Genomic DNA, 68,341 nt, shown 5'->3' on the forward strand with positions numbered 1-68,341 from the left:
GAAGCCTTGGATATTCTGGTAGAGACAACCATCAGTACCAAGACCTAAGATTATTTCCTGGATGTAAGAAGTTTTACTCTGGCATTGCTTATTGTTTCCACATCATGTAAAATTGTAAGCAGTTAACATACCTGAAAAAGTAGTTTGTTATAATTATGGATCTCCTACTTAGAATATTTGCAAATGGATTTGATATTTGTTCTTTTGTTTATATACAGAAGACAATGATAATGGTTAAACATTTTAGCCTTTCTGATTCAAATACAAACTATACAAATGAATAATGGACTCATAAAAACTAAACTTATATCTTTACCTTCTTTCTTAGAGATTTATTATTTCTATTTATGTGTACAGTGTGTGTGCCTATGAGATGATGTACAACATATATATGGAACTGCAGTCAGTGGCAAAAAGGCATCATATCCCCAGTAACTAATGAGAAGTGGTCCTGATTTCTTAGTATGAATGCTGGGAACCTCACATGCGACCATCGCACTTTCTTTTTGAAAGTGACTTACACTTTGACGTGCTCTGTTTATGACTAGTGAGTGTTTTGTTTGCTATCTTTTTGTTATTTTTTGTTTAACATTTTGTTTGACTGAGTACTGAGCAATATAGTTTCCCTACCTTGTTTTCAAGACCTATTCCCTCTTGCGCTGCTCCAATCTATCAGCAATACCTTCCTCCACGTCCTTTGCTTGAACTCCTGTATTTTATTGTTAGAATTATTTCATTTTGGCTTTTCACCCGAGATTCTATCTGCTTCTTAATTATTATTTTCATTCCTTGATATGTTTCCATATTTCATTTATTTTTGTATATTTTTCCCTTCTTCATTTTGATATTTATCCATACTCTGTTCAAATTCCTTGACAATTTCATTACTTATTTTTTTTTGAAATCATTGATTTACAGATGATATTTCTTTGGGACTAGTACTATGAGAATACTAATTTGGAGGGGTACTTATTTTGTTTCTTTGGGGTTGAGGGTTAGGTACTTGGTTTGGTTTCTTGATGTGGAAATCTATCTTGCCTTTGTTAAGTAGGTGTTTGGATCTCTTTTTTTCCATTAGGTACCTCAATTTGTTAAATTGTAGGCCCATTAAATGAGGCTAGGTTTCAGTCTTGGGCAGTTCCAGCATTTACCATTCTCCTGACTAGAGGACAGTAGAACCAGGTATTTCACACTCTTCTACTATTAGACAGTGATTAAAAGCAAACTTACTTAATTTTAATTGTTTTCCAGGCCTGATGTCACAGCAGTGAGAAAAGTAATACATGAGGAAAACCTTTGTTGGGGAGCTTCAGTACTTGTTTATCCATTTGTTTATGTATTTATGTTTGTTTTCATTTATCCATTTTCTATTTATTTTTGTGCCCCTTAATTCTAAGACTTGTTCTTTGTGCTTTCAAGACTCCTTTGATACTATTTTACCTAAAATTGGAGATGAGATTCCTTATAGTCGGTAATAGTAGATTACAGCCTAACATCTTCATTTTGGTTTTTTTTTTTTTTTTTTTTTTTTTTTTTTGAGACAGGGTTTCTCTGTATAGCCCTGGCTGTCCTGGAACTCACTTTGTAAACCAGGCTGGCCTCGAACTCAGAAATCCGCCTGCCTCTGCCTCCCAAGTGCTGGGATTAAAGGCGTGCGCCACCACCGCCCAGCATACATCTTCATTTTGTAAAGATCTTGTCTCAAAGGACTAAACTGTGTAGCGTACTGAAATGCACTCATGGAAAACCATAGAAGGAATTGCTCCCCTCAACTGCATTCTATACTAGATTTCAGTCCCTACCTACCCTACCTTTTTATGAATCTTGATTTTCTTGAAGATAACATAGCCTGTTTGTTCCTACAGGAGCTCTTTCCCTTAAATATCACACTCAAAACAAAAATTTGTATATTTCTTGACACAAATCTTTCTCAAATATGATCTTCAGCAGGTCACCAAATATTTTTAAAGTAACTCACAGATTAAAGAGATAAATTACTGGAAGTATTGCTTAATGTACAGCATTTATTTTTTTCATGTTATGAAACTTAAGCATGCAAATGATGAAAGTGTATTAAAAAATTTTATAAAGAATAAGCTAAAGCATTGTTCCCCACAATTAAGAGCTGGCTGTTGTGTGTATTATATTTCAAAGTGTATATATTTCTTTTCCGTTTTCCGTGGCACCCATGTTTCATAAGGAAATTTCCACCATTGAATTGGGGTTACATCACTGTTCTTCATTTTTCAGGCATGATGACCTTGAATAAGAAAATGATGAGGGAGGTCAGATCAGTTGCTATACAGCTGGTCACACACTTCTCTCTTGTGCACAGTATCTTGTCTCTATGAGCCACCTTTCTTTGTTTACTCTTGACTACCTTCTGTAATGGATTTCTTTCCTGGGAGTCAGCTTTCCCCTCTCTCATGAGACTATGACATGTGCTATTCATTCCTACCAGTCACCAGCAAGATAGAAGGGTGGGGGGTATCATGATACAATGGGAGAAAGGAGCTACAGTATTTAAGGTAAAATGTGTGGAAAGTCTCCCTTGGAAGAAATTCAGAAAGAGCACAAGCGGTGTGCCTAGAGCAGGTGCTGTGAGATGAGCTTTGGAGACTTGCTGAGGATTCTTGTAGCAATAGAGATCAGATAGCATTTCTATGTGACTGAAGAGGTCAGATCTTGGAATTTTTCAAGTTGAATTTTATATGAGTTTATTTTAGTGTAGTAAGCATTCTACATGGATATGTGTGTCAGCTTGACAAAGAGTGAGGATTCTAGTGCCAGTGCCATGTGGCCTGATGTGCTCTGGGTATCCTTGTGAACTCCTGTGTACTGTGAGTCTTCCTTATGATCCTCTTTGATAGATATTATTTCCATGTCGTAGGTGAGAACTCTGAATCTCTTTTAAGTCTTTAGTCATTTGAAAAACTACTGAGCCAGGATTTGAAATAACTAATGCAAATTTCCACTAAACATCTCTTTGTAAATAAATATAATTATTTTGCCATTTATCTTAGGGGATTATAGTTTGGGAGTTTCTCCATATATCCTATTTTTACTAAGACACTCTTACTACAAACTGATAAGAAAAAATTACCTGCATTAACGGGGCAAAACTGAATTTTCATGCAACCTGTTGAATTTTTACACAACTCCATCAGTCAAGTTTTGGTAGAGTATTAAATGAAACTAATTTTAGGAAGACTATTATTTCCCTGAAGCACATACCTCCATGTAACTGTACCTCATAGCTCTCAGAAACCTCTCATTTGCATTTGAGGTCAATTCAAAGCAAACAAATCTAATTGTATTACCAATCTCACAGTTGACACTGATCATGTGTCCAGATACCACGACTTTCATTGCTCCTGTATCATCTCAAATTCCAAAAACCAAAGTGTAGTCACAAAGCCTCTTCCTAGTTCTGAGTCATTGAAATTACTCACTGTAAGACAGCAGCTTCTCTGATCAAGGCCGAGAGTAGCACTAATCTGTGGATAGAAATATGAATATTTTAAAGGAAACCTGACAATACATTATATGGTTTCTCTCTAGGACCTACTGACAATACTGACCTATTGTGATAGGTATTGACAAGGTGTATAATGCTACATATGAATCTTCTCCTGTGTAGCAAGCCTCAAATCCTAACTGAAAACAGTTTCCACCCTAACCCCAAGGTCTTTGCCAATCAGAATTGCTTGGATTAGAAATTCTTCATCTGGCTAATAACAGGCATAAAGGAGGATCCTGGAACTGGAAAATAGGCAGAAAGGCAGTTTATTGATCAACTGTCTCTACAGTAATCTGTATTTTTATTTCACCTCCCTTTATTCTTTTTAATCTTTATTTTGTTCCTCTAGTTGTCCCATGTCTCTTTCTTTCTTTGGAAATTAAGATCTCATTAATTGGTTTGGATTTTGCAATGTAGTCTATTCCAGGGGTCCATCTGCTTCAACCACCACAGTTCAAGAATTATACTTGTGTTTTAGCACTTTCAAGCAGTGCATTCACAAATTAAACAAATTACACGTAGCACTTTTTAATGTTGTCCCTTTAAAATGTCATGTTTATTATTTTTACACTAGAGAAATTAAATCATATGTTATTTTTATAGAAAAACAGACCAATAAGAAGGTATGTACATGAAAATACATAAGTAGATATAAGATATGAAAATCTTTAAATGATTGAATGTCTTACTAAAGCTATTGTTTAGAAGTAATTGTTAGACGTCTCTACCTTAAAATCATTGGATTGATCCAGTGGAATTGAGCCAATTTCTTCTTGATCTGGGGGGCTTGAAAAGGCAGTGCAGGCATCCTCTTTTAACCCAGACTTGATGACCTTGAAAGAGACAATAAGAGAGTCAACAAGATCTAAGCAATTGAGATAAAACATTGTTTATATTTCTTCAATCACCTACCCTTGCCTATTCTCTTCAAAGGCTAAATATGATGTTTTTCCTTCTCAAAGCCTTTTGATCATCTCTGCTTCATCTCCTTCATCCTATTGCCTTATTTTGAGCCATCCTACCTGCCTATATGGTCCTTGAAGAGCTAGTTCTTCTCAATCAATTTGAGTTTATTTGAATAGGTTAGCTACTTGCCAGATATGATGAAGGGAATTATAGCTCAAAAGAAAAAAGGAATGATTTATCTTGTTTGAAATATAGTTTGGAATAGAAAAAATAAACAGAGCAAAACTACATGAAGCTTTGTTTTTCTATTGGGCTGGGTTATTAGGAAAAGTTCTAACTCATAGATTCTTACATTGATGGATCTTGAAAATAGAACAACCAATGGGTATGCCCATGTGTCAAAATGCAGCAGCATTTGTATTTGGATTGCTTTATCCTTCCAAAAAGGATAGGTATACCTTCCATTAAAGCCACCTCTTATATTTTAAAGTAGTTATTTCACAAAAGTCCCTTGATATGTCTGCCATAAACTTTGCTGACACTGACTTCCTTCTTCTTTTAAGTGTTCTACATCTGTGTTCCATGTAGCTTTTAATTTAACTTGACCTCTCCATTTGTTTATCTTAATTTATAGTATTCTTTACTTCTAGCTATTGCTCCATAATCTTGAGATTAATAACTGCCTTCCCTGATCTGTGTATTCGTCTTGTCTAAGAATCTGCATGCAGTGCCAGGAAGCCTAGGTGGATCTCAGTTCCACTACTCATTTTCTTTGTCAGTGACTATTCCTGAGCATTTGTAGCTACATCTATTAAATGGAAATAATTCCTATCTCTCTATTGCTGGTTAACGTCCCAGATCATAGTAAATATTTGGTGGGTGTTCTCTACTAGTATAAATGTAACATTTATCATACATTTTTTAGATATAGTCCAAGTACAAGAATTGCCAGGTATTCTTGAATTTAAAAGTACACATAAAATTATTTTCTGCTTCAGATCTATTTGTATAGGTCTCAAAGTCAAAGATTTATAGATATTGACTAAACTTCCGATAGGCAGTTGAAAAATTAACATCAACCTGAGCATTTTATCAGCCCTGTAGATCATCTTCTTCTTTCCCAGTGTTAGTATCAGCATCATTTATCCAGTTTCATAATGTTATCTCTGAACTGCTTTGGATGTTCTTTGCATGTATTTTCCTCTCACACAACCATTACCAAGCTACTATGAAACCATAGGGGTCTTTATTCTTAAACAGTAGTCACCTCCATTGATCAAAGCCCCATTTATCTTTCCTCTGCTTAGTACAATTATGAAATAGCTTCTGTGATATCTTAGTAAGTTAGCTGCCTGATTTTTAAAGTCATAGCCTTTGCAAGTTTTAGTGGTATACATCTCTGATGATTTTCAACTGCCAAAGATTTCATAAGCAGCTTATAAAGTTCCTCAAAATTTAATGTAAATATATAATACATAGCATATAATAGCTGGTAGTTGTATCTAATTAACATATCTGCCTCCAAATAAAGTTTCTCTGCAACACAATTTTTCAAGACAGCTACAAAATGATTTTAACTATTGTGTCAAGGTGTTTAAGCATTCATCCTCATAAAACCTTTTTTTTAAATATTGAATCTTTTCTTTATTTACATTTCAAATGTTATCCATGTTCCTGGTTTCCCTCAGAAAACCCCTCCCCCTCTCCCCTCCCTACTCCCCCTGCTCATCAACCCACTCACTCCAGTTTCCTGGCCCTGGCATTCCTCCACACTGGAGCATAGAGCCTTCACAGGACCAAGGGCCACTCCTCTCATTGATGACCAACTTAGGTCATCCTCTGCTACATATGCAGCTGGAGCCATGAGTCCCACCATGTGTACTCTTTGGTTGGCGGTTTAGTCCCTGAGAGCTCTGGGGTACTGGTTGGTTCATATTGTTGCTCCTCCTATGGGGTTGCAAACCCTTTCAGCTCCTTAGGTCTTTTCACTAGCTCCTTCATTGGGGACCCTATGCTCATGTATATTCTACAATGAATGATCCATTTCCTTATTTCTGACAATGCTGCATTTATCTGACCTTTTAAAACAGTCAAACAGTACTTTGGCCCCATGTTCTCAGAGGTTTTTGCCTTCTATATGTATTGGAATTAATAGTGTTGATCCATACTTTGGTATATTTTAAATCATTTCTATTTGTTTGATCTCTGTCTCTGTCTCTCTGTCTTGTCTCTCAGTTTTTATCTCTCTGTGTCCCTGTCTCTATGTGTCTCTGTCTCTCTGTCTGTCTCTCTGTCTGTCTCTCTGTCTGTCTCTCTGTCTGTCTCTCTGTCTCTGTCTCTGTCTCTGTCTCTGTCTCTCTCTCTCTCTCTTGTATCTTCACCTGGTTAAGAAAATAGAACCTTCTGCTTTCTCATAATGTGCTAGATACTGTGATAATTCATAAATATATAGGCATTACTTCTCTTAAGCTCCAGCTTTAAAGTTGGACTTTCCCCAGGATCAGCCAACTCCTAATGATTAAAGCTGGCAATTGAAAGCACATTTGACTTACTCAACATCTTTGCTCTTAATCACATGGAAATCTATTTCCATGCCATTCTAGCTTCTTCATATATCTTTTTATTTAGCATATATTAAAAGGTTTTGGATTATTTCTTCAACACCCATTTATAAAAACCTTCTCCATTAGAAATGAGTATAAGGGCATCATCTGAATTAGTTCCTCCAGGTATAGAATTGTCTACATGACATGTTGAAAACTTGATGTTCAGACTCTTAAAGCAAAAGTCAGTTTCCTCTTTGGCAAACCCATTTGCTGTCCACTTCCTACCTTGATGAAACTGTCCTCTTTACACACTAACTTCCATTTGTTCTCTTTTCTCCTCAGATAAAGGCAGAAGAGTTGGAGTTTATCTCCTTCATTACAGTTGATCTTGTGCCATTTTTTATCCCCCACAACTTGTATACTTCCTGAAGCATCTTTTATTTCGTAGATTGTTTTCTCTGGGTTCACCTTTTTCTGGGAAAGTAAAATTAATTTTCATTTTCTGAAAGTTTTCTCATCTATAGTCATTATTATTCATTCAAAGAGATCATTTATAAGAAAAAAATCATAAGAGACTATGAAACATGTTATTGACATAGGCAAACAGGTATCTATATTGAAGTCTTCCCAAGGGATTTTTATTACTATTGTCAACATCTAGTGTGTTCGGGTCCCAAGGATAGAGCAGCATTAAGGAGGACAGAGCTTATACACAGTTAAGTCAGACAACAAACAGTTTATTCAAAGTTTCAACTTCTTTCAAAGGCAAAGCAGAAGAAAGATTTTCCCATAGTTTCCAGTTTCCCACCAGATGCTGCTTTCCTAGCAATACCTTATCTTGGTTCAAAGTGACCCAAACCTCCTTGTAGCCTGAGACATCTGCCTTCAGTTCACCTCTGAGATGTGATGTCTAAATAAATTTTAAACAAAGTTACTTTTCCATGAAAGAAGAAACAAGAAGGCCATTTCCTCAGGACTGCTGCTTACTAGGCAGAACATCAGGATTCCCTCCTTGAGAAAGTATGCCTCCTCACTCAGTCTGCTAAGAGTGACAAAGATCCCAGGTTTCCTCACAGCTAGCAAGCTAGTAGCAGTCTCCTCATGCCATTTCTCTACAACTATAATGATTTACTTTCTAGACTTGGAGATTTCTTACTGGAAGTGCTAGGAGAATAAATGTTCTTCCTGTTTCCACTGCTTCTTATCCCTCAACAGCCTAGATTCTCAGTAAATTGCCTGATATCACAGAATCAGAACTTTGGACAGGCATCTTCCTATCTTCTGCTTGTAAAGGGATGAATGGATATTTGTTCCTTATATTCATTCATTCATTCATTCATTCAATGGGTTACAGGGAATCTTCAGAGCATGTTAAGATTCCAGTAATTCACTCAGATCCTCTTCCTACCTTTCTACAGTATTATATCCAAGTAAGACAATGTCCCCAATGTATACCGTATTGAACATTACTTAAGCTATTGCTCATGAACTTTCCAACTGTGTTCATATGCATAGTCTGTAAAGGGTGTTCTATCAAGCAATGGAGTTTTAAAAGAGCAGCTTTAAAAAAGGACAGACTTTTCTTTTTTTTATAAACCATGCGTTGAGCTCAAAGAGCTTGTCAATTTTTTTATCTGAATTCTAACCCTGTATTTGGTCATTGATGCATCAATGAGATGTCTATATATACTAGTAAATCTAGAAACCTAGTGAATCTAGAATAGTAGGTTAGATTATCTGTAAAATGTCCTTTCATATAATATTTCTGAGTTGGTAAATTAGTCAGAAATATTAAGTTAATTGTAAAAGATACAATAGTCAACACTAAATGATTAAACCTACTATATGCAGAGATAGTTTATTAATTCTATTGAATGGTTTTAAGTTTGAGAGGATGACATCTACTCTATTTATGATTCCAAAACAAAGTCATAATAAATATTCACCCATGTTCAGGTAATCTTTTGCAACAAAGTCTAGAGAAATAAATGAATGCATGTTCTATAGTTGCAGTAGAGCTTAAAATAGAGTGTTAGCATGGCACCAACCTGTCTCCTGCAACATTCTTGCTCATTGCGCCTGAAAGTAGGTATTTGTAACTAGTAAAATAACATATCTTGGTAAAACATTTTTAGAGGTCTCTCTCAGAGATACCTTAGGAAATAGAATGTTAAAAGATGACCCACTCTTATTACCTAATCTATATAATGATTTCAAATTTTATCCCCAGCCAAGGTTGAATGTTTTGTTGCAATATTGTCATTAAGTAGTAAATGGAAAAATTAACATACTTAATTCCTGTTGTTGGTGGAGAAAAGTTGAAAAACAAGTTTTTACACATTACCTTGTGCAACACAAACAATCCAGAAATCAGTTTTCCAACAGTTTTTTCTTGAATGGCACTGATTTGGGGAGTTTCACGTACATTTTTGGTAAGAGAGTTGGGGATTTCAATCTTTTCATCAGGAGTAACCTTGAACACAGAGGAATCTTCATCAATTATTAGGAACTCGGGTTTTTTTATATAATTGGTGATGAGGAGGAATTTATTTTTTGTGAACTTCTCTTTTAAGTCGATGTTGAAAACTTTCATATGGTAAAGGTTGTCCAGAGTAGCCCCTGTAGCATGAAACATTTTCTTTTTTCCAGGTTCTGATGATTCATATTCAAATGTGTCTGTTGCATTGAGCACCATCACAAACAGGGTATCCTTTTTGCGATGAGAACTTCTGCCAGTGCTTTGGCTTTGGGTCTCTGAGTTTTGGCTCTGGATTAAACAAATACAAGGATATAAACACTTAAGTTAAGCATCAAATACAAATTAACCTTCACAAAAGACAAATCTCAATTTCAACATAGTTCCAAACATTTTTTTATGAATTTGTAAAACTAAAGGTAAGCTAAACAGAAATTATTTAGTTGGCCAAAATGCCAACAAATTAAAGAAATGGGCTCTACCCAGTGATGCTTAAACAAACTCACTGAAAAGCAGTTATCTTTCTAACACACACACACACACACACACACACACACACACATTGAGCTTAAGCACAGCACAACCTTTTGAGGGTAATTTTATGACGTACTTAAGTAAAATTATAATTACTTCAAACATAATCTTTACTCTTATGGACAAAGAATATAAAAGTTGAAAATTAAATGCTGTTGAAATTTGAGAATAATTATCATATACCATAAAGGTGTTAAAGGTCTTTTGTTACCAATGAACTCTCTGGGGGTTATTCTGAGGGTATAAATCATAATATATTTCCACAAGAGATAACATTCTTCTATAATTAAATGATGAAAAGAATCTACTAGCTGGTTTACAGTCCCTTTTTAAAAACATACTCAAGTAGTGTCTTTGGTAGAGCCATGTCCTTAAAGATGGATAGAGAGTTTTCCTCAAAAGCAGTGATTTGTAAAACTTGAGAGATATTGATAGGATCTTATCTCTTTTCTGTTTAGTGTTCTGAGCTTACTGGATTTCAATGGAGTATTTTAATGGGGAGAAGATTGCCTAACTACAAGACAATATGCAAAGTAAGGAAAAACTATGAACTTCATAGATTTTGAATATATGAAGATAGTTTTATGTCTCCACAGACTCAAAAGGATGGGAGTAGTCTGATCTAATATACCACACACAGTCATCACATATAAGTGATTTGTGTTAAACAGGATCTAACTTTTTGATCAGTGCAACCAAATTATATTACATAAAAAATACAAAAACAATAGAGTTATTGGTGGTGACTATATATAAGTAAACAAGTAGCAATGACGAGATTCAAATGAAAGGAAATGTATTGAATATGTATAAAATAAACTAGGGGCTCTCATGAAGACTACAAAATGAGTCTTAATGCATACACTTCAAGGATATTCATAAAGGGAGAAATTGAGGTTTTGGTAGTGTATAATCAATCAACCTATAATGAATTATGTAATAAAGAAAGACAAATATGGACATAGCCCTTAAACATTTTATGAATTTTAACTTAGGAACTTGGAAAGTTCTGGGGCCCCATCTACCTCGAATCTGTGCTGCTACAATCTCTGAGTTTATATGTGCATTAGTCTTGTTTATCTGAAAGAAACTGTCTCTTTGGAGTCATACACCATCTCTGGCTCTTATACTATTTCATCCGTGTCTTCCATGTAGATCCATGATTTGGTGACAGATTTGGTAAAGACATCTTATAGATGTCGGAATGGTGGGTCCTTGTGTTAATTCCCACCTACTGCAACAGAAATTATAATGTCAATCACATAAAAGCTACAGACTAGTCAGTGTAGTGAGATACCTGGGAACCAGCAGCATGCTGAGATATCATGCATAAAACAGAGTTAGGACTCATTTCAGTATCTGTTTTAGGTTAAAGTTTTTAAAAAATATCATATCTCTGTTTAAGTAAAGTGTACTATTCATGTACAAGAAATGTATACATCAGAAATACTAATTTTTGTCTTTAATACTCTTGTATAAATTTATAAGACATAAATCTTTAAATATTCTAAATTTTATTTTAAAAGTAAAGGTAAGCTGGTATATAAACAGTTTCTTATAACTGTAATATTCATTATTTCTAGTTGCTCTTTGTATTTATGATCAACCAAGGTACCAGTCTTCTAAATGCAAAGCCTCTTAGAAATTTTCTTACAAAGCTGATGTCATCCAAAGCAAAATAAATATTAAATCAGTTACACTCTCATGATCTTATGAATGTTTCTAATTATATTGCTACCATTACTTTTGACTACAAATAAGTAGGTGTGCCTAAGGCCCTCATGTTCTAAATTCCATTCTGATATGCTACATGTAGAGTTCTGATGTCATGGTATAATACAACAAAAGGTAACAATGCAGTGAGTGTTTCAAAATATACAGCTGGTGAATGAAGGAGCACATTAAAGAAATAAATTAGTGGAAAGCTAGAGACACTCTTTCAAGATTATGTCCATTGTGATTATATTCTGAAGATCTCATAAAGGAAACATCAAATTATTATAGTTGATGAGGAATGGCTGGGAGACTTTAGTGAATTCCTTGCAGGGATCTGAGTTCACTTACAGGTCCTGGAGAGGCCTGAGGTTGCTCCTCCACAAGGTTGGACATTGCCTGGGACAGATGCCTGTTTCTGTAGATACAGACTTTTTGATTGAGTTCTGCTGTGTAAAAAAAAAAAAAAAAAAAAAAAAAAAAAAAAAAAAAAAAAGATTGTTCTCCTTTATACCTTGATAGTTAATTTCAAAGTCATGAGATTATTGACAGTTTTTCCTTTAGTTTTTTTCACAGATCTTTGCTCTCTAATATTTCGCTGAAATGACAGCATATTTTCAGATAACTTTACCATCTACATTCTGTATACCCTAACAAAGATCACAAGCATCAGTGTGCAAATATTTTTTTAAATAATTTGCTCTCATTATTTCACTCTTTGATATCGTCTTTGTGCCCTACTGCAAGTTCTTGCTAGGTTCCTCTTTCCTACTCAAGATTATCCCCACTTTTGTTTTCTAATCACATGTATTCACCCACCCCTACCCTTTCTACCCTCTCTTATGACTTCTTCCATTCAATTCATGATCTCTTTTCCATCTTCATGGCTTACTCACAACTGTGGATCTCTGTTCTCTACCCCACACACATAATACACTGCTCTGTAACTACATTAGTTCAGAAAGTAAGTGCTCTTCTGGGATGGAATGTGTGTTATAATTGTATTGGACATTTACTACAGATAGCTTTTTCAATTACAACTTCTAGTTGTGTTTGTCTTTGCATTTAACATTCTCTCTGATTTAGATAATATTTTAATAGCTGAGTAGTATCCCACTGTATATACTCAGTTATTAAAAACGAGGACATCCTGACTTTTGCAGGCAAATGGATGGAACTAGAAAATATCATCCCAAGTGAGGTAACTCAGACACAAAAGGACATGTATGTCCTCACTAATAAGTGGATATTAGACAAAAAAAAAACCATACAGAACAAACAAGATACAGTTCACAGAATTCAAAAGGTTCAACAAGCAGAAATGTTCAAGTGAGGACAACTCAGTCTCACTTGGGACAGAGAAGAAAGCAATCATAAGTGGGGAGGGAGGGACTTGGGAGGGAAAGTGGATGAGGGGAGGACCTGATCTGGTATTGGGTGAGGGAAAAGGACTGAAGCCCTAAGGGCCTGCAGAAAAAATGTAAACAGGCATCCTCAGGAAATAGGAGATTGGGGGACCTCCCAGAGTATACGAGAGATATGGGAGGTGAGAGACTCCCAGGACTCACAGGGAGGGACCTTTGATGAAATGCCCAAAGTAGGGAGAAGGAACATATAGAGTCCAGCTCCAGCAGGAAGACAGGACATCAAGTGAGGAATGGGATTGCCATCCCTCAGTCACACCTCTGACCCATAATTATCTCTGTCTGAAAGAATTACAGGGATGGAAATGGAGAGGAGCCTGTGGAAAAGAAGGTCCAGCGACAGGCCGAATGTGGTATCCAGGTCAATGGGAGGTCCCAAGACCTGACACTGTTACTGAGGCTATGGAGCACTCACAAAAAGGGATCTATCATGACTGCCCTCCGAAAGACCCAACAAGCCACTGAAAGAGTCAGATGCAGATATTTGGACCCACCCAACCAACAGACAGAAGCAGCTGATCCCTGTTGTTGAAATAGGGAAGGCTGAAAGAAGCTGAGGAGAAGGGCAATCCTATAGGAGGACCAGCAGTCTTAGTTAATCTGGACCTCCTAGATCTTTCAAACACTGGACCACCAAACAGACAGCATACACCAGCTGATATGAGGCCCCCAACACACATACAGTAGAGGACTTCCAGGTCTATGTTCATTGAGAGTGATGCACCTAACCCTCAAGAGACTGGAGGCCCTAGGGAGTTTAGAGGTCAGGTGGGGTGGGGGATGGGGGCATCCATGTGGAGACAGGGTGTGGTGGGGAGGAGGTATGGGATGTGGAACAGTCAGAGGGTGAATGGGGAGGGGAAGGAATTGGCATATGAAGTGTAAAAAATGAATTACAAATAAAATAAAATTAAAAAGGATATTATTTTTCAAATTGTCAATATAATCTGAAATCCTCTCTTCTATGTCTTTTAATCTGTTGAAAGAGCCTACATCTGAGATGTTTGACTTCCGAAGATTTTTTTTTCATTTCCAGTTTTATTTAAGTTTGGGTTTTCTTAGTGATTTCATATCTTTGTTAAATTATACTTTCCTCTTTGAATTGCTTTTATTATGTCATCCAATTCTATGTATTTTCAAGGCCTATATAAATTTTTTTTCATATCTTCAATCATACTAAAAATTGTTATTTCTTTTTTCTGGGCCTGTTCATATTGCTGTGTGCAGGAAGAATCATAGTCTTCTAGTTGTCCTTACTGGTATTTTTGTGCTGCAATCTATATACCTGGAGTTACAATATTTGAAGAATTTGTGGATTATCTCTCTAATGTATGGAAAAGTGGAATGCAAGCTGACAAAGGAGAAAGGCAATTAATACTCCTTGCCAGCTGTAAGCCTATGAGTAACAATAATGGCCATCAGAGAAAGATATCCCCAATGGGGAATAGTGGCCCTTGTATTTTAGAGGTAGCTAACAACTGTTCTATTGTACCTAAGAAACCCTCAATTGGAAGAAATTTATGCATAGTACTGAAAACCTAGACAACTAATGGCTCATGAGGTCATGCTCCTGAAAGGAAAGGAGATCGACTAATTTGATTTCCTAAACTAGTGTAATTGCCAGCTTCATTTCATTCTAAATACCCATCCTTATGCCTAGAGATAAGAGTGACTTTTATCCTTCTACTTTGGCAGCAAATGAAAATATTACATAAATCCACAACTGATAAAATTCAATAGGACAACTCACTATGTGCCCGTTCGTAATTGATACATCTATAATACAAATCCTGCACACAAGGCTCAGGAACATAAAGAAAGAAGAAAGAATGTGAAAGCCAGATGGCCAGGTTATTTCTTGCAAAAGAGTGTCTTCTATATGGCAGACAGTTGCATACATGAAAACTGGATAATATGGCTGCCTTAATAAGACATTCATAATGACAACAGTAGTACACATGACAATCTAGTTGGTGGAAATCTCAAACATCTTGTCTCCAGATGAAGAGCTCCAGGAATTAATAGTTAGTAAGAAATGTAGTATCAATCTTTAAGTGTTGAGCCAAGCCCCCTGCCAGGTTATATCAAATCCCAAGTGGTCATCCCTAATCATAGATACATACAAACAACACACATACATACACACACGCACACATTAAAATTTAAAGAAGTCATGAATTGAAGAGGGAATGAGGGGGACACAAGAGCAGTTAAGGGATAGAAATAATGGATATACAGAACTCATATATATCATCCTCAAAAAAGTATAAAGTACATTGCATTAAAGTTTTAATGTATTAATTAAATTATTTGTTTACTCCGAAATTTAAAGTCCTGATCACAGACAAAAGAAAAAGAAAATATTTTGACATTATTCAGGGACAAATGAGAGAGGACATAATGATAACTAATATATATATGTAAGAAAAACATATAAAGTGAAGTGAGATGAACAGAAGCATGAAAAATGTTATCAGCTTGTTCATGAATGACCCAGCCAGTCAAGTAACAACTACTGTCAATTTTTATTTAAGACAGTGTTAACAAAACGTAGCCTCCCCCATCCTTGAGCAGGCTGGCTCAGACCTGTTCTGCCACTGTGAAAGAGATCACCTAGGGTGGAGTCTTCCTACCTAGATAGGTCTGCCATTGCACTCTTCTCCAAGACACATCTACCTGCTACCAGGTGAGAGGCTGAACCTGTCTTCCTGAGACATTCCTGAGATTAGCTAACAGCCTGGTGACCAAGTGCTAACAGCCTGGCAGACCAAGTGCTAACAAGCTGGCTACAAAGCATCAAGAGCCTAGTGTGGTTGGGATGGACCTTCCCCCTTCATAAGTTCAGACTCTTGAGTAAACTTTGGGCCTTGATCAGTATATTGTCTTGGTCTCATTATTTTGCCCGCCATTTACTCCCATACAGCTCTAGCCTCCCACTCAGGAACCCGGTTCATGTGGCTGTGGGTGGATTCCTTAGTCTGTGGAAAAAATAAAAATAAGCTACTTTGTACAATATCTAAAGGAAATAAATGTGTGTTTGTTCAATTACTTAAGATTAAAAACTATTATTAAATAACACGAAATAACATGTTTTCATATTATAGCATATTTAGTAATGAATGTTTTGAATAGTAGTGTTGCATCATATTTTCCTAAAGCCTTTTGTCCTTCATGGCTCTATAAACAATATTATAAACTATGTTTCGTTCATATTCACAGGCACTTCCTCATGTACAAATATAGAAAACGTTCCATATGCATGTGTGATCATCTACAGGTTTTTATCTACAGCCTTTAAAATACTCTAAAAAATGAATTTCTGATTAAATCTTCCTTTTGTCTCTTCCATTTTAACATCACAAAATGTAAACAAGCAAGAACTATCAAAGCAATAAATTTTCAAAATGTTGTAACACCTCATGGTGGGTCAAACACTGATCGATTATGTGATGTAGAAGAGAGTGAAGGAGAACGTAAACTATCCACATAAAATCATTTAGACAGCACGTGTTAATGAATCTGAGAAATTATCTCCAGCACATGTTCATCACTGCACATGCTATTTGACATGGAAGTAATACTAGATAACACGGTTTTAAACCCACCATGCTATTCTCTCAATATCATTTCACAAGAGCTCATGTCTCTTCCTTTTCTTTCAGCCAGTCACTCGGCACAACCACCAGGTTTCCTATACACTCTTCAAACAGAATAATCAGGCTTCTATTTTTCTACCTGTTTAGAATTATATAGAGAATGTTTATTTTTACAATCTGCAAGAGTCAAAATTAATTTCTTTTTGCTCTGGACTCAACAATAGAGCAATACAATAAAAAGCCTATCATTTTGAGTGAAGAGTTCACTGCAGTGAGAACTACTGGAACCAGCCCTGCTCTTCTACTCTACATAGAAGAACCAACACTGATCCTGGCATTCTTGTGGCTTTCACAGAGCCACCTGTTCTCTATAGAACAGGGGCAGGACTCACCAAGCTGGAAACTTCTTCAGTGATTCCTGATCCAGTTCCTAGAGCGTGTCTGCTTTGAGAAGGAAGATAAATGAAGGTGTTATCAGATGCACAGCAAATTAAGAATTTATAAAAATGGTAAGAAAATGACACTGGTTAAATACTCTTCTCGGTATGAGCTCTTCTGAGTATCTCTGAGTGATCTCCTTGAGTTGGCAGTGACTAATCCGTAAGAACTACCCCCCTATTATTCACAGTTATTTTGTCTTATTGGCCAGGAAAACAGTCACAAGGACACTTAGCCATACTCAGTAGTTATTCTGAGAAATCATGACAGGTACAAGTTCAGACATGGACATCTTATTACCTAACAGACTTACAGGTAGATGACTAGAAGTCTACATTCCATTAAAGTTACATAACATCTCATTGAAGCAAGGCAAGTCACTCATCCCCACCTCCCTCTCATGTTACACATAGTGAGTTCCAGTGCATACAGAGTTACACAGTGAGATCCTGTCTCAAGAAAACAAAACCAAAACAAAGAAAACCAAACAAAATCCAAGAAAAAGGGAAAACCAAATAACACAAGGAAAAGGAAAAGGAGTAATCAACAAACTTTCTAGAGAAAGGATACAGTTTTATGGTCTTGAGTCTGGAAAAGATTTCTCAGATATAACAGCAAAAATAAATAAATAAACAAACAATTAAATGAGCGAATTGCTTTGAAAATGTTTAAAGGAGACTGTAACAAGCTATACAAGTTTGCATTCCCAGAGCAATGGATAACTGTTTCGCTCATTCCACACCCTCCTAGAATGAGCTGTCTCTTGTTTTACTGAAATTACTCATTTGAACAGGTACAAGGTGAAATAAGGAAATGGGGTTGATTCTCATTTCCTGATGGCTAAGGACTTTGAATATTTAAGTGCTTCTCTGCCTTTTGAAATTCCTCTTTTTAGCATTCTTTGTCAGATCTTCAGCCCACTTTTTTTCCCCATGATAGTTGGCAAAAATATTTTCCTCCTTTTCTCCTCATTAATTTGTTTATTTATTCACGACATCCTGATCGCTGCCACCCTCTGTAATTTCCTACTTTTTTTTTCTTTTATTGGATATATTCTTTCGGTCTCCCCTCCAGAAAGCCCCATTCCATTCCCTCTCACTCTGCCTCTATGAGGGTGCTCCCCCACCCACACACTCTCTCCTACCTAGCACATTTACACTGAGGCATCAAACCCCCACAGGATCAAGCACTGCTCCTCCCACTGATGTCCAACAAGGCCATCCTCTGCCACATACACTGCAAGAGCCATGAATCATTCTATGTGTACTCTTTGGTGGGTGGTCCAGTCCCCGCGAGCTTCAGGGGTCTGGACAGTTAACACTGTTGCTCCCCCCACCCATGGGGCTGTGGGCCCCCTCAGCTCCTTCATTCCATTCTCCAACTCATCCCCTGGAGACCCTGTGCTCAGTCCAATGGTTGGCTGAGAGCATCTGGGCATCTGTCTCTGTATTTGTCAGGCTCTGCTAGAGCATTTCAGAATACACCATATCAGGCTCCTGTCAGCAAGAACTTCCCAGCATCCTCAATAGTGTCTGGGTTTGGTGACTGTATGTGGGTTGGATCTCGAGGTAGGACAGTCTCTGGATGGCCTTTCCTTCAGTCTCTGCTCCACACTTTGTCGCCATATTTCCTCCTGAGTATTTTGTTCACCATTCTAAGAGGGACCAAAGCATCCACACTTTGGTCTTCCTTCTTCTTGAGCTTTATGTGGTCTGTGAATATTATCTTGTGTATTCCAAGGTTTGGGGCTAATATCCACTTATCAGTGAGTGCATGCCGTGTGTGTTCTTTTGTGCTTGTGTTACTTCACTCAGGATGATAATTTCAAGTTCCATCCATTTGTCTAAGAATTTCACAATTCATATTTTAATAGCTGAGTAGTACTCCATTGTGTAAATGAACCACATTTTCTGTATCCATTCCTCTGTTGAGGGACAACTGCGGTCTTTCCAGCCTCTGGTTATTATAAATATGACTGCCATGAACATAGTGGAGCATGTGTCCTTATTTTTTTTAAACAAAGAGCTTTCTGCTTTTTATAGGAGTTTTTTTTATTAGATTTATTTATGTATTTCATATATGTGGGCACATTGTCTCTGTCTTCAGACACACCAGAAGAAGGCATCGGATCCCCATTATAGATGGTTGTGAACCACCATGTGATAGATGAGACTTTAACTAAAGTTCTCTGGAAGAGCAGTCAGTGCTCTTAAACACTGAGCCATCTCTGCAACCCTTATTACATGTTAGAGCATCTTCTGGGTCCATACCCAGTAGAGGTATAGCTGGCTCCTCAGGTCCAATTTTCTGGGGAACCACCTGATTGATTTCCAGAGCTTGCAATCCCACCAGCAATGGATGGGTGTTCCTCTTTCTCCACATTCTCAGCAGCATCTGCTGTCATCTGAATTTTTGAACTTAGACATTCTAATTGGTGAGAGGTGGAATCTCAGGGTCGTTTTGATTTGCATTCCCCTGATGAATTTGCATTTCACTCATGAATTAAATAAATGACACACAGCAATTTATAAGGATGTCCCATTAAAGAAACATGTTTATTAATTTTACAACAGTGAAATTAAATGAAGTGTTAATTTCATAGAAAACCAGAAAAATAAGTAATTTTGCAAATGAGAATATAAAATCAAAAATTAGGTATGAAAACTATTAAATGATTGGATGTACTACTAAAGCTGTTATATCGAAATGATAGTTTGGCATCTCTACATTAAAAGCATTGAATTGATCTTTTGGGTAGTCACTTTCTTCTTCATATTTTGTGCTTGAATGGGCAATGGTTCTTTTTTTCCTTGGCCTTGGTGACCTTGAAAGAAACAGGGAGGGATTCAATAAGATCCAAGCAACTGAGATAAAGCACTGCTTACATTTCTCCAGTCACCCATCCTTGCCTATTCCACTCAAGAGCCATATATGACCTATTGCCTTCTCAAAGGCTGTTGATCATCTCTGCTTCATCTCCTTCATTGTATTGCCTTATTTTGAGCCACCCCTTTCTGTCTATATGGTCCTTGAAGAGATGGATATTCTTGATCAACTTGAGTTTACTTGGGTAGATTATTTCCCAGATATGGTGAGGTGTATTATAACAAAAATTTAAAAGAATTGATATATTTTCTTTGAAACATTGTTTAGAATACAAAAAGAGCCACAAAACAACTAAAACCAAACAAACTAAGAAACTGGAACACCAACAACAAAACATGGCTGGAGAGATGGCTCAGTGATTATGAGCACTGACTGCTCTTCCAGAGGTCCTGAGATCAGTTCTCAGCAACCACATGGTGGTCACAACCATCTGTAATGTGATCTGATGCCCTTTTCTGGTATATCTGAAGACAGTAACAGTGAACTAATATACATTAAATAAATAAATGAATAAATAAATAAAACTTTAAAGAAAAACAAACAACAAGCAAAACAAACAAACAAACAAACAAACAAAAACCTAAGCAAAACTACATGAAGCCTTGGTTCTCTACTGCACTAAGTTATTAGGTTGATTGGAAGCTCAGGGATTCTTGCATTGAAGGATCTTGAAAACAGAACAATTAATGTGTATGTACCTGTGTCAAAATGCAGCAGCACTTGTAGTTGGACTTCTGTATCTGGGGTATACATTCTGCTAAAGCCATTTTATATTTTAACATAGTTATTTTACAAGAGTCCCTTGATAATTATGTATGTCATAAACTATGTTGACACTGACTCTCTTCCTCTTTTAAATGTTCTACATCTGTGTTTCATGTCACGTCTAATTTATCTTGACCTCTCCATTTGTTTATCTTAATTTGTAGTATACTTTACCTCTATTGCTCCACAATCATGTGATCTATAACCTCCATCACTGATCTGTGTATTCATCTTGTCTAACAATCTGTATGCAGTGGCAGGAAGCCTAGGTGGATCTCAGTTCCACTACTCACTGTCTTTGTCAGTGACTATTCCTGTGCATTTGTAGCTACATCTATGAAATGGAAATAATTCCTATCTCTCTATTGCTGGTTAAGGTCCCAGATCATAGTAAATATTTGGAGGGTGTTCTCTTTAATGGAGCAAAACTGAATTTTCATGCCACCTGTTGAATTTTTTACACAACTCCATCAGCCTAGTTTTGGTAGAGTATTAAATGAAACTAATTTTGGGAAGACTATTATTTCCCTGAAGCACATACCTCCATGTAACTGTACCTCGTAGCTCTCAGAAACCTCTCAGCTGCATTTGAGGTCAATTCAAAGCAGACAAGTCTAATTGTACTACCAATCTGACTGTTGACACTGAGTGGTGTCCAGATATCACCACTTTCATTGCTCCTGTATCATCCCAAATTCCAAAAGCCAAAGTGCAGTCACAAAGCCTGTTCCTAGTTCTGAGTCATTGAAATTAATAGGAACTCACTGTAAAAAGCAGCTTCTCTGATCAAGGCTGAGAGTAGCACTAATCTGTGGATAGAAATATGAATATTTTAAAGGAAACCTGACAATACATTATATGTTTTCTCTCTAGGACCTACTGACCTATAGGTTTTAGGTATTGACAAGGTGTATAATGCTACATATGAATCTTCTCCTGTGTAACAAGCCTCAAGTCCTAACTGAAAACAGTTGGTTCCCACTGTTCCCACCTAACAATCATGCCATCATTGTGCCGGGCATTCTACCTTTTCTTTTGCCCAAAAGTCATGGAAGAATCTGATAACAATGTCACTGGTCTTTCTCTGCAATTTTAATGGCAAAACTTCAGGCAGGAGAGAAGTTGAGTCCTTATGTAAACATCAGAGGGACTGTTGTATACGTTTCCGCCCAGATCAAAATCTTTCACCTTAGAGGAAAGCTTGTTAAGACACAGGATGTTAAAAAGTATGCAGAATAGCAGGGTATTCTAAGAATGGGTGAAACCTCCCATACTGCCTGGAAGATCATTAAAGTAAGAAGTGAATACTTAGAGACTTCAAAGAGTCCCTGAAACAAGATGTAATAGTGTCCTCTCTCCCACAGAAATGTATACTGTATAGGCTGTCAAGCGTGTTCATAGGAATCAGCTAAATACACCTGGAAATGTACAGATGAACCAAGCTGTCTGGAAAAGGCTCAGAGCCAGTGAACTTCCCAAGGAGGTCACTCTCTAATGCATTGGACTGTCTGCAGGCTGTGAAGGGTACTCCAGGTTTCTAGCTGTTGTGAGCTGTCACTCATTTTGGGGTGGACTAGTGACATTGCTGACTTTGGCTCATTTCTGCTCCATAATTAATGCCTCATCAATATTCTTATAAGAACTATAATAAAAATGTATCCCAATGTTTCATCAAATTGGACTTTGATTGTATCTGAACTTTGGTCTGGGATAAGTAGACATTTATTCTTATCTCCCCAGGAATATTGTCCCACAATGTATATATGTATATAGCTAGATTTGGCACTGCCATTCTTGTCTTCATTGCATAGCATTTGTAATATATGTATGTATGTATGTGTATATATATATATATATATATATTAGGATTATGTAAGATTCAAGTCTCTGTGTCAGACTACCATGGAAAAGACACTTTCATTCTGTCTTTGTTTTGTGTTCTATCATAACACTACAGATAGACCATTATATAAGGAGAATAAATGCATTACTCACAGTTCTGGAAGCCTAGAAATCAAAGACCCAATCTTTGGTATTCAATGATGTTTTTTCTTTCTTTCTGTATCTTTTTTGTGAATATGGTGTGGTCAGTGGCTAAGCCAGGGGTTTCCTAAATCTTGCCCTTTTATTCAAAGATTTCGAGTGAAGACTCACATAGATTTTTATAGAAGCAGTAAAATTTTATTCAAAGCAAAATGACAGTTCAGATCAGAAAGCAATATTGTGAGGAACAATTGTGGGCCATATAAGTAAAGGTATTCATGGGCTACAGCTTTTTATTGGATTTTCTTTCATGGAGTTCAAGTTGTTTTGTTGTAGGGATATAACACAGGTGAGTCTTTATTTAAACATATGGGCTTAGATTAGGTAGGCATTTCTTCCTCCTGCATGTGCCTTTCCACAGAGCACTTTACGTTGATTACACACACACAAGTGTACATAGGAAGGAGGTGGTAAACAGGATATCCATCGTAAAAGTTCACTTTAAAGACACAATTTGTCTGGATGTACAGTTACTCAAACTAGTCTCAGGTGGATCAGGCCATCTTTCACATAAGGTTAATGGTCCCATGTCCAGTCCTTCACAGGGTTCAGGCCACTGAGAGGGAGGAGGGGAGTGAGACTTGGGAAGTTTTGACTGTGCTTAGCATATGCCATCTCTTGGCAGGGAATCAAGGGACACCACTCTGCAAGTGGGGAAGTGCAGTCTGCTGTCCTAGGGAAAGACAGAGATGGATGAGAGTGGGGGAGTAGGGAGAGGGGTGGGCCTGCAAGGAGGCCTGGGTCCTCAAGTTCTCAGGCTCTTGGGCACCCAGGCACTGCTGGGAGCTGTGGAAAAGCTGAGAATGGAGTTGTAGCCCACAGGCTGGATCTAGCCCTGGGCTGAGGGGGAAAAGAGGGGAGAGCTCCAGCTGGATCCTGCAGGGATAGAGTCCTTGGCTCAGCAGCAGCTGGCTTAGGTAAGTGGTCATGACTGGGAGTGTAGAAGGCCATTTCCTGGGAGGTTAAACAGCAGCTCTTTAAGCAAAGGCCTTCTCCATTAATTCCCACAGCAGATGCTGATGAAAAGAGGCAGCTCATGGTTTTAAGGCATTTATTGTCATGGCAGAAAGTGGATGAGTAAAACCATACCCCACTTCTTAGGGTGGGCCTGAGGTTAAATACCTTTTTCAGGGAGGAGTGTCTGGGAAGGAAAGCTTAATTGACTAAACCTCCAGGCCTTTCTGTACATGACCTATGGTCATGTCCTCTAGTTTTGGAGGTGCCTGTGGTGCTGCCCTTAGTTAAATGATGGCCACAAATCTATGTAGGGTTGTGGCCTCATGCCAGGAGCCCAGTGTCCAGGAGTGTGTCTAAAAGCCTCTGTCCCTTCAGGGTCACCAGGGTTTCTAACCTTTGCTCAAGCAGGAACCAGGCTGCCTTTCTCAGTCCTACATTTCATGGTATCAAGATGCTTCTGTGACATATTTGAATATTAATAAGGTTCTAATGAAGGCATTTCTAAGGACAGTAATCATCGTCAAGGTTCACAGCATGTATATTTGCAATCTGATGTATGTGGGTGCCATGTTGGCAACAGGTTTCAAGTGTATTGTTTGTAGAATGTTGTGTGTACACAGTACATGTGGATAATGATCTCTGACTAGAAAGTGCATTGTGATTATAGGAGAAGAAAAGTGGAGTTTCTAGGTGCCAAACCATAGTCTGTCCAACCCTGGCATTCAGGAAGAGCAAAGCTAAACCAAAACAAATTAGAAAAGAAAACCAAACAAAGAGAAGTTCATTCCACAAATGTTTTCGAGTGTTAATTTTTTGATGAAAAGAGACCATGAATTACAATCATTCCATTAAGCTCAAATTTCTAGTATCATTAGAATGGGGAATAAGACATGGATTTACAAGATGAGAGAGGTACTCATCCTTAGTTCTTGCCTTTTCCTGCCTGTATTTCCTCTGTTGAAACCCCATCAATCCTCCTTACCTCCAGTTCACACCATTACCCTGGGGGACTGGGAATATTGATGGTAAACAGGACAGGTTCTGGAATCACTTGTGAGAATCCTTTTATTATGTGTAAGATGGGGTTTCTAGACTGCATTAAGGAATTTTAAAACACTCATCTTAAGTGTGGGTGATATCGTTGAATAGGTACAGGTCCTTAACTGAAGAAAGTGGAGAGAGAGAGAGAGAGAGAGAGAGAGAGAGAGAGAGAGAGAGAGAGAGAGAGAGAGAGGTCAACTGTAGAACTCGCTTATCTCTGCTTATCTCTGTTTCTTCCTGCAGGTATATGGCCAACCATCTCACTCTTCTCTACCATTCAACCATGGGCAAAAATAAACCCATTGTTCCTTAAGTTACTTTATCAAGTAAGTTTTCACAGCAGTGAGAGAAGTAAGCAATCCTGTAAAAAGGCCTCTCTGGGAATACCAATTTCTTAATTCCTTTGCTTTCCTTTATCAAAAACCTTCATTTTCCTCTAAAGGTTTCATGTGACTTTATTTGACTCTGGAATTGACAATGGGATTCGTTAGTGTTGAATATAGTATTCCCACCTTAAACACCTCATTTTGGGGGATTTTTTTGAATAATTTTTTTCCAATACCTAAATTCTGTAATGTAGTCACATTACACAGCACAGCAGGGTTGAAGACTTGATCCTGTCCTCAGCATATTAGTTTTGGAACTATGCTCAAGGCTGAGTTCAACCTTCTCCTGCATCTTATTAATACCTTCACTTTCATGGGCAGAAAAGACAGCTTATTTGTTCTTGAACATGCTTTGTCCTTACACATCACATTTGGAGCCTGTATTCTCCAGCTTTATGTGAGGGTCACTAACTTTTTATTTTAAAGCACCCCTCAAATGGTTAAAATATTTCCCCAAAAGCACACTGCTTTACAGAAAAGGTGTCTGTTTTTTAAGTATAAAGCTTATAAATCAACAATTATATAACTTATAGAGACAACATACGAAATTTAGATAATAGAAAAATGTATTAAAAACATAAGAAAGCACCATTTCCTAGAATTAAGAGCTGGTTTTAATAGGGCTGGTATTTCAACAGGCCATATGCACATTTATTTTCTCTACTTGAATCTCTTGTCTTCTGAAACAGTATCATTGGCATCCAGGTTTTCAGATGTATCATCCAGGTACCAGAGAGGATCTCCTGGCTGAGTCTGGATTGAGTGGCTTTCCTTCACTTTCTAGCATTGATGACCTTAAAGAAGAAAACAATGAAGTCAGATCACTTGGAATTCAATGGGGTCCACACCTTTCTTGCTGACTATTCACCATGACTGCCATGTGCCCTTTTCTCACTCTGATCTTAAATACATCTCTGTTCTTGGAGTCAGCATTGTTCCCTTGCTTGGGATTGTAAAATTAGCAAGTCACCCCTACAGCTTCAGCAGAGATGGAAGAGGAGGGTGTGTTACAGAGGTACAGGGGAAAGGAAAGTGTTGTAAGGCCTGAGGTAAGGACTGAGTTGTAGAGTTTCATTGAACAGGGAGGTTGGGAAGAGGGAGAAAAGGCTTTGCTGGTGCAGCTGCCATGGGGAAAAGTTTGGAATTTTGTCTAATGGCTGATGGTATGGAGAATAATTGTAGTGCAAGAGCATTTCTATGTGACTGAAAAAGTCATCGCTTATGTTTCTTTTGATCACATTATAATAGTGGTGTGTGTGTGTGTGTGTGTGTGTGTGTGTGTGTGTGTGTGTGTGTGCGCGTGCGTGTTTGTTTGTGTGTGTGTGTGCTTGTATATTATAAAATTAATCACACACAGATCTGTGTAAGTACTACAAGGAGAGGGATTTTAGCACCTTGTTGTGGATTTCCCTGGTATTATTTGTAGTTTGATGTAGTTTAATTCTCTGTCCTCAAGAGAGACTGCCTGACAAGGAGTGGATGGTTTCACTTGGGTGATTTCATATGAACCTTCTCCCTATTTTAACTGATCAAACAAAGGCTAGAGGCTGTGATTGGGCAGTGGAAGGGAAAGGTGGAGCTGGAGGTTTTAGAGAGGTTGGAGAGAGGAAGGAGAGAGGCAGATGAGGAAAAGGAAGAGACAGAAAAAAAGGAGGTTGAAGGAAGATGGAGCAGAACCACGTGGTCTGAAGAAGCCGCAAGTAGCCAGGGATCTCATAACTGGGAATAGAGTAGTGTAGTGGTAGATCTGCCCAACTTCACTGTGCAGCTTATAAATATTATAACTAAGTGGTGTGGTGCATTGTTTGCACAGGCTCATTGGTTTGGAGATTTACTACAAAACCTTGTCATCTGATTTTCTCAGGCCATCCTTGGGAACTTATGATTTCTGTCCATGATCCTCTGCAACAGAAAGCATTCGCATGTTGTAAATGAAGACCCTGATGTTCTTTTTGGTTTGTCTTTGGCCAATTTGAAAAATCAGATAATCAGAATTTGAAACGAACATCTTAATTTTCCCATGTCCTGTCAACTATTCTCTCTGCTTTAATAAATGGGATAATTTTTTTTAAATCAACGAACTAAACATATAACAGTATTTGTGTCTTTCCAAATTTGTTTTCCTTATTATGATATAAAAACCCCTATAAAATGATAGAATGAAGGTTATATGTTACATGAGCAGACCTTAACTTTTCCTCTACCTATTGGATTTTCTATGTAAAGCCAACAGCCACACTTTACCAGCGTATTAAAAAGGAGATGATTCTCAGGAAGGATGGTGTTTCCTAGGCACGTACCTGCATGTAACTGTGCCTTACAGACCTCAGCTGCCACCCATCTTCAGTGGAAGTCAATTCAAAACAGACAAGTCTAAGTTTACTGCCTGGTTCACACTTGACATTGGTGAGTCGTCCATAAACCACCACTTCCATTCTCCCTGTATCATCTTCAATTCTATAGTAAATGACGTTATTCCTCTCAGTTTTCTGAAAAAATAATTTAATATTGAACCTTCTACGAAATGCATGAAAGCTTGTCACATCTATGATAAATAAAGTATGTCAACATCAACTGGTCCCCGACAAGGCATCTATGGTTCTTAGTTTTAGAATTGGGGGTACAATATCAGTGAGATGGCTCAGTGGGTAAGGGTGCTTGTGGTCAAGCCTGATGACCTGGGCTCAATTATCAGGGTTCATAATAGAAGAAGAAAACTCATTCCTGAAACTTGCCTTCCAACCTCAATACTAGTTTTCTGACCTTTGTGATTCTCCTCGACACTCACAGACAAAATAAAATAAATACTGAAAAAGTAAAATTACTGAAACTAAATAGTTTAGGTTGTTCCAGTGAACACATCTTTTCTTGGAAATCATCCTGGGATTTTATTTGTGAGTCTAGCCTTTAATGACTGAACCATCTCTCCAGCCTTGGAAACACCTCTTAAGCTTTACCTGTTTGTGGTCTTTATCTACTGGGTATCTTCAGGAAAAAACAGTATCTTCCTAAGCACTAGTAGTAAGATATCAGAATAGCTGAGATTTCTTAAGGTTCTCATACAAAGTATCAAAAAGGGGAAAAAAACACAACAAAAGTAAACAACAAAACAGTCTGATTTCCATTGCAGGTTTTGTAGGTACATCCAAGAGGCCTGAGATGAAAGGTTACATGTGCTTCACTGTGACATTGGGGAACATTATTATAAGCCCACAATATTTCACTTAATTTAACTTGTATTGAAAATAAAGTTATTTTCATACAATATATTCTGATCATAGTATATCTTCACCTATCTCCTCTCAGATAATTCTAACCTACCCACCCTGATATCTCTACATCATTCTCTTGATCAAAAAAACAAACAAACAGGCAATTTAAAAAGACAAACAACAAGAATAAAACAAAATGAACTAACAGTCAAAAAAGAAACAAAGAAATAGCAGAAGAAATACATACACAGATATATAGACACATATGTACACACATGCACAAAAATGCACACACGTGTACATAGACATATACACACATGCACACACATGCACACATACATGTATATAATGCACACACATATGCACAAATATATAAACACATGCACACACACATGCACACATACATGTATATAATGCACACGCATGTGCACAAATATATAAACACATGCCCACACACATACACACATGCATACATACATGTACATAACGCACACACATATACACCCATGTACACACATGTGCACACCCACATGCATACAAACACAACTCCTTTAAAAATGGCTCACATTTGCTCAGTGCACACCTCGATTCACTCTACTCCAAATCTCACAAATGTTAAGTCACTACAGCATTTAGTTCTGGTGTGCTAGTTCGTATCCCACTGACTTTACTTGTTGTGTAATCTAATGTGCCTGCGCAGCCAAAGACAGAATAGATAACATTTAAAAAGCTATGACTGTATCCATGTACATGGAATTCTAAAATTATACATTGAACAAGCACACAAATGAATTGGCGTATTGGCACTTAATGAAAGATTCCAAAGTTATAGAATTCTTTAAATTTCCCTGCTTTCACTGTGTCCAGTTATAAACTCTGAAATTAAGCTTTTCTGTTAAACTCCTCTTTCATTATTTAAGACAATATTCTCTTTATCAAAAGATCTTGCGAAAAGAAGAAAGCATATGAGAATGAGAACACATTAGAGATATAATCCTGGCTTGCTAGACATGGCTTCATTCTAGGGCAGAATAATCTATTTGGTATCTTCTACTCCTCGTTTCAAACTATATCAAGGCTAGGAGTTTGGCTCTTTATTCACAACTGAGTTGCCCCTAATACAAGTAAGGAAGCTATCAAAGAGATAAAATCTAAAACATAAATGTGCTGTAAACTAAACAGTGTCTGGGATTAGAGTGGCTATTAATGAATTTTCCTAGTCAGGAAAGTGCCAAAGGTTATTAATGAATCTCTTTCTAAGGAATATCCTAGTGGAGCCAGGAGAAGAATGGTAAGAGACTACAGAAATCCCAAAAGTGAGGAAGCCTGGCCTGGTCATTTTCTGTTTTGGAAGGCAATGATTTCCTGTGTTAAGTAAGTTGAGCAAATTCCTCTTGAGCTAAATAAAACTTAAAATCTGAGATTGCAGAAGAAATTTTACAAACAATGCAATGGCTTACCTTAATTACTAAAAATATTCCATTCACAAATGTCCCCATTGTTTGTGAGAAAAGATAAGAAATTTTGGGAGTTGCTTTAGCTTTTTGCTTCAGTGTATCTGAGACAACCATTGGTGGGTTTTTGTTCACATCAGACACAGAGGAATAGCTGTGTATCTCCAGAAACCCATTGCGCCCAAAATAATGTGATATGGCAATGATCTTTCCTTTGATGAACTTGCTCATTAGACCTGTGTCAAAAACCTTCACTCTGAAGAACTCAGTTTCAGTAGCCACGGTAGCATGAAGCATTCTTTTCTTTTCTTCCAGGTCATATGTAAATGGTTCTGTTACTTTCAACACCATCACTTGTTTGGGACCTTGATGGTGACCTTCTTCCCTAGAAGGCTCCTTTGGTACAGTTCCTCTCCTTGGTGTCTACATAAAACACACATGGGGTGAGAAGATATAGTTCAGACAGCTCATAAGGAACAATCCCACTGAATAGAATGGAGAACATATAAACAATGGTTGGCATACTAAAAGCTACCTAAAGGAAGAAATGTATATTTACTTAAATATTTACTTAAAATTTACCTAAATCACAATCTAGTGATTCCAATTCATAGAAATTATACCTGGTAGATAAAGGTATTATACATGTGGGGAATTGAATCCAAAGCCTTCAAAGCTCTGGTCAAGTTTTCTATCTCGGAACATTTTGAAGATTTCAATTAAAAAAGTTTTCTTAAAAAAAAAAAATAGAGTTCCTTTCCAAAAGGGTTAGGTAGGCAGGCACAGGAAGATCATCTCAATCACTGTTAAGCACTGCTAAGTGATTCATGCTGTTGAAGTTGCACATGGAGCCAGAAGACTGCAGGGTGTTGTTGCTGAAGACACACGGGGTGCTTGGACTTTTATGAATGCTTTTACTTTAGGAAGTGGAAGAGCCTTTCCAGTACCGAATACTGATCCTTGCATCAACTGAGTGATGAACACACTTGTGGACACTGTTGTTGGAGGAGCATGAAGAGCCTGGACACAATTGGATCCTGTTCCTGGATGAATTTGAGTAGCCTGGGCTCTGCATGTGGCTACTGACATAGGTACCTGAGGAGTTGTAAGACTGCTGGGTGTTACTGAAAGAAGTGCCTGAGAAGCCAGGAAATAATTTGGTACTATTGGTAAAGATACTGGAGGGTCCAGTACGTTATGGATGCTTTATGCTACTGGATTTTGTTGTTTGAGGTACCTGTGCGACAGTGATGCTTCTGGAAATAGCTGCTAGAGTATGAAGACCCTGAGCATAGTTAGATGCTGTTGCTGGAGGAGACATCTTTAGGAGCTGGGCTTCCCTATTCAATGTTGCTGAAGGTACTGTAGTAGTTTGGACATTTCTGAATGCTATTGCTTGAGTGTGAGGGGTCTTTGTGCTATTGAATGCTGCCAGTTTAGGAAGATGAAGGTCCTGGGTACTTCTGGGTACTGTTATTGGAGACATCTGAGGCACACTGGAAGAATGGAACACTGTGTCTGAGGCATAAGAGGAACCCTGACATTACTGAATGCTCTTGATAATAGTACATGAGGAGTCTGGGCACCACTGAACAGGATGGAAGGTACAGAGTTCAGATGAATGTTGGAGTCTGAGGCTAGAGATACTGGAAAATTCTGGCAAGGAGATGTTGAAAATCCTGGAGATATCTTCAAATCCCAGTGTGCTTCTAGACGCTTCTGAGAAGACTGAAGGCTACTAGAAGCAATTGCTGCAAGTCCTTCAAAAGTTAAGATTTCACTTACAGCTGGGAAGTTGCTGGTTATTAAGAATTCTACAAGCTGGTACTTTTCCTTGGGACCCTCTGTCTTTATGATACTGTTTTTGGATGATTGTGTTTTTCTGCTTCTAAAGGAAAGTAGAATGATATATATTTTTTAATCCTGCATAATGGCTTTTGCGAATACCTGAAAGATTGTGCTGACAGAACCCTGATACAGCTCTCTCTTGTTAGGCTTTGCCAGAGCCTGGCAAATACAGATGTGGATGCTCAGAGTCAGCTATTGGATGGAACACAGGGCCCCCAATGGAGGAGCTAGAGAAAGTACCCAAGGAGCTAAAGGGATCTGCAACCCTATAGGTGGAACAACAATATGAACTAACCAGTATTCCCCAGAGCTGTGTCTCTAGTTGCATATGTAGCAGAGGATGGCCTAGTCGGCCATCAATGGGAGTAGAGGCTCTTGGTCTTATGAAGATCATATGCCCCAGTACAGGGGAAAGCAAGGGCCAGGAAGTGGGAGTGGGTGGGTTGGGGAGCAGGGCGGGGGTGGGTGTAAGGGGCTTTGGGGATAACATTTGAAATGTAAATGAAGAAAATATCTAATAAAAATATTTTTTAAAAAAAGAGTCAGAACAAAAACCTCTTTTCATTTTCCCTTCTGAAAAGCAGACCTTGATCCTGTCAGTTTTCTCATGGGCTGAAGGAAGTATTTCAGAGAAAACTGAGAAAACTGACAGGATAAAGCCCACACTTAGGGATTTCTAACACTCAGCAAAATAATTATTGAATCAAGTTACACTTTCTTGGGCTGATGCATGTTTTTCATTTTATTGTTATCATTCTTTATGACTACGAATAAGTAGACATGCTTAAAGATCTCATGTTCCAAATTCCACTCTGATATGCTACATGCAGAGTTCTGATGTCATGGTACAATGCAACATAAGGTACTAATGCAGTTAGTGTTTCCAAATATACACCTTGCGAACGAAGGAACACATTAAAGAAAAAAATTAGTAGGAAGTTTTCAAGATTATGACCATTGTTGTTATATTATGAAGATTTCATAAAGGAAACAGGAAATTATTATAGCTGATGAGAAATGGCTGGGAGACTGTAGTGAATTCCTGTCAGGGGTCTGAGTTAACTTACAGATCCTGGAGAGGCCTGAGGTTGATCCTCCACAAGGTCAAGGTTGGACATTGCCTGGGACAGCATGTCTGTTTGTGTAGATACATTCTTATTGTTTGAGTTCTCCTATTTAAAATGAAAAAAAAAAAGATTGTTCTCCTTTATACCTTGATAGTTACTTTCAAAGTCACAGACATTATTGGCACTTTTTCCTTTAGTTCTTTTCACAGAATATCTTTGCTCTCTAATTTTTCCCGTGGAATGACAGCACATCTTCAGATAACTTTACATTCCAGATACCTTAACAAAGATTAAAAACTACAGTGTGCAAATATGTTTTAAATAATAGTTTGCTCTCAGTTTTTCTGCCCCCCACTCCATGACTTCTTCTTTGTGCCTGCTTGCCAGTTCTTGCTGGGTTCTCCTTTTCTATGCAAGATTGTCCCGACTTCTGCTTTCTAATTACATCTATTCACCCACCCTTTCCATTTCTACCCTCTCTGACGACTACTTCCTTCCTGCTCATGATCTTTTTTCTACCTTTGTGTCTTACTCACAACTTCACATCCATGTCCCCCACCCCACACACATAATGTACTGCTCTGTAACTACAATATTTCAGAGGACAAGTGCTCTTCTGTGATGGAATGTCTGGTATAATTGTATTGGACACTGACCACAGATAGATTGGTCAATTACAACTTTTACTTGTGTTTTTCTTTGCATTTCACATTCTCTCTAATTAAGATATTAATTTTTGTACTTGTCTTCAAGATCTGAAATCCTCTTGTCTATAATCTGTTGGAGGAGCCTATATCTGAGATGTTTGACTTCCTAGGTTTTTTCATTTCCAGTTTTATTTAAGTTTGGGTTTCCTTAGTGATTCCTTATCTTCATAAAATGCTATTTTCATGTTTGAATTGTTATAATCATGTCATTCAATTATATATATTTTCAAAACCTTTATAAAGCCTTTTCATATTTTCAAGCATATGTAAAATTGCTATTTCAAAGTCTTTGCCTCATGCTTCAGATAAATTTCTTTTCTCTGAGCCTGTTACAGATTGCTGTTTGCAGGAAGAGTCATAGTCTCCTGGTTGCTCTTATTTGTATTTTTGTGCTGGAATCTATATCCAAGGAGTTACAATATTTGAAGAGGTTGTGGATTTGCTTTAAAATGTATTGAAAAGTGGAATGCAAGCTGCCAAACAAGAAAGTCAATTAATACTCCTTTCTAGTTGTAAGCCTATGAACAACAACAATCGCCATCACAGAAAGATATATCCCCAATGGGACATAGTGGCCCTTGTATTTTGGAGGTAACCAACAACTCTCCAATTGGACCTAGGAAACCCTCGACTGCAAGGACTTTATACATAATCCTGAAAATCTAGACAGATACTGGCTGGTGATGTCATGGTCCCTAGAGAAAAGGAGAACGGCCAATTTGATTTCCTAAACCAGTAAAATTGCCAGCTGCATTTCATTCTAAAAATTCATCCTTAAACCTACAGATAAGAATAGCTCTCACCATTCTTCAAAGAAGCTACTTTTTGAAGCAAGTGAAAATATCACATGAATCCTCATCTGATAAAAATCAACAGAGTAACAGGCTATGATCCCATCCCTAGTTGACACATCTATAATATTCTATGCCCAAGGCTCAGGGAACAGATAAAAGAAGGTAAAAAAGTAGGTGACCAGCTTGTTTATTACAAGAGCGTGTATTCTATACATGGCAGAAGCTGCATCCATGAAAATTTAATAATATGGCTGCCTTAATAAGACATTCACAACGACAACAGGAGTTCACATGCCAACCTGGATTGATGAAATCTCAAATACCTTGTCTCTAGATGAAGATCTACAGGAATTAATGGCTATTAAGATAGGTAGAATCAATCTTTTCCGTGTTGAGCCAAGCCTCCTGCCAGTTTATATCTAATCCCTTGCGACCATTCCTAATCATGGATACATACAAACAACACACATACATGGAAGAGCCAACACTGATCCTGGCTTCCACACAGCCACCTGCTCTCTTTAGAACAGGGGCAGGACTCACCATGCTGGAAATTTCTTCTGTGATTCTTTATCTTGACCCTAGGTGTTCAATAAGGCAAGAAACGGAGCTTGTCTTCTTTGAGTAGGAAGATAAATGAATTTGCTATCAGATGGACAGCAAATTAAGAATTTATAAAATTGTTAGGGAAATGACACTGGTTAAATACTCTTCTCGGTATGAGCTCTTCTGAGTGTCTCTGAGTGATTTCCTTGAGTTGGCAGTGACTAATCAGTGAGAAACATCCCCCCAATTATTCATAGATTTTGACTTATTGCCCAGGAAAACAGTCACAAGGACACTCATCTATACTCAGTAGTTATTCTGACAAATCATAACAGGTACAAGTTCAGACATGGACAGGTTCTTATCTAACACACTTATAGGTAGATGTCTAGGAGTCAACATACCATTCAAGATGCATAACATCTCATTTAAAAGAGGTAAGACATTCATCCCCTCCTCCCTCTCATGTTACGGAACCTGAGAGGTGATAGAAATACAATTAGTAAGCTATCTATTACCACTAGTATTTGAATGCTTTTACTAAAAAGAGGATAGTCTGAATTGGAATTGCTTTTCTTTAAAGCACTTTCTGATGGACTTATTTATTCACTGCTGCAAGCTGTGGATTTCAGAGTGTAAGGTTGCTATAATATACAAATCCAATCTCAAGTAAAAATACAGCAGTCTGGCATTGGTTGTCTTCTGGATGGCAGAAGTGAAAATAGTGCCTTAGTGTTTCTGCAGTATTTGTGGATAGGTAGGTCAGCTTGAGGCCTATTTAATAAAGGTTTCAATTCCCTGAAAAGCATGTAAGATCTCTTAGCTTCTAGAAGAATCAGAGATTAAAAGGACTTCTCTAATTGTGTTTTTTCAAGTTGACTAGTGGATGGTTTCTGGAATAATATTTTTAAACTACTACAATCATGTGGCATGGAGCCAGAATATATGAGATGCATTTTAAGATTTGGTTCTTGGCAGGTTTTGAGCTCTTTTGTGTTTGACAGCAGTGGGTGACAGGAGCCAGTAGTAAGGGGCAGCATCAAGTATAATTCAAGGTCACAGCTCTTCCTCAGGGTCTGAATATAAAGACTCCTAGATCTTGTATAAACCTAGGAACTTTAGGTCTCTTGATATGTGCTATATATGAAAAGGTTTAAAGACTAATATTGGAAACATCTAAAGACAGTTGAATAAAGAACAAGTTAAATAAAAGCACAGATGATGTGGTGTAAGCCATAGACACCTGTGGCTTCTCTTTTGTAGATTTTAGATGCCATGTGGATGTAGTGCACTCAGTAGAGTAGACCATTGATCCAGTCACAGATAGGTAGGAAAATGAGCTAACTCAGGAATTAAAGGGTCAAAAGTCTGATGCTGTGGTACATGCCTTTATCTCAGCACCAAGTCCTGGAGAAAGGACTATTCCTGTGAGTTTGAAGCTAGCCTAATCTATATAATGAGTTCCAGGTTTGATGGAGTTACATAGCTCAAAAAACAATCAAACAAACAAATAAACAAGAACGTGTGTAAAGAATAAGCATGTGTCAGCCTGTTTTCACTTTGCATTATCTCTTCATTTCATAATCATTTAGTATGCAGCACACAAATCTCTCTCACTGGATTGGTAGGTCAGAGCTCCTAAATCCACTTTATGCAGAAGATGAAGCAAGAGAATGCTAAAGAGGCATTCTTCTTGATTTTTATGGATTGGCTAAATATTTGGAAATTTGTCATGTCATACAGATTTCTCAGGCCAAAACTAAGCAAACAAGGATAGGTTAGGAATTAAAGACTTAGTCATGGGAAACTTACATACAAGGTGATGTTGGTATTCATCATAGGATGCAGATCACAACCATTATAAGCTTGGCAAGATATGCCCAGGGGTATAGTAGTGAATATCATGGGAGAAATCAGCCATTGCATTTTTGGATTTAAAGCAAAATATCCATTCCTATATATGTACATACATACACCCACACATATATGTATGCATACATTATATTAAAATAATTATCAAAGAAAAAAGATTTGAAACTGAGAGTTAGTGGAATCTGGGAGACTAAAAAGTTTTTTAGGTCTTTAGTTTCTCTTAATATATATTTTGATCTGATGTAAGCTAATAATCCAGTATTGCCTATCTGTATCATGCAGGGTCTTTGGGTGGTTGAGACAGGTCGATCTGTGCGTTTGTGAATCTGTTCTGCATAGTGAGTTCCAGTGCATATAGAGTTACACAGTTGGACCATATTTCAAGAAAACAAAACAACAGCAACAAACAAGGGAAAACCAAATAATAAATGGAAAAAAGACTAATCAACAAACTTTCTAGAGAAAGCAAAGGATCCAGTTTTATGGTCTTGAGTTCTCAGATATAACAGCAAAAACATGTGAATTGCACTAAAAAAATGTTTAAATTAGACTGAAATAAGCTATAGAGTTGGCCATCATTGGGAAAAGAGGCCCCGTGGTCTTGAAAACTTTATATGCTCCAGTACAGGGAAAACACCAGGGCCAAGAAGTGGGAGTGGGTGGGTAGGGGAACAGGTGAGGGGAAGGTATAGGGGACTTTCAGGATAGCATTTGAAATGTGAATGGAGTAAATACCTAATAAAAAATTGGAAAAAAATATGCTACCACCAGCAATGGATAATTGTTTCCCTTCCTCTACAGCATCATAGCATAAGCTGTCACTTGTTTCACTGGAATTAGTCATTCTGACAGGTATAAGATGAAATATGGATTGGGGACCTGGGAGGGAAGGTGGACAGGGAGGGAGGATTGAGGCAGTGGGGGGGGGGGAACTGATCTGGTATTGGATGAGGGAGAAGGACTGAAGCTGTGTGGGTCAGCAGAAAAAATGGAAACAGGCAACTTCGGGAAATAGGAGGTTGGGGGTACCCTCCAGAATGCACCATAGTTCTGGGAGGTGAGACATTCTCAGGACTCAAAGTGAGGGACCTTAGATGAAATGCCAGACAGTAGGCAGAGGGAACATATTGAGTCCACCTCCAGCAAGAAGACAGTACATCAAGTGAGGAATGGGATTACCATCCCACAGTCACAACTCTGGCCCATAATTGTTCCTATCTGAAAGAACTGCAGGGATGGAAATGGAGAGGAGCCTGAGGATAAGAAGGTCCAGCAACAGGTCCAAAGTGGGATCCAGCTCAAGGGAAGGCCAGAAAGCTTGACACTATTAATGAGGCTATAGAGCACTCACAAAAATGGACCTAGCAGAACAGCACTCCAGAAGACCCAACAAGCACTTGAATGAGTCAGATTCAGATATTTGCACCCAACTAATGGACAGAAGCAGCTGGTCCCCATTGTTGTATTAGGGAAGGCTGAAAGAGGAAGGGGAGAAGGGCAGTCCTGTAGGAGAACCAGCAGTCTCAATTAATCTGGACCCCCAAGATTTCTTAAACACTGGACCACCAAATAGGCAGCATACATCAGCTGATATGAAGCAACCAAGACACATTCAATAGAGGACTTCCAGGTCTGTGTTCATTCAGAGATGATGCACCTAACCCTCAAGAGACTTGAAGCCCCAGGGAGTTTAGAGGTCAGGTATGGTGGGGGGTGGGGGACATCCATATGGAGACAGGGGAATGGGGAGGAGGTATGGGATGTGGAATAGTCAGAGGGTGGATGGGGGTGAGAATAAAATACGGAGTGTAAAACAATGATTTATTAAAAAAAAAAGAATCAAGAGAAAAGATAAAATATGGCAATAGTTTTGAATTGCATTTCCCTGATGGCTAAGGATTTTGAATATTTAAGTGCTTCTTGGCCATTTGTGTTTCCTATTTTGAGAATTCTGTTTTCAGATCTGTACCCTAATTTTCAATTGAGTTACTTGTTTCTTGATTACCTAGTGTTTTGAGTTCTTTATGCATTTTGGATAGTAGCCCTCTATCAGAAGTGTAGTTGGTAAAGATCTTGTCCCAGCAGTGTGTAGACTGTTGCTTTGTTTGAGTGATACCATCTTTGCCATACAGAAGCTTTCCAACTTCCCACGGTCCCATTCATTAATTGTTGGTGGTCTTGGTACCTGTGCTAGCTAATGATGTTCTGTTTAGAAGGGCTTTCTTTTTACTTTTTCTTTTTTCTTTTCTCTTTTCTTCTTCTTCTTCTTCTTCTTCTTCTTCTTCTTCTTCTTCTTCTTCTTCTTCTTCTTCTTCTTCTTCTTCTTCTTCTCTTTAGCTTTAAGAACCTTATGTGGTTAATGTGTGTTCTTTAGCAGGCAACAAGAATATTTCTCAAAATAGAGTTTCTGTGACTACATTTTCACACTAAATTTAGGACACACTGCATTTCAATTGCCTCATTTTGGTAAGGAAACACGTTTCATCATTACTTTTTGTATTTTCACATACTCATTTCACAGAACACAGTACAATTCATTATATCTAAAAGAAAAGTACATTAATATACATGCTACACAAACACAGTACATGCCTGTGTGTTACTCTCTGTGTGAATAACCAAAAGACTGTTTCATTTTGTGTTTCCATATAGAGTTAGCTTTAAATATCTTATGTGGTAAACGTGTGTGTGTTTTTTTTAAATATTTTTATTAGGTATTTTGCTCATTTACATTACCAATGCTATCCCAAAAGTCCCCCATACCCTCCCCCCCCTACTCCCCTACCCAACCAGTCCGACTTTTTGTCCCTGGCATTCCCCTGTACTGGGGCATATAAAGTTTGCATGACCAATGGACTTCTCCTTCCAGTGATGGCCGACTAGGCTATCTTTTGATACATATGCAGCTAGAGACGAGAGCTCCAGGGTACTGTTTAGTTCATATTGTTATTCCACCTATAGGGTTGCAGATCCCTTTAGCTCCTTGGGTACTTTCTCTAGCTCCTCCATTGGGGGCCCTGTGATCCATCCATTAACTGACTGTGAGCATCCACTTCTGTGTTTGCAAAGCCCCGGCATAGTTTCAGAAGAGACAGCTATATTAGGGTCCTTTCAGCAAAATCTTGCTAGTGTATGCAATGGTGTCAGCGTTTGGAGGCTGATTATGGGATGGATCCCTTGTTATGGAGGTTTCTAGATGGTCCATCATTTTGTCTCAGTTCCAAATTTGTCTCTGTAACACCTTCCATGAAAGTTTTGTTCCCAATTCTAAGAAGGGGCAAAGTATCCACACTTTGGTCTTTGGTCTTCTTGAGTTTCATGTGTTTCACACGTTGTATCTTATAACTTGGGTATTCGAAGTTTCTGGGCAAATATTCACTTATCAGTGAGTATATATCATTTGAGTTCTTTTGTGATTGGGTTACCTCACTCAGGATGATGCCCTCCAGGTCCATCACTTTGCCTAGGAATTTCATAAATTCATTCTTTTTAATAGCTGAGTAGTACTCCATTGTGTAAATGTACCACATTTTTGTATCCATTCCTCTGTTGAGGGGCATCTGGGTACTTTCCAACTTCTGGCTATTATAAATAAGTCTGCTATGAACATAGTGGAGCATGTGTTTTTCTTATCAGTTGGAACATCTTCTGAATATATGCCCAGGAGAGGTATTGCAGGATCCTAAGGTAGTAATATGTCCAATTTTCTGAGGAACCACTAGACTGATTTCCAGAGTGGTTGTACAAGCTTGCAATCCCACCAAAAATGGAGGAGTGTTCCTCTTTCTCCACATCCTCTCCAGCATCTGCTGTCACCTGAATTTTTGATATTAGCCATTCTGACTGGTGTGAGATGGAATCTCAGGGTTGTTTTGATTTGCATTTCCCTGATGATTAAGGATGCTGAACATTTTTTCAGGTGCTTCTCAGCCATTCATTATTCCTCAGGTAAGAATTCTTTGTTTAGCTATGAGCCCCATTTTTAATGGGGTTATTTGATTTTCTGGAATCCACCTTCTTGAGTTCTTTATATATAATTAGGTATTAGTCCCCTATCTAATTTAGGATAGGTAAAGATCCTTTCCCAATCTGTTGGTGGCCTTTTTGTCTCATTGTCGGTGTCTTTTGCCTTGCAGAAGCTTTGCAGTTTTATGAGGTCCCATTTGTCAATTCTCGATCTACAGCACAAGCCATTGCTGTTCTATTCAGGAGTTTTTCTCCTGTACCCATATCTTCGAGGCTTTTCCCTACTTTCTCCTCTATAAGTTTCAGTATCTCTAGTTTTATATGGAGTTTCTTGATCCACTTAGATTTGACCTTAGTACAAGGAGATAGGAATGGATCAGTTCGCATTCTTTTACATGATAAATGCCAGTTGTCCCAGCACCATTTGTTGAAAATCCTGTCTTTTTTCCACTGGGTGGTTTTAGCTCCCTTGTCAAAGATCAAGTGACCATAGGTGTGTGGGTTCATTTCTGGGTCTTCAATTCTATTCCATTGGTCTACTTGTCTGTTGCTATACCAGTACCATGCAGGTTTTATCACAATTGCTCTGTAGTACAGTTTTAGGTCAGGCATGGTGATTCCACCAGAGGTTCTTTTATCCTTGAGAAGAGTTTTGGCTATCCTAGGTTTTTTGTTATTCCAGATGAATTTGCAGATTGCTCTTTCTAATTCATTGAAGAATTGAGTTGCAATTTTGATGGGGATTGCATTGAAACTGTAGATTGCCTTTGGCAAGATAGCCATTTTTACAATGTTGATCCTACCAATCCATGATCATGGGAGATCTTTCCATCTTCTGAGATCTTTAATTTCTTTCTTCAGAGACTTGAAGTTCTTATCATACAGATCTTTCACTTCCTTAGTTAGACTCACGCCAAGGTATTTTATATTATTTGTGACTATTGAGAAGGATGTTGTTTCCCTAATTTCTTGCTCAGCCTGTTAATTTTCTGTGTAGAGAAAGGCCATTGGCTGGTTTGAGTTAATTTTATATCCAGCTTCTTCACCGAAGCTGTTTATCAGGTTTAGGAGTTCTCTGGTGGAATTTTTAGGGTCACTTATATATACTATACTATCATCTGCAAAAAGTGATATTTTGACTTCTTCCTTTCCACTTTGTATCCCCTTGATCTCCATTTCTTGTCAAATTTCTCTGGCTAGGACTTCAAGTACAATGTTGAATAGGTAGGGAGAAATTGGGCAGGCTTGTCTAGTCCCTGATTTTAGTGGGATTGCTTCCAGCTTCTCACCATTTACTTTGATGTTGGCTACTGGTTTGCTGTGGATTGCTTTTATCATGTTTAGGTATGGGCCTTGAATTCCTGATCTTTCCAAGCCTTTTATCATGAATGGGTGTTGGATTTTGTCAAATGCTTTCTCTGTGTCTAAGGAGATGATCATGTAGTTTTTGTCATTGAGTTTGTTTATATAATGAATTAGGTTGATGGATTTCTGTATATAAAACCATCCCTGCATCCCTGGAATAAAACCTACTTGGTCAGAATGGATGATTGTTTTAATGTGTGCTTGGATTCAGTTAGCGAGAATTTTATTGAGGATTTTTGCATCGATATTCATAAGGGAAATTGGTCTGAAGTTCTCTATCTTTGTTGGGTCTTTCTGTGGTTTAGGTATCAGAGCAATTGTGGCTTCATAGAATGAGTTAAGTAGAGTACCTTCAGTTTCTATTTTGTGGAATAGTTTGTGAAGAACTGGGATTAGATGTTCTTTGAAGGTCTCATAGAACTCTGCACTTATCCCATCTGGTCCTGGGCTCTTTTTGGTTGGGAAACTATTAATGACTTCTATTTCTTTAGGGGATATGGGACTGTTTAGATCATTAACTTGATCCTGATTTAACTTTGGTACCTGGTATCTGTCTAGAAATTTGTCCATTTCTTCCAGGTTTTCCTGTTTTGTTGAGTATAGCCTTTTGTAGAAGGATCTGATGGTGTTTAGAATTCTTCAGGATCTGTTGTTATGTCTTCCTTTTCATTTCTGATTTTGTTAATTAGAATGCTATCCCTGTGCCCTCTAGTGAGTCTGGCTAAGGGTTTATCTATCTTATTGATTTTCTCAAAGAACCAGCTCCTCATTTGGTTGATTCTTTGAATAGTTCTTCTTGTTTCCACTTGGTTGATTTCACCCATGAATTTGATTATTTTCTGCCATCTACTCCTCTTGGGTGAATTTGCTTCCTTTTTTTCTAGAGCTTTTAGGTGTGTTGTCAAACTGCTAATGTGAGCTCTCCCTAGTTTCTTTTTAGAGGCACTCAGAGCTATGAGTGTCCCTCTTAGAAATGCTTTCATTGTGTCCCATAAGTTTGGGTATGTTGTGGCTTCCTTTTCATTAAACTCTTAAAAGTTTTTAATTTCTTTCTTTATTCCTTCCTTGATCAAGGTATCATTGAGAAGAGTGTTGTTCAGTTTCCACGTGAATGTTGGCTTTCTATTATTTATGTTGCTATTGAAGATCAGCCTTAGTTCATGGTGATCTGATAGGATGCATAGGAAAATTTCAATATTTTTGTATTTGTTGAGGCTTTTTGTGAGAATTATGTGGTCAATTTTGGAGAAGGTACCATGAGGTGCTGAGAAGAAGGTATATCCTTTTGTTTTAGGATAAAATGTTCTGTAGATATCTGTTAAATCCAATTGTTTCATAACTACTGTTAGTTTCACTGTGTCCCTGTTTAGTTTCTGTTTCCATGATCTGTTCATTGATGAAATTGGTGTGTTGAAGTCTCCCACTATTATTGTGTAAAGTGCATTGTGTGCTTTGAGCTTTACTAAAGTTTCTTTAATGAATGTGGCTGCCCTTGCATTTGGAGCATAGATATTCAGAATTGAGAGTTCCTCCTGGAGGATTTTACCTTTGATGAATATGAAGTATCCCTCCTTGTCTTTTTTGATAACTGGGTTGGAAGTTGATTTTATTAGATATTAGAATGGCTACGCAACTTATTTCTTCAGACCATTTGCTTGGAAAATTATTTTCCAGCCTTTCACTCTGAGGTAGTGTCTGTCTTTTTCCCTGAGATGGGTTTCCTGTAAGCAGCAAAATGTTGGGTCCTGTTTTGTGTAGCCAGTCTGTTAGTCTACATCTTTTTATTGGGGAATTGAGTCCATTGATATTAAGAGATATTAAGGAAAAGTAATTGCTGCTTCCTATCATTTTTGTTGTTAGAGTTGGTATTCTGTTCTTGTGGCTGTCTTCTTTTTGTTTGTTGAAGGATTACTTTCTTGCTTTTTATTGGACTTGGTTTCTGTCCTTGTATTGGTTTCTTTTCTGTTATTATCCTTTGAAGGTCTGGATTCATGGAAAAATAATGTGTGAATTTGGTTTTGTTGTGGAATACTTTGGTTTCTCCATCTATGGTAATTGAAAGTTTGGCTGGGTATAGTAAGTAGCCTTGGCTTGCATTTGTGTTCTCTTAGTGTCTGTATAACATCTGTCCAGGATCTTCTTGCTTTCATAGTCTCTGGTGATAGGTCTGGTGTAATTTTGATAGGCCTGCCTTTATATGTTACTTGACCTTTTTCCCTTACTGCTTTTAACATTCTATCTTTATTTAGTGCATTTTTTGTTGTAATTATTATGTGTCGGGAGGAATTTCATTTCTGGTCCAGTCTATTTGGGGTTCTGTAGGCTTCTTGTATGTTCATGGTCATGTCATTCTTTAGGTTTGGGAGGTTTTCTTATATAAATTTGTTGAAGATATCTGCTGGCCCTTTAAGTTGAAAATCTTCATTCTCATCAACTCCTATAATCTGTAGGTTTGGACTTCTCATTGTGTCCTGTATTTCCTGGATGTTTTGAGTTAGGATCTTTTTGCATTTTGTATTTTCTTTGATTGTTGTGCCAATGTTCTCTATGGAATCTTCTGCACCTGAGATTCTCTCTTCCATCTCGTGTATTCTGTTACTGATGCTCGTATCTACGGTTCCAGATTTCTTTCGTAGGGTTTCTATCTCCAGCGTTGCCTCACTTTGGGTATTCTTTATTGTGTCTACTTCCCTTTTTAGGTCTTGGATGGTTTTATTTTATTTCATCACCTGTTTGGTCCTGTTTTCCTACAATTCTTTAAGGGATTTTTGTGCTTCCTCTTTAAGGTCTTCTACCTATTTAGCTGTGTTCTCCTGTATTTCTTTAAGTGACTTATTAAAGTCCTTCTTTATGTCCTCTACCATCATCATGAGATATGCTTTTAAATCCGGGTCTATCTTTTTGGGTGTGTTGGGGTGCTCAGGAGTCGGTGGGGTGGGAGTCCTGCGTTCTGATGATGGTGAGTGATCTTGGTTTCTGTTAGTAAGTTTCTTAGGTTTGCCTTTCGCCATCTGGTAATCTCTGGAGTTAGTTGTTATAGTTGTCTCTGGTTAGAGCTTGTTCCTCAGGTGACTCTGTTAGCCTCTATCAGCAGACCTGGGAGACTAGCTCTTACCTGAGTTTCAATGGTCTGAGTACTCTCTGCAGGCAAGCTCTCCTCTTGCAGGGAAGGTGCCCAGATATCTGGTGTTCGAACCTGCCTCCTGGAAGAAGTTGTGTTCCACTCACCAGAGGTCCTAAGATCCCATGGAGAGTTCTGTGGGGCCTTGGAGTTGTCCTTAGACTCCGCGCCCTAGGTGCCCTGGTGCTTGCACTGTCAGGAAGGGACTTGTAAACGTGTGTTTTTAAGAAGACAATAAGTGGATATTTGCCCAAAAGCTCAGATTACCCAAGATAAAATTCACAGACCATATGAAGCTCAAGAAGAAGGAAGACCAAAGTGTGGATGCTTCAGTCCTTCATAGAAGGGGAAACAAAATACTCACAGGAGCAAATATAGAGTCAAAGTGTGGAGCAGAGACTGAAGTAAAGGCCATCCAGAGACTGCCCCACCTGGGATTTCTTCCCATATATAGTGAACAATCACAGATACTATTGTGGGTACCAAGAAGTGTATGTTGACAGGAGCCTGATTTAGCTGTCTCCTGAGAGTTTCTGCCAGAGCCTAACAAATACAGAGGTGGATGCTCAAAGCCAACCATTGGACTGAAACAGGGTCCCCAATGGAGGAGTTAGAGAAAGGACTGAAGGAGCAGAAGGGGTTAGCAACCTCATAGGAAGAGCAAAAATATCAAGCAACCAGGCCCACAAGAGCTCCCAGCAACTAAACCACCAATCAAATAGTACAAATGGAGGCAGCCATGCCTCTAGCCACATATGTAGCAGAGGATGGCTTGTCTGGTATCAATAGAAGAAGAGGCCCTTCATCTTCTGAAGGATTGATGCCCCAGTGTAGGGAATCTGAGGGAGAGGAGGCAAGAATGGGTGGATGGTTGGGGGAACACCCTCATAGAACCAGGGGGAGAGTGGATGGGATAGGGGGTCTGGGGGTGGGGACCTGGAAAGGGAATAACATTGGAAATGTAAATAAAGAAATATTCAATAAAGAAAAGATAACAAGAATGTTCCTCACAATAGACATCTTTTGAATAGGACTTAGTCCATCTAAGAATTAAGATCAACAATTGATTAATGGGACCTCATAAGGTATAGAAATTGTGGATAGCAAAGAGAACAATTAATGGGGAGATAAAACAGACCATACAGTGGGAGAGAATCTTAATAGACTATACTCTGAAAGTCCAACTGGAATTCAAAAATGATGAAATCTGATGCATTCTTACAGATTTGTCCACAGAGCATCCACCACTTTCAAACAGTTCACTTACGAATTAAACAAATGACACACAGCACTATATAATGATGTCCCTTTGAAAAGACATGTTTATTATTTTTACAGTAGAGAAATGAAATCAAATTTTATTTTTGTAGAAAAACAGAACAATAAGAAATTTTTTCAAATGAAAATACAAAATCAGAAATCAGGTATGAAGATTAAACAATGGTTGGATATACTACTAAAGCTGTCATTTAGACGTGACATTTCTATTTTGGCATCTCTACCTTAATTCCAACTTTTGGGTAATCATTTTCTTCTTCATTTTTTGTGCTTGACTGGACAGTTGATGCTTCTTTTTTTTTCCCAGCCTTGGTGACCTTAAAATAGATAGGGAGAGAGATTCAATAAGATCCAGGCAATTGAGATAAAGCACTGCTTATTTTTCTCCAGTCACCCATCCTTGCCTATTCCACTCAAGGGCCATATAAAATATTTTGCCTTCTGAAAGGCTGTTGATCCTCTTTGCTTTATCTCCTTCATTGTATTGCCTTATTTTGAGCCACCCATTTCTGATTATGTAGCCCTTGAAGAGATAGATCTTTTCAATTAACTTGAGTTAACTTGAATTTATTTGGGTAGTTTAACTCGTTCCCAGATATGGTGAGAGGAATTATAACAAAAAGAAAAAGGATTGATTTATCTTGTTTGAAGCATTGATTAGACTACAAAAAACCCACAAAACAAAAAACAAACAAACAAACAAAAACAAAGACAACAAAACAGGGCTGGAGAAATGGCTCAGTAGTTATGAACACTGACTGCTCTTCTAGAGGTCCTGAGTTCAATTCCCAGCAACCACATGCTGGCTCACAACCATCTGTAATAAGATCTGATACCCTCTTCTGCAGTGTCTGAAGACAGTGACAGTGTACTAGTTAATATATAAAATAAATAAATAAATCTTTAAAGAAAAACAAAATACAACAACAAACAAGGAAAACAAAATACCAAAGCAAAACTACAAGCTTTGGTTTTCTATTAGGATGAGTTATTAGGTACAGTGGGAACTGATGTATTCTTGCATTGATGAATCTTGAAAATAGAGCAACTAATGCATATGTCCCTGTGTCAAAATGCAGCAGCATTTGTATCTGGACTGCTGTATCTAGGGTATATATTGTGTTAAAGCCAATTCTTATATTTCAACGTATTTATTTCACAAGAGCCCCTTGATAATTATGTCTGTCATGAACTATGTTGACACTGACTCCCTTCTTCTTTTAAATGTTCTATAATTGGGTTTCATGCAGCTTTCAAAGTATCTTAGGTGCTCCATTTGTTTATCTTACTTTGGAGTACACTTTACCTCTAGCTATTGCTCCCCAATCTTGGTATCTATAACTGCCTTCACTCATCTGCATATTCATCTTGTCTAAGTATCTCCACACAGTAGCCTAGGTGGATCTCAGTTCCACTACTCATTTTCTTTGTCAGTAACTATTTCTGAGTATTTGAAGTTACATCTATGAAATGGAAATGCTATCTCTATTGCTGTTTAAAGTCCCAAATCATAGTACATATTTGGTGGGTGTTTTCTCTTAGTATAAATGTAACATCTATCATACACTTTTTAAATATAGTACAGGTACAAGATTTGTCAAGTATCCCTAAATTTAAAAATACACATAAAATTTGTTTCTATTTCAGATCTATTTCTATAGATTTCTAAGTCTCTATAAAGATTTAGAGATATTTACTAAATTTCTTATAAGCAGCTGGGAATGAACATCAATCTGAACATATTTCTGCCCGCCATAGGTCATTTTCTTCTTTCCCAGTTTTAGTATCAGCATCATTTATCCAGTTTCATAATGTTATCTCTCAATTGTTTTCGATGTTCTTTGAACATATTTTATTTCTCACTACCATTCCCAAACTGTAATAAAACCACAGGGGCCTTTTATTCTTAAGCAGTAGATACCTCCATTGATCAAAGGGCAATTTATTTTTCCTCTACTTAATACAATTATGAAATAACTTCTTTAATGTCTTGGTAAAGTAGCTGCCTTGTTTTCAAAGTGATAGTCTTTGCAAGTTTTAATGGTGTACATCTATGCTGATTTTCACACTGCCTAATATTTCATAAGCAGTTTACAAAGTTCCTCAACATATAATATTAATATATAATACATTACATATAATAACTGATAGTTGTGTATAACTAATATTTCTGCCTCCAAATGTTTCTCTGTAAGACAAATTTTCAAGACAGGTACAAAATTCTTTTTACTATTGTGTCAAAATGTTTAAGCCTTTATCCTCATAAAACCTTTCAACATTTACCTATTTGACAATGAATAATCCATTTCCTTATTTTGACAATGCAACATTTCTCTGACCTTTTAAGCAAACCTTTGGCCTCATGTTCTCAAATTCTTTCTCTTCCTTATGTAGTTGAATTAATAGTGGTAATGTAAACTTTCTTATATTTTCAAACCATTTATATTTCTTAGCACCTCTCTAACTAACTCTCTCTCTCTCTCTCTCTCTCTCTCTCTCTCTCTCTCTCTCTCTCTCTCTGTTTCATGTCTTCACAGAGTAAGAAAATAGAACCACAAATTTCTCATGATGAGCTAGAGACCATTATGACTTACGAACAGACAGTCATTTCCCCTCTTAATGTTGAGATTTAATGTTCAACTTTCCACAGGATCAGCCAACTCCTAATGATTAAAGCTGACGTTCAAAGCATATTTGACTTATTCAACATCCTTGCTCTTAATCACATGGAAATCTATTTCCATGTCATTCTAACTTCTTCATACTTCTTGTTATTTAGCAAATATAGAAAAGTTTTGGATTATTTCTCCAATATCCGTTTATAAAACTCTTCCCCTTAGAAATGAGTATAAGGGCATCATCTGAATTTGTTTCTCCAGACACAGAATTGTCTATGTAACATATTAAACACTTCATGTTCAAAATCTTAAGGCAAAAGTCAAGTTCTTTTTTGGCGAATCCATTTGCTGTCTACATCCTACCTTGATGAAACTGTGGTTTCCACTCACTAACTTTGGTTGTCTGCTTTCTCTTTTCAGGTTAAAGCAGAAGAGGTGGAGTTTATCTCCTTCCTTACAGTTGATGTTGTGCCATTGTCCATTCCCCACAACTTCTATACTTCCTGAACCATCTTTTATTTCATAGATTGTGTTCTGTGTTTTCACATTTTTCTGGAAAAGTAAAATTAACATTCATTTTCTAAAAGTTATCTTATCTACATTCACTTTATACATTCAAAAAGATCATTTACTAGAAAAAATAATAGGAAAATATGAAGCCTGTTATAGACATAGGCAAACAAGTATATTCAGTGAAGTCTTACCCAGGAAGTTTTATTACTATTGGCAACATCTAGTGTGTTTGTATCCCAAGGGTAGAGCATCATTAATGAGGACATAGCTGGTATACAATCAAATCAGCTAATGCACAGTTACTCAAAGTTTCAACTTCTTTTAAAGGCAAAGCAGAAGAAAGATTTTCCCACAGTTTCCAGTTTCACACCAGATGCTGTTTTCCTATCAATAGCTTATCTTCCTATAAAGTGACCCAAAACTCCTTGCAGCCTGAGACTTCTGCCTGCAGTCCACCTCTGAGATGTGATGTCTAATTAAACTATAAACACAGTTACTTTCTCATGAGAGAAGGAAAAACAAGGCCATTTCCTCAGGATTGCGGTTACTAGGCAGAACAGCAGGATTCCCTCCTTGAGAAAGTATGCCTCCTCTCTCAGTCTGCTGAGGGTGACAAAGGTCCCAGGTTTCCTCACAGCTAGCAAGCTGGGAGCAGTCTCCTCATGCCAGTTCTCTAGAACTGTAATGATTTGCTTTCTTGATTTGGAGATTTCTTCCTGGAAGTGCTAGGACAATAAATGTTCTTCCTGTTTTCCACTGCTTCTTATTCCTCAACAGCCTGGATTCCCAGTAAATTACTTGAGGTTACGGGAATCGGAACTTTGAGCAGCCTTCTTTCTATCTTCTGCTTGTAAAGGGATGAATTGACATTTGTTCCTTATGTTCGTTCATTCAATAGGTTACAGGGAATCTTCAAAACTGGTTAAGATTCCAATAACTTAGTCACTTAGATCCTCTTCCTACCTTTCTACAATATCATGTCCAATTAAGCCAATGTCCCCAATTACTCAAGCTATTAATCATAATCTTTTCAACTGTGTTCATATGCATAGTCTGTAAATAGTATGCTATAAAGCAATGGAGGTTTTAAAAAGGAATTTAAAAAATGACAGACTAAAAAGAAATAAACCTATAAAGTTTTTAGGACATTTGTTGAGTTCACCAAGGTTATCAGTTTTTATCTGAATTCTGAAAGCCTGAATTTTGCCATTGATGCACAAATGAGATGTCTGTATATATCTAGTAAATTTATAAATCTAGTGAATCTAGAAAAGTATATTGATTTGGCTTCAAAATGTCATTTCATTTAATAGTTGTCAGTTGCCAAGCTAATCAAAAATAATACATTAATTGATCAAGTTTAAATGATTAAACCTGCTATATGTAGAGATAGTCAATTCGTTTTATTGAATGGTTATGAGTTTAAGAGGATGCACTTATCCATCTAATGTACTTATGACTACAAAGTTGTCACAATCAATATCCACACTTGTTCAGGTAATTTTTGAAACAGTCTCCAATTTATACTGTATTGAACATTACTCAAGCTATAACCCATAAAATTTTCAACTATGTTCATATTCATAGTCTCTGAAGAGTGTGCTATAAAACAATGGATTTTTTTTCCATTTTTTAAAATTTTATTATTTTTTATTTTATTAGGTATTTATTTCATTTACATTTCCAATGCTATCCCAAAAGTCCCCCACAAGGAGTTTTAAAAAAGACAGACTAAGGAACCATAAAGCTGACAAAATGAAGAAATGAATAAGTGTTGTATATTTGCATAGAGCTTCAAATACAAACTGTTAGCATGACACCAACCTGTGCCTTGTCACATTCCTGCTCACTGTGGCTGAGAGTAGGTATTTGTAAGTAGTAAAAGGAAGTATCATGTAATTCATTTCCAGAGAGTTCTCTCAGATCTATCTTAGGGAGTTGAGTTTTAAGAGATCACCCAATCTTATTCCCTAATCTGTTTGATGATTTCTCTTTTTATCCCTAGACAAGGTAGAGTCTTGTGTTGCAATACTGCCATTAAACACTAAATGGAAAATTATTATGGACATTATTTGTTTCCAGGTTTGATGTAGAAGGTTAAAAGACAAGTTTTCACACCTTACCTTGTGTAATGTAAACACTCCATAGAACACTGCTCCAGAAGTACCCTTTTGAATATCACAGATCTTAGGACTGGCATTTGCATTTCTGGTAATACTGTTGGGCACTTCAATCATTTGTTCAGGAGCAGCCTCTAACACAGAGGAAGTCTCATTGATCTCCAGGATGCCTTTGCTCTCAAAGTAATTGGATATGGTGATAAAATTATTTTTTGTGAACTTCTCTTTCAAGTCGATGTTGAAAACTTTCACATGGAAATACTGGCTCACTGAAGCCACTGTAGCATGAAACATGTTCTTTACTTCATGTTCTGGTGATTCATATTCAAATGGGTCTGTTGCAGAGAGCACCATCACTGTCAGGGGTTCTGAATGGAGAACAGCACCTCTGGGAATGTTCTGATTTTGGGGTTGTGGTTTTTGGTTCTGTGTTGAACAAATACAGGGATATAAACGTATGAGTTTAGCAGAAATACAAATTAACCTTTACATGAGACAAATCTCAATCTCAACATTGTTCCTAACAATTTTTATGAATTTGTAAAACTGAAGATAAGCTAAACAGGAATTCTTTAGTTGACCAAACGGCCAATGAATTAAAGCATGGGGCTCCATCCACTGACATTTAAACACATTCACTGGAAAGAATAGTTATTTTCTAACATGAAGAAAAGTGTTGAACATTAACAGAGCACATGCTGTTGAGAGCAATTTTATGACATGCTTAAGTGAAAATATAATTAACTCAAACACAATCTTTACAATATGGCCAAAGCAGATAAAAGTGGAAAATTAAATGTTGTTGAATATAGAGAATAATTATCATATACCATAAAGGTGTCACAGGTCTTTAGTTACCACTGAACTCACTGTGGGTAATTTTGAGGATACAAATCACAATATATCTCCACAAGATATAACAATCTTCTATTATTAAATGATCAAAAATACTAGCTGGCTCACAGCCCCTTCTTTTAAGTAGGCTCAAGTAGATTTACTTTGGTTAGAGTCATGTGCTTAAACATGGATAGTAACATTCCTCAACAGCAATGATTTCTGGAACCTGGGAGATATTGGTAGGATCTGATCTCTTTTCTGTATAGTGGCCTGAGCTTCCTGGATTTCAATGGAGTATTTTAATGGAGAGAAGATTGTCTACCTATAAGACCACATGCAAAGGAATGAAAATCTATGAACTTCGTAGATTTTGAGTATATAGAGATAGTATTGCTGTCTCCACAAACTGAAGGAGATGTAAATAGTCTGATCTAGCATGCAACACAGTCATCACTTAAGAATAATTTGTGTATAATTGCATCTAATTTTTTGATCGGTGCAACCAATTAGTATAACATAAAAAAGCAATACAGTTAGTGGTGGTGATTATATATATATATATATATATATATATATATATATATATATGTAAAGAAATAGCAATGACTTGATTCAAATTGAAAGGAATGTATATGATATGTATAGAAAAAATTAGTGGGCTATCATGAAAACTACAAAATGGGCATTAAGGCACACAGTTCAAGGATATTCACTGAAGGAGAAATTGAGTTTGAGGTAGTGGTTAATCAATCAATAGAGAAACACAAATAATGATGTAGTCCTTGAATTTTATATTAATTTAGTTTAGGGACTTGGAAAGACAGTCCTGGTATGTAAAATTGGAAAAACAAGTAAGAGACTAGTAACTATTGTAACATGTTACACTAGAGCTTATTCTACACAATTATAAGAAATATGAAAACATACAAAGAATAACTATTCCCTTGGAATCATCCTTCCCTTTCATGTAGATCCCTGGGTCTTGAGGAGACAGATTTGATAAAGATATACCATTGAAGAATGACTGCTCTAAAATCTCTCACTGTATGCACATAAGCTAGTTGTGGGTCTCTGTGTCAATTGCCACTTATGGCAAGAATCATCTTTGATGAGAGGTGAGTGAGGTACGGCTCTATAGGTATAGCAACATATCATTAGGATTCATTTTATTGCCATGCTCCTTTAGTAGAATAATAGTTGTAGGTTTTCTCCTAGGCACATGACCTTTTTAGTCTCAGATTCCTGACCCCTTTAGCAGTGTCTGGTATGGGTTCCATCTCTTGAGATGGGCCTTAATCTCAATCAAAAGTTCTTAGTTACTCTGATTTCAGCTGTATTACTTCTTTGTTTTGTGATCTCTAAGCCTCACCAGATATCTATCAGAGCCTAAACTGGACAAGACAACCTTCATCTATCCTCCTTAGATATGATGGTCCTTTCATATTTCTGGCATTCAAAGAAATATCAGGTTATACGTATCTATAGGAAAAATAGGAAAATCGTGGTCTTAAAAAATACACAGCAAAGTGGAAAACAAACATTGGTTCTGTGTCATAACTGGTAATAATACAAGAGTATATTATTTAGCTAAGCATTATCGATTTCCAACCCAGCATGGATAGGAGTTCTGGAGGGATTTATTAAGGCTAGAGCAAGATACCAACACTTGAATTCAGAGGATAGATGGGTTTACACACTTACATTCCTTTAAGATGGAATTGCTGTACAATGTGTTAAGTGTTCTGAAGAAGTGAGTACCCTAATATGTATTATAAAAAAGTTAACAGGTTAGTCATATAAAAGAAATATATGTGGGAGTACAAGAGAGGAGAAATGGAGTCCATTGCTTCTGACTCTTTGCTTTCCTCTTCTTACCTTGTATCAAAACAAGCAGACAAACTCCTCATTGACAGAGGTAACAAGTTCATTAAGCATTCCATCTAAATGAAAGGTTATGAGTCAGCAAATTCTATATCTGTATTACATATTTTTTGTTTTTGTTTCTGTTTCTGTTTTTATGATGATCTATATCACATCCAGCCTCTGTGTATGTTTGATAATTAAATCTCAGGGAGAAGTGGGGGACATGGTCAGAATTTCAAGACCTGTTCCTGGTATTTGGATTGAAGAAATGAAAGGGGAACAGAAAGCTTGTACCTTAGCCAAAGGAATGTTAGATGAAGCCGAAGATGAGACCTGGGATATTGGTGACTGGCATGTGGCTATGAATTCTTCACAACAGGGAGGCTGATCCGCTTTCCCAGATGCCTTGGTCTTTTTCACTTCAGTCTTTTCTTCACTCATACCTTTCCTTTTCTGAAATTATATCCATTGCCCTGTTAATGAGTCTAATCAGTTGAGCAGAGTGCATCTTCATTATTAGGTAGTAGATTTATTATGCCTGAATATGTTGTGAACTTGAAGGAGTAGCACCCACCCTCTGGTCAGGTCTAAAATATTATCATTAATAGTCCAAAAAATGTGTGTATAAGTGGTTTTGTCAAGCAAATGGAAAATAAAAGCTATATGAATGATTTTTCTATTATTACTTCTATTGTAGAACATAATTGAATTTGAATTAGAAAACTAGGTTTGTGTAAATAGGCAACAACCATGGCTCTACCTGCTTTTCAGGTTCATGAGATTTCTAGTAGGAGTGAACACATATTAATGCTACTTGATCAGTTATCCTCTGAGCTTCAATAAAAGCTTGCAGAGAAACTGATAAGGCAATAAGTACATTATAGACTGAGCAGGGGGGAAAGAAATCACCTCTGCCTGTCTGTACTGCCAGGCCATCACTGTTCCTCAGGCTCACCTGGGCTGTAGAAGTCCCCGCCTGAGCTGTGGAAGTCTCTTCCTGGGTTTCGGAAGTCTCGCCTCTTTCAGAACCTAACATGTGGCTTGTTGATGTAGGTGTTGCAGGACCTGCTTCTTGCCTATTTATTTCCAGTGATGTTTCTCCTGTTACTAGGATAAGGAGGTTATTTTTATCACAACAAATGCATAAAAAAGAAAGCCCACATTTAGCAAAATAGATGGTCTACAGACCATCTAGTATTTCTACCATTTCCTCTTCGCTGCATTTATATCAAGGCTAAGTCCATAGCTTACTCTAGTGACATAGCACCAAAGGCACAAGATTTGATACCATTTCCCATTAGTCAGTTTTCCTTACCTTTCCCATATAAAATGAGAAAACCCTTCATGTTTGTGATTCCCATGTACCTCAGCCAAGCTATCCTCATTCCCATTCTCCTACATTCTCTTAAAATACAAAATTTTATCACATCAATTTGTTTTGTGTATAATACACTCAAATAATAGATACAAGTAAAAGGAAATCTGACATAAACTTATAAAATGTGATTAAAACTTTCTAAAATTTTTTACCCAACTCAATAATTTTATGAAAGGCAGTGCTGCCTCGTGCCTTCTTAGGGCAATATTTAATCAAAATATATCCTTATTTTTGTTAATACAGAGGATAAATAGATTAGTATTCTTAATAGAACTGGTGAGATGATTTTTTAATATATATATTTAAATATAACATAATTTTGTATTTGGGATTTATTACTTTTGAACATCTATGTTACATCTGGAACCCCAATCTTTGATCAACTTCTATTTTTGTCTTTAATGCATGCATCAAATATGCTCCATAAATTATAAGCAACCACTGGAAGATGAACGTCCTCAGCAGCCAATCCAAATGACCAATATGGCCATGGTCTTTGAGGTGTAAACCGGAGATATGACAGCTATGTGTGGACTTCAAGGTTATGAAGGGAGTAGAGACAGTAAGACACGGGTGGGATAGGGGTTGTTTGTTCCATGTTACCTTCTGATCTCTCTTTTTTAAGAATTTCAGCACGTTTTTTAAGAGTTGGTACACGTTCACAAAAGTTGATCAGTTTGCCCAATCCAGCATCAGCTGGAAATTTCTTTGCCATCATGTTAGCAATCTGAAACGTGGTATATTTCTCTTGGTTGTCTTCTTCCAGTCTTAAATCACTGGCCATCAATGACTTAAATAAGCTGAATTGATGCTTATTGATACATTCAAGTCCTTCCAGCAGAACAAGTCTCTTATATTCATTCTCCATCTTTCAAGTTGTTGGTTATACTAGAAGAAAAAGTTCGCATATATTGTACATGTATTCAGAAATTAAAAAAAAAAAGACATGATTATGGGAATGAATGAGCTATGTGGAAATACTGCACATAGGTATGTTCACAGAAAGAGAGCATCATAGTAGCTGTTTATGTTACAAGGAATATTGGAAAACAATTACCTTACTAGAAAAACCTTTAAAATGATCTTTGTTATTAATAATGATAGCTGAGTTGGGTCAAGGGTAGTTGCGATGAATAGTTGTCTGAAGATATGCCTCTGTGCCAGAACTTGGGAGTGTTGGCTTGTGGCTTCTCTTCTCTTCCTTTTAGGTACCTGAACCTTTCCCTTGTTGACTGTCTGTCAGATCCTGACTCCTTGTACCAAATGTGTAGTGGATTATCTTACACATACATACACAAAAGAAGATTTGAGATTGGATGGGGGGAATGTGTTGAGGGAAGATATTGGGGAGTTGGTGTAAGTTACAAAGTGATTTGATTTTTTTACTTTAAACCTGGATTAAATGGTTAGGAATAAAGAAAAATTTAAAATTACTAAACATACATTCTTCAAAAATGGTTCAGTTTTTCAAATCTTCAGAGTAAGTTGCATAAAATTATATAAATATTTAAATAAAAGCTATAGTGATATATAATGTTATATGCACATCAATGTTTATTATTAAACAGAGAAGAAATAAATTCTAAAAAGAATTCAGAGAAACAGGAAATGTAACCCACTGTTGGATGAACACATGATAGAAAACAATATAGAAATCCTTTAAATACAAAAAGAACAACCAGTGTGTTCCACTCCTTTCAAAAACTAGTTATATAACCAATAGAGATGAAACAGCTATACACAGAAAACAATTACACTTGCATATTTGTTGTATTATTAATCACAATAGCTGAAACACAGAATAAAGCTAAATATCTTTTATTGGATGAGTTATAAAGAAAATGAGAACCCAGGTAGCATGGTACATGGATGAAAGTCCACTATTGGGGAAGTAGAGAGAGAAGGATCAGGAACACACGCCCATTCTTGATTGTGAGACCCTATTACAAAAATGAAAACAAACAAAACAAAATAAAACAAAACAAAACAATACAGTTGCATGGAAAGTAGACATTAAGAGGTCAGGGAGAAGTATCTGCTGTGCAAGCCTTATAGCCTGAGATTAGATCCCTGAAACTTTTATAAAGAAACAACTTCCCAAATTTGTTCTGTGATTTCCACATACATACTGAGATTAGTATATAACTGCTCACTCCCCTACAAAACACACATCAAGTATTCATTAGCCATTCACAGCAATGAATTTCTGCCATTTGGAGTTTGAATGAGTTTGAACGAAACTGGAGATAAATATGTTCAGTAAAACATGGCAGATAAAGGGAGACAAATACATCATGTTTCAGTTATTTACAAAAATAACTTTGCAGAATGAAATAGAAGAGTGGTCAATAGAGATGAGGAAGAGGCAGCGACAGGGGAAATATGAAGAAGTTTAATAAAGGACATCAAAACACACCGTAAGTCTCATCCCATAATATGAAATTCTAACACATACAATTAGTGATTTTTGAAGACATGGAAATGCTTGTTACTTGGACTAGACTACCCATTATATGTGCACATTGATTTTATAGTATGCCTTATAAAGGTCTATAAGCTAGAAAAAATAATAACTCTTTTAAAATAAAAATATAAAAGTATATAGCATTTAGAAGGCAGGGATTGCTAGAAATCTCTAAATTTGAGGCCATCCTGGTCGACATAGTCAGTTCTAAGCCGAGCAATGTTACATAGTGTGAGACCTTGTCAAAAAAAAAAAAACAAAAATAAAACAGATCAAAACAAAACAAAAGCACAAAATGAGACAATTTTGAAAGTGGTTTAGAAAAAAAAGAATACCTTGGGATTGCTGACAAAATACTATTTGATGGATTTCAAAAATATTAGAAAAATTTGATGCTGAAAGAGTAATTTAAAGACACCAAAATCCTCCATTAATATAGCTAAGGACCACCCAAGAAATCATCATAAAACCTGGAGGCTTACTGCTTAGTAGTGAAAGATTTCAACCCAAGAAAAGTGAAACCATTTTAATTATATAATTACCAAATTATAACAGATTTTAGTTTTATAACTACATTACTCCCATGACAGTAAATAGTACTATGTAGTAAAATACAAAATTAATCATAGACATTTAACAGGGACATGGTAGTGGATGTCTATGATTCAAAGACTGCAGAGGCAGAGGCAGAGGCAGAGAGTATAAGTTTGAGACTGGCCTCAGCTATGCACCACTTTCCAGGCAAACCAGGATTCAATAATGAAATCATTTTTCAAACAACAATAATAATAACAAGCAATAACATAAATTTAAACAAATATGACACTGAGTAATCATGACTAAGGTTTCAAATTTATGCATACCTCAACTACTGAAAATTTAGGCAAAGCACGATAAAAAATTTGAAACATTTGAGAAAAAAATAGTAACAGTGAACAAGTTTAACTTTAGCCCACTAGAGTTCACCTCCAGAGTGGAATGAAGAAAAGAGTATGGCAAATATTGTCTCTAACATCTCATACAGAAGGGAGCTAGGAGGAGAGCTAAACATAAAAATGTCAAGACACTCTATTTAAATAACTTTATTCACAAAACTGGAACATTTTCTTCTATAGGATAATGAGAGTTTTCATGTTTTGTATAAATCTCAGTTTTGTATATTCACAAAACTGGATACTATATTCATGTTGAAGTGTGGTTTTCATTTAACATTATTTTAGTTATCATTTTTCTTGTTTCTGTCTTGTCTTTTTACACAGTCATTCACCACAAACACCTTGCGCCCATGCCTTCTCTAGTGAAGATAATTGAAGACCTGTGTTAAACACTGACTCAGGAAAAGTTATAGGAATAGGGGTGGCATCTTTATTCTGTCATCTGCCGTCTTCCTAGTGAAGCATCTGAAACCGGCTACAGCAGGTTCAATGCTGTGAGTGCAGCTGGTACCAGCCCTGGCCGCCGCCCCGCCCCCCAACTCCAATACTGATTTTTTTTCTACGTCCCTTTATATTCCACAGATAGATATGATCATATATTTAAGAAACAGACAGGACTCACCTCCCTGGAATTTCGGCAGCGATGTACAGGTGCTGAGATCTTCAGCAACAGAAGTGGCCTGCTTGGTTTGAGCAGGTAGGCAGATAATTCAGAAACTGAGAAAGTGAAAAATGGGGTATAAACGAAGACACCCGTGGTTAGGATACTCTCAGAGTTGTTTCACTATAGCACTAGGTGTCTCTCACTGTGCTGTCTCCCTCGGGTGAGGAGTGCTGAAATAGCCAGGCCTCCTCCCAGTTTTGTTCATAGCTTTCAATTTCCCGGCCTGGGAAACCTCTTAGCTTCCCTTAAACACTGTGGTCACTATGGGAAAAAAAAAATCACAGCTTAGTCAGGCTCACATTCTTTTCTGTTGAATCTCACTAAATAAGAAAGTCCTAACCTTTTGACTTTTGTAGCAATCATATATACACTGGCCACCAGACACAAAACTCACATACATGGTGTACCCAGATCAAGGTGTTAAAACTCCTTGACCAAGGTTCTTCTGCTCTACTCAGATAGGAGTCATGGACAGCTGAGTTGGAGTTTTTATTGCAATAAAGTACTCAAGGCCTAGGAAATAGTCTAACACATCCAGGATTTACAAGCACCAAACCCTTCAGAAGTCAGAGACGTGTGGTTCTGAGGTTTTGGATTGGAGATTTGTGGTTCTGGGATTTAACCACAACTGCCAGCCCAGAATTTGGGAGTTTATAATCAACTTCTGGAAGCAGCAGGTGAAAGATAGTAACAAACAGGAAGTGCCTTTGTGATTCTGGGACCTTGAGAGTGGCTGGTGTCATATCTCATTGACTGAGGTGCTAGAATTCTTAGCCCTTAAGGATTGGTAGCTGTTTGGTATGCACCTGGAAGTCAGTCAACAGTATCTCAGGCTTCAGCTCTTCATAGCCCTGCTTGTCTTTATCCCTGACACCTCTATGCCACTTCCATCACTGTATTTTCTCTCTCTTTTTTAAATTATTCTTTTATTTTACACTTCATATTTTATTCCCCTCCTGGTCTACCCTCTTATTATTTTACATCCCATACCTCCGTACTGATCCCCTGACTCCATGAGGATGTCCCCTCCAACCCCAACCCTACCAGATCTCTAAACTCCCTGGGTACTCCAGTCACTTGTGGGTTAGGTACATCATCTCTGACTGAACCCAGTCCTGGCAGTCCTCTGCTGTATGTGTGTTGGGGGCCTCCTATCAGCTGGTGTATGCTGCCTGGCTGGTGGTCCAGTGTCTGAGAGATCTCGGGGGGGTTAGGTTAATTGAAACTCCTGGTCCTCCTACAGGGTCACCCTCCTCATCATCTTCTTCCAGCTTTTCCCTAATTCAACCTCAGGGGTCAGCAGATTCTGTTCATTGGCTGCCTGCCAATATCTGCCTCTGACTAGCTGCTTGTTGGGTCTTTCAGAGGGCAGTCATGATAGGTCCCTTTTTGTAAGCACTCCATAGCCTCAGTAATAGTGTCAGGCCTTGGACCTCCCCTTGAGCTGGATCCCACTTTGGGCCTGTATCTAGATCTTCTTTTCCTCGGGCTCCTCTCCATTTCCATCTCTACAGTTCTTCCAGACAGAAACAATTATGGGTAAGAGTTTTGACTGTGGAATGGCACTCTATTCTCTTCTGATCATTGTCTTCTTACCTTTCTTATGGTTACCAGCTCAGTTCTTTCTACCAGGTAAAATCAAAAGGCAAGAAAAGGCTAGTTGAGTGAAACTTTTAATGGAGCCTAATATTATAACATGGCTTAAACTAGGATAAGTTTTCCACTTACTCAAAAGTGAGTGGATGTCCTGTTTGCAGCCAAGAAAATTTGTACCAATCAGGGTAAATCTTCAAGCAACTCAAAGACTGTCATTCCATCAATCAAGGCACAGTACCTTAAAGCCAACAAGAAACTGTACTTCTTCCAATGACAGGAGTTTACCCATACAAACGAATGGCTGTGTTTGCTGGGAGAATGGAGCCTTTTGCTTGGGCCTGAGGAGAGATGCTTTCTTCACATCAAGTTCCAAATAATTGTCATTGTAGAAAGGCAAACATGTAGATGGAGGACAACAAAAAATATCAAGTATTACATGGACTTGGAGGAAGGAGAAGAACAGCTCATATCCAGGGCAATGGGCTCCATAGGATGCTGTAATGTTACGCATTTGCCCCAAACCACAAAATGTAAAGAGAAAGAATCTCATGCAAATTATAGATTTGGCTGATAGAGACATATCAATGTGTTCATATAGCGAATGTCTCACTGTTGGGAAATGCTGATAGTGAGGGAGGTGGTACATGAGTTGGAGCAAAGTATATATGGAGACTGTAATGTAGACACTATTCATCCATTTTAAATTCTCTCTCTCTCTCTCTCTCTCTCTCTCTATATATATATATATATATATATATATATATATATCTGTGTGTGTGTGTGTTTACATGCGTGTGTTTATATGCATGCCCTAGTGATCATATGGAGATCAGTGGACATCTCTCTGGCTACTTCATTGAGTCAGCATCATTAATAGAGGTAATTGGGTCTGTGAGTAAATGTTTTTATTTAGAGTCATCTCTCTGGCCCTCATACCCTTTTCTATAAACCCCAAATTTGCACAAACGATAAAGACAAATAATCCAAAAATAATGTCATAGAATTTAAAGGTAACTGGGTATTTTTTGCAGTAAAACATATCAAGTATCTTTTTTATGATGCCAAGATCTTGTGTGACTGCCCATGTGTTAAGTATTTCAGGTCTGTGAGGAAGGCCACAGTAGAGAAAACAGAACTTTAATAGTAATTGAACTTATTTTCCATGCCAAGCTTTAAACATTTTCTGGGCTGTGATCCTTCCCTACACATACATCATCAAGACAGTACTGCATTTGGTAAACTGTCAGAGCTGAGCTTTCCTTCCAGAAGCACAGGATCTTAGCTCATCCTGGCCCGTTACCCTTGCCAAACTACAGTTCATATACCTGAAGAGACTCAGACCTTCAAAGAGAGATGAGTCTGAATCATGTCATGAGTATCCCCAACATCTCAGAGATCTGATCTCTGTCATAGATTAATGAGTTCTAAAACACACCACATGTTTACAAAACCGAAGACCTCTAGGATTTTAGTCATTTACTGAACTCATCTCTAAGCCAATATTTCTAAGATTTAGAGATCATCTCTTGTGTTTGGAATTAGGCTCATTTATGCTGCTAAGAATACTAGAAATCAGCAATGTTAGGCTTAATTCCTGTAGCAGCTTACTGTATGTTCACTTAAGTTATTTTTACAAAGTTTTCCCATTGGTTTTACACTTGGCAACTACTTTCAGTTTGCAAATTAGGTCAAAATGGATTATGTAAATTGTGTGAAAATTTTTAAAAATTGATCATGTGTGGGATTAGAATTAAAGTCTTAGAATTTTAACAAAATATTCTATGATATTATTAACTTGTGTATTTTACTTTTAGCAACACCTCAGAATCATAATAAACATGTAAAGTGTACAGCCAAGTAGGGATGCAAAGACAGCCAATTATTGAAACTTTTTTGAAATAAAAACGACGAGATTTCTTTTCATAGAAAAGGCAGCTTATAACATGTTCTAAAGGAGCAGAAAAGAACCCAGAAACGGCATAATTTGCTTGAGTTCACATGCTACATCTCTCCTCCACCCAACTCCTCCATGTATGAATGTGTATAATCAAGAGTCAATCCACTGGACTTGATTTGACTCTTCTGTTGCTGGCACCTTGATATTAGGACGGGGTTATCTTTTATTATACTTCTTTTATATTCCATGTCATCTATCATAGTTTAGAAGTAGAGTTCAAAACACCATAAAGGTCATGGAGTCCTTTTGTGTCACTTTTGTGTATTAAAGGTTAAGCCCTGGGAAGGTCTGTGGCTCACTTTGTAGTGGCGATAGCTAGGGGGAAAGTCTGGATTTAAACTCTGGTCTGGCTGCCAGTCTAAGCCACATTATTACCTCCAATGGGTATGAGAAACAAATACATGATTTGGAGAACAACTCTGACATAGCCAAGGAAAGGGACTCCTACAAAGACTTAACCTTAAACAGCTTCTTTGACATCTTGGTCTCTGTTCCATGATCCTAATTAGGACTAATTGGAGGAAGCAAAAGGAAATGTCCCTAAAGCTTCCTACTACGTAACTTCTTCACTGGTGGTCTCTGAAGAGAAAATGCTGATAATTACTGAAGTTGAGGGCCCGTGTCATTAATTGGGCATAGACTTCCTCCTGGGAACTATTCCCTTGCTCTGGCTTCTGACTTCCCCAGTTTAATTAAGCAACTCGTTTGTTTTCTCATTAGCAAACTTGTTAGTGTTGCACTCTGCTCCCCTGAGTTGCTCTGAAGAAAAGTTTTGTGAGAGGATTTCTGAAGCTGCTTAAGGTCTGCCTCTTCCACTTCCCTGTGAGACATAATGCTCCAACACGATGTGTTACATCAGTAGCCAGGTGATGTGTTACATCAGTAGCCAGGAGTGGGGGGGTCAAAGTTCCTTGTCGTGGAAACAGGATATGTAAACAAATAGTTGGACCAGCTAAAGATAGGGATGGGCAAGGCAATTGCCTGAGATCTACTGAAAAGGAGGAATAGTGGAGAGTAGCTTTAAACACTCAGCTCAAACATTTCCAGGATCATTTCATGTTAGTGAGCCTTTGAGCAGAGAGGCACATGCATTCTTGTCTCCCCTCTCCACGTCTAGGGTTTGTACAATCCCTGAGTATTGTTTTGGCAGCTTATTTTTTTGCTCACCACTTTTATTTCCGTGGCACTCCAGTGAAACAAGACAGGTCTTGATACATGTACAAATACACATCAGATGCTCCAGTTACTTACCTGTACTAGACACTGACTGTACTAGCGAATTTTCAACTAAGGTTAGATGAAATGATGTTTATAACTCTCCAATTTTTAAATCCCACTTAGGCCAGTTGTAAGAATTTAACCACAATCTATATATTTAGAAATACCAACTTTGGAATTGGAGAGCAATATTCATTATTATGGGATAGGAGCCATATCATTTGTACTCTATTCACTAATGGAACTGTACTCACAAGAACACAAAGCCTTAGAAAGACCCCATCATTATTATAAGTTTAGAGAGGAAATGATGCCTCTTGTGATAACGAGATGGTTATGAGTGGGAGAAGGATCTCCTGGATAGAATATATAGGATGACAGGAGTGAGCTCAGTAGTCAGAAATATTCCAAAGTGAAGAGCAAATAGAAGAGTTAAGTACGGTTCCTAAAGACACTGGATTCAGAATATGCAGGGCCATCAAATTCTACATCCTCTGATCATTACCACTGAGGTTTCAGTCAGTGCCATTGTCTAGGCTTGAGTCCACATGCCTGAGGCCTTAGTCTTGCTGACTGTTTCCATGGTAACAATGGATTATGGTTTTTATCAAAATGTGACTAGGTAGGCACGTGTCCTGTTTTCCTTCATTGCTGCACAGCCTTAGCAAGATGTGGACCTATCCATCTTACATAAACTGAAATAAATTTCCCCAGAAAACACTAACTTCTCCATTTTTAAAGGTTTATCTATCTTTCTGCCTATCTATCTATCTATCTATCTATCTATCTATCTATCTATCTATCTATTTAATGTATGTGAGTACACTGTAGCTGTACAGATGGTTGTGAGCCTTCATGTGGTTGTTGGGAATTGAATTTTTAGGACCTCTGCTCACTCTAGTCAACCCCATTCGCTCTGGTAGGCCCTATTCACTCAGTCCCTGCTTGCTCCGACCCAAAGATCCATTTATTATAATACATAAATACACTGTATCTGACTTCTGACGCACCAGAAGAGGGCATCAGATCTTATTACAGGTGGTTGTGAGCCACCATGTGGTTGCTGGGATTTGAACTCAGGACCTTCAGAGGAGCAGTCAGTGCTCTTACCCACTGAGCCATATCCCCAGCTCTACTTCTCCATTTTTAAAAGACAAATGAACAAATCACATATGAAGAAACACATATAAATATTATAAATGCAATGTGAAAACACACAAGAATAGAAATTCAAAGTTGGAGCTTAAAGACTACTTCCTTCCTATGCCCACCTGGTTTCCTCACAACTTTCTCCTCTGAGATAACTTGCTTCACCTCTATTTCTGGTGGTGGAACTAAAAACCAAGGAGGAGATATAAAACTCTAAAGGATACACAGCTCCTTAGATGTAATGTTAATAATAATAATAATAATAATAATAATAATAATAATAATAAAGATAAAGGAACCAAAGGGGGAGATTCTCTGTAAAATTATACCATAACTCAGTTTTCTCCTTACTTTTTGTCTTCCTAATGGCAGTTAGTTCAACCATCTATATTGAGCAGTAGTTTGGAGGAGAACAGAATATTATCCAAACAGTACACTACTTGGTAATGCCTAAAAGAAGTGCTGACTGTCTCCTAGAGCAAATTAATTCATCTCTAGGGTCTATACTTGATGATGACGCCAAAAGACCTAAAGACTTTTTATGGAGTGTTCAGTAGTCACCCAACAATGCAAGCAAATAAATGCTCATTGTTGATTACTAAAGCAGCACACAGTGTCATCATGAGAAAGTGAATTTTTAAGGTGAGCGCAATTGTTCCAGTAGATAATATACTCTATCCTTTATAATAAAGTAATCCACAGGGCATATAACATGAGTGAGTATTTCTCCAACTCTAAAACCTAGATTCCCCCTTTCTGTGCTTTGACACCCACCATATTCATCAAAACAAATTTTAATTGTGTTTTTACAACTTGTAAGCAAACTAATGTAAGTGTATTTATACATTCTGGAAAATTTTTTTCATATCATTTCTGGAAGTGTGTTCTCATTTTTATAGAAGAGATCCATGGAATCTTCTGGGGTTTTTTGTTTATTTGTTTGTTTATTTTTGTTTTTTAAGCAGTCTTTTGCTACAGAGCTCTTGAGTTGCTAACTGGGCTGCCTTGTCTGGCCTCAGTAGGAGAGGTTGTGCCTTGTCCTGCAAGATTTGATGTGCCAGGGTTGAGAGGCTACAGCAGGAGATAGGAGTAAGCACTGTCTGAGGGGGGACCAGAAGTGGGGACAGTGATTGGGATGTAATGTTAATAATAATAGTAATAATAATAATAATAATAAAGATAAAGGAACCAAAGGGGGAGATTCTCTGTAAAATTATTTTAAACAATTATTCATCTCTTCCTTTGAAATCAATTCCCACGGCCTTACTATTAATTAGTTGTCTCTTAAGAAGGATAGATTTCACGACAAAAGCATCATCCCTGGTAGCAAGAAGCAAAGAAGTCATCTTAGGAATAGAAATGCTGTTTCACTTCTCCCTACCCAGCTTCTTGCTCCAGAGGGATTCTGAGAGCTCATCATACTCACAGCTCCAGGGAACACCCAACAAGAGGCCTCTGGGAAAGCAGTCTTTCCAGGGTCATTTCATATAAGTAGATAGAGATAGGAATTGTCATTAGGGGGATGACACGGATGCTAATGCCACCAAATGGTCAGGTGATAGATGACGGTGGTAGAGTGTAGGAGATTACCAGAAGAGAATAAGGCAAGAGCTTTGATTTTGATCTTTCCTAGTGAGTAGCCTCCGGTTATGGAAGGAAAACCCAACCACAAAACTCACAATCATTTCCCAATACCCTAGGGAGATCAGAACTCATAACAGTTTCAGAAACCAACTGCCAAATCTTGTTCTTCTTCTTCATTTTAGGAAACAGGAAGTTGGTTAAGTAAAAAAAAAAAAAAAAAAAAAAAAAACAGTCCCCTAGTTCAAAGTGTACAGCTGGGGTGTGTCAGAGCAAGGGCATGCAGCCAATTCACAGCTACCGCAAAGTTTCTTTTCTGCCTGGGGATTCTGACTCACACTTTTCTTCTTTGAAAATTCATGTCCTCTGTCTCTCATGAAGCTCAACTTTTAGAAGGTACGGTATGAATGTTGGGTGAACAATCAGTAGATATCGTGAGCCTGAGAGTGAATACTCATAGAAGATCGTGGGACTGATAGTAAACACTCATAGGAGATCATAGGACTGATGGGGAATAATCAGGGCATATCATGGGCCTGGTAGTGAATAATCATTGTATACGATGGGTCTAGGAGTGAATAATCATTGTATATGATGGGCCTGGAAGTGAATAACCATTACATTTCATGGGCATTATATTTTATGGATTAATCTTTGAGTGTCTGCATCATTTTCAGGCATAGATCACTTAATCTTTCCCTACCAGAATAGTCAATGAAGTATAAGACTTCCTGAAAAAAGTCACTATAACTTTCTGTAGACATCAAGCCTTCCTTTAGAACAGACCAACACTTCTAGTTATTTTATTATTCTAAAAATAGATGCACAGAGTTCCCCAGGAAACATAGAGGTCATAGGAGAGATTACAGTAGAAAGGTTCCATTTCCTTTTATTGAGAGTGGGATAGGGGAGAACTGTGTTGGTGGACACTCAAGAGATCAGGAGTAGAATACTCAGAAGAATAAACCAGGTGTCTTCATTTCTAGT

General features: G+C 37.5%; 2 protein-coding genes, 1 long non-coding RNA gene and 1 pseudogene across 3 annotated transcripts; all 4 read right to left on the reverse strand.

The window, feature by feature from the left end:
• Positions 1–2,125: 2,125 nt before the first annotated feature.
• LOC147006275 (uncharacterized) lies at positions 2,126–4,358 on the reverse strand. Its single transcript, XR_015046573.1, has 3 exons — positions 4,249–4,358; positions 3,453–3,497; positions 2,126–2,260 (listed from the first exon to the last, which is right to left on the reverse strand). It is a non-coding gene; the product is annotated as an uncharacterized LOC147006275 (long non-coding RNA).
• Positions 4,359–7,194: 2,836 nt separating this feature from the next.
• LOC147006276 (interferon-activable protein 205-A-like) lies at positions 7,195–11,133 on the reverse strand. The gene is made up of 3 exons (XM_085834934.1): positions 11,113–11,133; positions 9,317–9,739; positions 7,195–7,446 (listed from the first exon to the last, which is right to left on the reverse strand). Exons 1-3 carry the CDS (start codon positions 11,131–11,133, stop codon positions 7,195–7,197), a joined length of 696 nt encoding a protein of 231 aa, XP_085691060.1.
• A 14,871-nt stretch (positions 11,134–26,004) lies between these two features.
• LOC110298025 (interferon-activable protein 205-A-like) lies at positions 26,005–60,028 on the reverse strand. Its single transcript, XM_021167072.3, is given in 9 exon segments — positions 26,005–26,025; positions 27,532–27,720; positions 29,904–30,320; positions 49,443–49,631; positions 51,716–52,138; positions 54,707–54,897; positions 55,364–55,519; positions 56,394–56,678; positions 59,812–60,028. Coding segments are annotated over 8 exon segments (1,851 nt in total). The 5' UTR covers positions 56,659–56,678; positions 59,812–60,028.
• LOC147006277 (uncharacterized) lies at positions 30,723–33,362 on the reverse strand (annotated as a pseudogene).
• Positions 60,029–68,341: the final 8,313 nt, after the last annotated feature.

This window comes from Mus caroli, unplaced genomic scaffold (assembly GCF_978045245.1).
Source record: "Mus caroli unplaced genomic scaffold, Mus_caroli_1 scaffold_1, whole genome shotgun sequence".
NCBI classification, from domain to species: Eukaryota; Metazoa; Chordata; class Mammalia; order Rodentia; family Muridae; genus Mus; species Mus caroli.

Coding starts and splice junctions, on each gene's coding strand:
- LOC147006276 (XM_085834934.1), bottom strand. CDS start 11,133: ATGGAAGACACGGATGAAATA. Junction 9,740..11,112: donor TGGAAGACACGGATGAAATA/GTATAAGAGCCA, acceptor TGTTTAATCCAG/AGCCAAAACTCAGAGACCCA. Junction 7,447..9,316: donor GATTGTTTGTGTTGCACAAG/GTAATGTGTAAA, acceptor TTACTTTCCCAG/AAAAAGGTGAACCCAGAGAA.